Source organism: Syngnathus typhle, linkage group LG17 (assembly GCF_033458585.1).
Source record: "Syngnathus typhle isolate RoL2023-S1 ecotype Sweden linkage group LG17, RoL_Styp_1.0, whole genome shotgun sequence".
Taxonomy (NCBI): Eukaryota; Metazoa; Chordata; class Actinopteri; order Syngnathiformes; family Syngnathidae; genus Syngnathus; species Syngnathus typhle.
This window is the reverse complement of record NC_083754.1, coordinates 1,156,442-1,227,867: the sequence shown is the minus strand read 5'-3', so window position 1 is coordinate 1,227,867 and position 71,426 is coordinate 1,156,442. Positions and strand designations below refer to the sequence as shown.

Sequence of the window (71,426 nt, the reverse complement as noted above, 5' to 3'; positions counted from 1 at the left end):
TGTGTTTAGAAAGGTTCACGGGCTCCCCAACAGTGTGTGTGTGTAAAAGAAATATACAATTGGTAGCGTTATTAGACAAAAAAAAAAAAAAAAACGGAAATGTGCGCTGTCCGTGGTGCTGAACGAGCTTTTGTCACCTTGGTGGTGCGCACAAGTTTTTTTTTTTCAACTTGTCTTGCTGGATAAATGTAATGGTGAATGATTTGACATTGGCAACGAGTTAATCAAATGTATTTATTGTAAAGAGAATGCACATGAGACCAAAAAAGCCAGACTACTGTTAGCTCCACTTGGATTGCTTTCACCACCATTCCCATGCACGCTCTCTTGTGTCCACTTTACCTTCTTGTGGAGAGTGCAATATTCAGCTTTGTCCACTTCATCACTAAACCGAAAACCACGATATAATCGATCGAAAAGACACTGTGGTTTTTTTTCTTTTTCTTTTCTCAAGCGACGAAGGTGTTAAAATACCCATCTTCTCAGTTCAGCGCCATTAATGTCACATTAGATTGTGTAGGTGTACCTAATATTGTGAGCTGCTGTAGCAAGCAGATAAAACCACTGTCGGGTTAATGCGACGCATATAATACACTCTGACTGTTGCGCCATGCCAGTGGGTTCATTGGTCTGCATAAGGCTGCCATCATTCCAGTCTCCAAGTAATATGATTGGATTGCACACATAAACAAACGGCGTGCTGAAGAGAGACAGGCTTCCACTCCGCCACCCCTCCCCAGGATGAATTTTATGCTTCATGCTGCGGAATTACTGCAAGTCCCGAGCTCCCTCCTTATAATAATAATCATACGCCCTGGGGTGCCGTAGCCAGGCAAGGGGCAATTATTGCCAATGAACTTTCACCCCTAGGGACAAGACATCAATGAGCCTGATCATACATATTTGCTCCCTTTGTCTTTCTGTCACCTTTTTGCTGAGGCGCGTCACCTCGGGGGAGCCCAACATCATCTCGTGCTTCATTTTGATGGACGTTGATATGTTAGGTAACGACTCATCCGGCCGGCCTTGCTTGTTGATGATCCTTTTGACAATGCAGCTGAACATGCGGCATGGAGATGCGCCTAATAAGGAGGAATCAACACGTGCGGGAACATTTGTTATATCACAATACAAACAAGCCAGTTGGCAAATGATATAATCTGGAAAAAAAAAAAGGCGCCTCAGTTCCATAAACACATACAAACATGCAGCCTACTTTATAGCAGCAATTTCCAACTGGTGGGTCAGGGCACAAAAATGAGTCGTGACAGCTAGCAAAAAAAAAAAATCTGATTTCTTTTTTTTTAGAACAGTAGTGAGGTGGACCAAGTTCCCAAATAGAACCTACAATACCGGGTAGGCGTCACTCGTGCAACTGTGTTGTATACATTTTCTCAGAAAGAGACGTCTAGGCTGTTCCGCCACAGGTTGGGGTGGAAGGTCAGCAGTGGCTCTCAACAACCTGACAGGAACAGGAGATGGTGCCAATCGGGAGAAGTGAGACCTAAAAAAAGAGCGAGACACTCCCGCCGAGATAAGAAGAAACGCATAATGACCAGAGGAAAGACGGACACGAGAGACTGGGAGTCCAAAAGTCGAAAATGGGGGTGGGGGCAGGGACGAGTGCATCAGAGCGACACGTGGGTGAGGATGAGAGAGGGATCAAGTGAGAAGTCAGGGGAAACGGAGGCTAAGCATGCACTTGGAGGGGATGAAAAGAAAAACAAAAGAAAGGAGAAGAAAAGGAGCGTCAGGCGGATGCCAGCGGAGGCTGCTGCCGTTATCCAGTGGGCTGAAACAATGGCTGGACAGTTGTGTGCTGAGGGCAGACACATACTGCGCCTGGCCTGGAGGGCTTCCCACAAAGGCCACACAAGGAAAAAGAGAGAGAGAGAGAAGCAGGGCTTCCATTTGCCGCCACTATCGATATTTCACAGTAGCCAACAAAAAAGTATGGCCTGTAAAACATCATCCAGTTTTGTTAGCTACATTAGAATGGTTCAAATGAGTCGCAAGTATGAAGCTTCAAAATTGTCGCGCTGGTTGGCATGTCAGTCTTAAAAAAAACTCACGCACACTCACGGCCAACAACGAGGCGCTCTAACGCAGCCACACCGGCAGCAGATGACGTTTTCTTCTTTTTTTGTTTTTTACCCATCCTGCAAACGTGAGTCACGTACGGCTCCTGGCGGCGGAGCGAGCTGTTGACTCACGCACAGTCACCCGCAGGCGCGGCTATTGTGTCATAGTGAATATGACCACGACGCGACAGACGGGGGTGCGTGTGTGCGTGTGTGCATGTCGCAGATCGTATCCAGGCGACTAACAACTCAAAGAAAACCATGTAGCACTTGCTAAAAGAATAGCAACACCTTTGGTGCCAATCGAAAGATTCCAACGCTAATAGTTTGAAGAGACATAAATTGTGTTGAGCCGATTGTAATTCTCCTCCTCAGTCCTAATTGGACTTGCCGAACAGACAAGCAGGCATCTTGTCTTGTCCTTGACAACATTAGCAGGTTGCTTTCATCAGAAGTCATCTCGTCCTCTTCCTGCCTCCAGCTTGCTTCTTTCCACCAGTCTGCTCCGGCACTTTTAATATGATCATTATATCACGCTTGCTTCACTCTGGAGAGAGAGCGAGAGAGTGAGAGAGAGAGAGAGAGAGAGAGAGAGAGAGAGAGAGAGAGAGAGCGCTTGTTGTTCTAGATGAAGCCCTTGCATGTATTTCTGCTCTGTCTTCCTACTATCAGTATTTATGTCACATCTATTTCTCGACCGGGCCTCTTACGAAAGACGAGCGACGGTGGAAATAAATCCTCCACCCTCGGCCGGAAGTGTTGAAAAGTGTTCAACTGTGCCTTTGTGTGCTGTTCTTAGCATGGCCGGTTAATCCAGATGCTTCCGCAACAATGCTTACAAACCCACGCGGGTTTCCGACTCCAGCTAATCTCCGGCGACAAGCCGCAGTGATAGGCTAGCTAACGAGGTGCTACGCGGCATGCTAGTTTTGGCGTTTCTTGAGGGTCATGTCAGAGAAAGGCTCCAGATCTCCATCCATCCATCCACAGTCGCCGATGATATGTCACATGACCCGGGTTATCAGTTAATCTTCCAGTTCTCTTCTACATTAATCAACATGCCCTTGAGGGGGGATGAATTTCCAAGCCCCAGTTTCATTATTGTTGATTTCCCCATTCATCTTTCTTAATGATCGATGTCTTTGACCACCTTTGCTTGTGGATGTTTTCAATTCAGGTCATAATTGCCCCCCCCAAGGGGACATCCCTGCTTAGAAAGTAATCATGGATGCCATATTTGGTCGTCTGTCTCAAAAGCAGAATAGAATTCAGCATGTCATTGACTTTCCCGCCCAATCATTGGAGTTCCAAATCTGAATAAACGGCAAGGTGCCATGGAAGCTGAAATGAGAGGAAGGATTCATTTTATGCATAACTCGATTGGATCAGGAAGAGCTCTCGGCACACCTTTCCTTCGCTCCCTCTCTCCCTCCCTCCCTGGCAGTTTAGTTACCTGTCAGCGCAGACGGCGGCGACCCACGGCAGCTCTAGCATCACTAAATCCTTTTGACGGACAACACATCCCATGGTTCAAGCGGGATCTGCTCAGCGCTTAGTGATGGGAGCAAATGGGCTCCCTTGATGACAAACTGTGACCTTTTCCGAGGCAGAGTGACGCCAGTTCATGAACGCATCGTTTAGCATTGGCGTGGGATGGATAAATTCCCGTCCGATTGATGTGGGATTTTTACCGCAACATGGCTTTGATAACAAACGTTGTCAACGTTGCCTGGTTGGAGGTGAAATATGTCACTGCGGCGGGCGATGGAGAAGCTGCTGCCGCTGCTGTCATCATTGGCAGAAGAAGCCATTCGGTGATTGGAGGAGCAGTTCCTCTGGTGGAAGAAGGCAGCCAAATACGGCCATCTGGTCACTTTATTTAAGTAGAACCCGACCTGTTCTCCCCAACGTCTAGCCTATTTTGCTAATCAACGATTATTCTATCGATTGTCGCATGGATGAATTGGGTAAAATTGTATTTTGCAACAAAAACTTTTTTTCTTTTTTTTATTATTTTGTTTTGACAGAATATGTACATCTAAGATCCGCCACTACACAAGTCCACTTATACACTACGGTGCTTAGCGTGATTATTGCTGACAAAAGATATTTTTTCCGCCCCACAACAGCGCCATCTTCACAACAATGACACTCGATGCTCATCACTCTTCTCGAAACCTTCTCTGGATGAACATATCTCATTTATTCACTTGCTGCACTGTGAATACAGGAAAGGAAAATCGATTTTGTTTAAACACCAAAGTGCCAGAAAGACCAAATTGTGCTTTTAGCCAAAGGTTAGCTGTATTGCAGATAGCGAGCGTCATGATGGCGCATCATCTATCCATCCAAACACTTTATTCATCCTCTCTGTTTGGCAAAGTCAGCCTGTTTTTTCGACGGCCAACTTCCTTTCATGCTGGATAGGTAATACACACACACACATTAATATGAGTCCACAGTTCACACAAAGCGGAGAGCTGCAGGGGTGTAAATGTCAGGCCTCACTCTATTTGTTGATAGATTTGATTGATCGCGCTATACTGACAGCGTGTGTTCATGTGTGTGTGTGTACTTCTATACATGCTTTGTGAGGACAGGGTGCTTTTGGTAAATTGGGGAGACGGCCACAAAATGTACAAGAATGACATAATAATAAATTTAAATAGGGTCACAGATGATTCATTTTAGTTGAAACCGATGCCGATCTTCAATTTGGCTGCATGTGATTGATTGAAATGTCATCATCATCAAAATGGCTTTGGGAGAATTGAACAAGTTGTCAAATCCCACGCGCTGGCAAGTTTGAGATGAAACCATATCCTCGCTCTTGTGACATTCCAAAGCTGCTCCAAACATTCGACAAGGATCTTAATGATGTGTCGGTCAAGTGAGGGATTGCGACGAATCGCTTCGGTCACGCGACGTGACGGCAAGCATCAGCTGAAGAAGACATTGATGGCATTTTAGAAATATGCGGGATGTTTATTAATTATTGTAGAATCAGCAATCAGCATCACGGTTGGGCTCCAACGTTGGCCTCAGTGTTTTTCCGTTCACCTGGGCCCCTGGGCCATTTAGCCACGCCCACTTTATTTGCATTTCTGCTCACCTTGCTGTGCAGGTGCTTCAAATGAGCAATCAGCCACCACCTATTTATGCTTCTCCTGCACCTTCACTTCTGGTTTGATTGTTCTTCCGCTCTCATGCGAGCTCCTCCAGTAGGGTGGAAACAAGGCAAGAGCTTCCCTAGGAACCTGACAAAGTGGATTTACCATATTTGATTGACGGAACGGAATGGTGGCAGAGGAACAGGAATGATGAAAGAGAAGAAAAATGCAAGGGAGAGAAAAAAAAATGGCCGTCGTGACCCAGAATAAAGCGAAAGCTCCTACAAGAGGTAAACATGAGATTTACTCTTATTAATTGTTAATTATGACTATTGCGGCTCATGTAATTAGACTCTTACAGGTCGAATGTAACCATTTTAAAGCTTTTAATTGGAAGATGCAAGCTCCACAAGTCCATGCTTGTTGATCACAAGCGGGGCTAATAAACGAATTTCGATGCTGAATCCAGCCTTGCTCTCACACGCCTCATTGAGCAAACAATCCCCTTCTTTGTCTTGTGAATTCTATTAAGCTGGCCCCTGCCCTGTCAAAAAGAGAAAGTAGACAGGCCAGACTTTTTGGGATGCCTTGCATGGAAGAGTTGAGCTGCATATTTTGAGGGATGGCTGGGCTACATGGAACATGTCGATGTGCAGTGAAATCCAGAAAAGCAATGTAGTCCCCTGTGGGGAGCCCCCAAGGACCAATGGAAAGAGAAGATATGTGCCAACTCAAATGGAGAGATTGGGTACCATTGTCAATCTAAAATGACCATCAATATGCAAACTGGTGAAAAGCATTGAGCATTCAATACGATTCTTCTTGGATATGCCACATTATTGTAGCGGAGAGAAAAGCCTTCATTTCACTTCAAGTAATGAAGGCCACAATCAGTCCAGGCCGATTAAAGCATCCTGAATGTTTTGTATTAAATGAACTTCATTTAATTTCATGACTTATTCAGCACACTGCTAGCTCTGTTGCTCAGCTTTTATTGCAGACGCACACACTCACGTGTGCGCGCTCTCATTTCGAGTGCCGTAAAATGATATGAAGACACTCGTTGCGATCGTTCCCTTTTGTACGCGCCAATTAAAGTCCTATCAAGGTCCTAAATCGACATGGGCCATTTAAACCCGGATTGTAAATCCAGCCCGAGGCTTGAAGGCAAGAAATGAGCGACTCAGACGGACCAGCCAAAAGGGATGTGTTTTTGATTCAGTCGAGCACCTCTCTAGTCGACAAACAAACAAGTCTGCATTATTAACTCCGTCTGTGGCGAGCTTATGGAAAAAGCCAGACCCAAAGAGCAAATCACTCCAGAAGCAAAATTGCGAGGCCGAGCCAGTGGATGATTTGAGAAATGAGAAGATCAGCCGTGAATCATCCTTTTGCTAATTGGCTCTTTCTTTTTTTATTTTGTCGCTCCGCAATGTTTGTGCACACGTTACACTCAAAGGTGAGGCGAGCACGCAAATTAGAAAACAAGTCGGGTTTGTCACGGAATCTACAGTACGTTACATAAAGCCGCTCTGGTGCGCGTGTCAATGGCGCCGTGATGCCTCAAGAAGCGGGACATATAGGATGAAGGCTAATGTGCGCCTTTGGGAAAATGTAATGTTGTTCTTTTTTAAGCCTTGCTCTTTGTGGGCAAACTTTTTGATTTATTCTTTTTAGCCTTGCGCTTCTTTGCTGAGCTCCCTTTTTTAGACAAATGTTCCGTCCGGCCCGGCGGCGCTATTAGCAGCATGATGGCTGCAGCGAGTGTAATCTTCCGAATCCATCTTGTCAACGTTCACACTCCATGTCGCTGGATAAACAAAAGGAAAGAGCAATTAGGGGCTCAAAGAAATCCGCAAGGTGCAAAGGCAAAACGACGCTCGTTGCTGTAGCTGCAGTTTAGCCGGAACGGGACAAGAGCAATTGATTTTCATGTGACACAAGATGGGCCCCCCCTGCAAGTCCAGCACTTTGCCACATGAACAATTTCAAATTGAACCTGGAAGCTTAAGACAATGGCGCAGGAAGGCGCTTTTCCTCCACAGTTGGCTCTCTTTGAAATATTTGCTGTACATTTAAGGTCGCAAATGTAGAAAGCGTTAAGGCGCCGTATGTTTTATTTAACAGGAGCCCCAAGTGCATGTACAACAAGGTGATTGTTTAATTAATATTTCACGTTAAGACCTCATTTCGCGTGGCAGCTGCTCACCTCCACCGTATCCTGCTGTGGTTGCTAGCAAAAAAAAAAAACACGATTCAAGTTCAACATTTTGTCCACTTGTGGCTGCTTGACAAAAGAGCGGCGTGATGACTTTGGTCTTCTGGGAAATTTCAATCTGATCAAAAGTAAAACTGCATATATTTGGCTTGACATTTATGTAAGGTCATTGCTCGACACTTTTCACTGCCAAGTTTGAGGTGATTGAATTTAGGATGCTGTTTTGCCCGCAGTCATCCACGGATGACTTGCAGGCCACGCGCTGGCAGAACGGCAGAGTGACACCATCCTTGAATGCTTACCGAGACGATATGGAAATAAGAACGAAAAAAATCGAGTGTGCCAAGACTCAGTTCATGCCAAGGACCTTGAATATTTTCTTTCCAAGGCGAGCTCTTGAACATTTAACATGTCTGACCTAGAATGTAATATGGATCATGTTTATATTAAAGCCTCTGCATTATTTAAAGCAACTTTTATACTTGGCTCATTTTTTTTTTCTTCCTCAAACATTTACGCTTATTTTTGTTTCTAAATACCCGTGCGTGTGTGTAAACCTTCCATTGGTGACTATTTTTATCTTGAAGCAAAAAGTACAGCTAATGACTTCAGTGGTTCCCAGTGGACGAGCATAATGCATTTAAGCAGCCCTGGGGGAGCCCATGCCTGACAGCGTAGAACTGCCTCCCTCCGTCTCAGCCCGCTGTCTCAATATCTTTGCATTTCCTACCACGTCTTTTCCATTCTGCCACTCCTTTGCTCTCTCTTCTTGAAGGACTTCATAGTGTACACTTGATTGTGTTTCTTTTCTGTTGGGATTCAAACAACTCACCTGAATGGATCAAATAGATAGCGAGCCGGACATTTCTGCAGAGACGCTTTTTGGTGTGATTGAAATTTGTTTTGCCATGACAACCGTTCTGTTTCTGAAGTTACGTAATGTAAACGCGGGCAAGTGGGACAAGGCTGATTCATCTGAGTGGCTGCCTGATCACGTAAAAGCATCACTTCAAGCGAAGCTTTTTGCATTTGTCGGCTTCAAAGATGGAGCAGGTGGAACCCGCGTCGTCATAACTCCAAGATCAGCCCCGGAGAATATTTTTTGGGATGGAGAATCGGCGCCATTACCACAAATCTTGGGTTAGAATCAAGCTTTGTGCATCGACGTAGTGAAGAGAAATAAAAGCAAAGCAAATGTGTAATCTTCTGAATAATGAAGAGCGGAGGAAAGGAAGAGAAAGTCTAAATAATTCAGTTGTAAGCGGGTTGCCGAGGTTATTTGGGTGCAAATAGAAGTCGATTTGCGGCCGGCAGGATTATCTCCATCCCACCTGCGTTGCTACATTAACACCAGTGTGACCCCAGCGCTAATAGCACGCTAACCAATCTTCGATTAAAGACCGCTCATGCAAAACTGGATGCTTTTTCTCCAGTTAGGAAAAAAAACCAAAATGGTATGAGTGAGTGGCGCCAAGCAATATAATAATATCCTGTTGACTAATGACCGCTAGCGACGAAAGAGCAGCATTGGCTTGAACCGTGTGTTGTATGTCTCTATAGCCATGACTTCCTTTGTTTTACGTGTGAAAGTGAGACCATCGCTTGACACTTGACGGGCATTTGAAAGCTAGCTCAGTGCATTTCCCCGCACAGTTTTTCTCGCTCTGCTCTCTCTGGGGAAAGCGAAAACAGGAAGCCTAGTGAATTTCAAGTGAAACCTCCATGTTTTGTTCCACTTGATGGCCCCAGCTGTGTATCATTTTCTTCTCTTTCACCCTTTTTCCTCCCTCTCGGCCGTAATCCCTGCCCCGTTCTCCTCATCCTTCCTTCCCTTGATATGTGAGTAAGCTATGAAGCGTCATCACAATCTTTGGTATTTACAATTGGCCTTGTGGGTGCTTGTGTGTGTTGCGTTTTCGTTTTGAAGCGAGCGAGCCGCAAATGCTCCGAGAGCCATTTTCAAATCTCATCTTACATGGCTGAGGGTAAAAAGACCTGACACAGCACTCTGTGAGGAAGCCAAGGGGATGGAAATGGGAATGGACGGTGAAGACAAAAGTCGGGGGGCGGAGAGCCAGGGACGAAATGAGAGCGAGGTGGCTGGCTGGCGTCCTTCTACCTGCAGGCTGGCACGAGGGAGGAGAAACCCAGTCCAAAAAAAAAGTCAAGCTATTCACATCCATTATTTGATATCAAACCAGGCAAGGCAATATTTTGAACAACACATCCTTCCTTTTTATGCTTTTAAATGCTGAAATAATCTGGATTAGAACTTCATGTAGAAGTTGCCGCTGGGTTCTTGTTCAAATCTTTTCCCTGCTCATTTCCTCCTTTTAATGCAGGTGAGGCACTGACCCTTCCCTTCTTTCCTTCTCTCTGGCACAATGAGCGTGTTTGTGCAAATGAGGTCATTACGGAGGGAGGATTCCTTTGAGATTTAAGCTTTGAGAAAAGATGTGAGGAGAGGAATGAGGGATTCATCTGACACTTCATTAGGTACAGGTCTAATGGCATCCAATAAATGCCATAAAGATGATGTTCAGCTTTTGATTGACGCTGTCCAAAAAAGGATATGGAAATGATGCAATATGGTATTGAAGTAACCCGCGTGGTACTGTTTGGAATATTTTTAAGGAAGTAGTTTTAAATCACTGCAAGCTACAACTGCAATCATCAAAATATTTGTCATGTTGTGAATCATGACACGATGCAGGAAAAGCCCGAAAAGTATATTATCATCACCGCGATGATTTCTTTCATCTCACCGCTATTTTTCTTCCAGATAACGTGGCCACTTTTCCTCTTTCCTGCCTTCCGCGCGTGTGTGTGTGTGTGTGTGTGTGTGTGTGTGTGTGTGTGTGTGTGTGTGTGTGCCTGTTGTCCTTCACTTTGGTCTTTGTCATTCTCAATTACCGCCGTTCCTCTCTTGGGTTGTCTCCATCCTTTATATGATTAAATCTAGATTGTTCCTTGGTTTTTCACCCTTCTCTTCTCAAATGTCTCGTTCCTACCGCCTTCACGTGTTTAACCGTTTTCCGCCACCCCCCGGGATCATACGACGCCGAAGGTAGCGGCAAATAGATTTGTAGCTTTGCAGCGCGCACACACATGAAGGCCTTTTGGCAATAACAAGCGAGTGAAACGAAACCATAATAGGTCCCAAAAGTGCTCACCAGACACCGGTTGCCTTGGTAACACTCTTTTATTTGTCTCGTATTCCTTATCTATCAGTCAGCAGAATTCACTTCTCTTATTGGCTTCAACGCCCAACATTGCTCAGCAGCTAATTTAGGAGGACATGCTCTTTGGCGTCAACCCTCCCACATCCAGTCAAACGTCTTTAGAATGATCCAGAAAACACTCGATAAAGGAATTAAACGTGCTTTGAGCACAATTGATTTATGTTGTAATATAAAGCAATGGATATGATATGTGAACAGCAACGGTGCAGCAACACATGTGGACAAACAATATCAAAAATATATATTCCGTGGAAAACCATATCAAATTGGAGTCACTTTTGACTGCGAATGTATTAAAGTGGGCTGTGAAATGGTGAGCCTAGTCTTTGCTCAGACCGTTTTAGAAACGCTCGGTTCTGTCTCATCACTGATGCTCCATGTTTGACATTGCTGAGCATTGTGACCTTTGCTACGTGTTCCATCCCATTTTTATTTCCAGCGTCAGGGCACCTAAATATTTGATGCACCTGGATTTATGTTCAGCCAATTCTGCTCCCTAAACATTTTTAGGTGCTAAGAATCTGGCTCTGCTACTGTGAGGTGAGCAACACCACAACGCCTCTTTTATCTTCGTTGGGTCTGAAAGCACCTGGCCATATTTTACACGCAAGTTGACAGGCCACACCAGGCCGGATATGATTAACCCTCATTTGCCGTGCCCACAAGTATGACTGCTGTCTCTCTCGCCAAGAAAAGCGCCTGTGTCATTTATCCTGATGGAAGAGTGACAGCGAGAGGTCCAGCAGTAAATCATGAGTAACGTTATCAGACCACCCCTATCTTGCCACTATAGTTTTGGGTTGGGAAGTTGAGAGGCACGCTCATAAATCAGTCTATGTGCTGTGCTGGAGTGAGGCAATGTCCTTCCTCCCACTTAGCAAAAATAATAAACAACAGAGCGCAGATGATGACAGAGCGAAAAATCAATCTGATTACATTTCATTTGACCATCCAGACATCCAATTTTGTTTGCTTACCTGAGGAAATTTGGCAGCGACAATCAAATATCTCATTTTCTTTATCATGATCTCATTCCAAAACCGTTAGCCAATAAAATCCAGCCGCAGTGGCAATCAACCATGTAAGCCGTGAGGCCCTACACCCAAACGGTAAATGGAGATTCTTGCCTGCTTGTTTACAGCCAATAGCGCTCAAACAGATTAAGTTGATGGGCCACTGGCTCCAACTAATCCCTGACAGACGGTCACTCTCCAAACTTTCCGACACCCCGACTGCATGGTGACAGGAGGAGGAAGCTAAGGAAGTTAGCGCGTTCTGGCCAAAATTCATCCATGGCTAACCTCTGGCCGCAGACGTAAAATACTTCCGAAAGGCCAACATTGGAGGTATAGCTTTGAATACTTGCGTGTCAGCAGGTTAACTGTAACTTCAAATTGTGCATCCTGACAAATGCGGGTGAACCATCAAAGTATCCATTGTGACTTTTAACAATTGTGAAATCAGATGTGTTGATTCTTTTTTTTTTTGTTCCACAAATGACCCATTTCAACAGTCACTATACATTTCCCAAACGGGAAGGTGTTGATGTATACTTGCCATTAAGCTTCCAAGTGGAAATGATGTTTCTCCATTTGGCTCCAGTGGCATTAATCACATTTTGGAAAGATGTTTTATGATGCTGTCAAAAAGCCAAGAGTCTCATTTGGGCTTAGCTTCTCTGTCACTGGCTAGTTTATAAATACATTCAACTCTGCCATGGGATATATTGATAATCTCGCCAATGGAGTCGTGTGTCATTTTCATCATGGTGTCAAAATGAAATTGCGCTGTTTGTTGTGCTGCTGTTTGTGCTGACACACACACACACACAGGATATGTACTATGTATACCATTCATTGGGGATGTGGCCTTTTTTCCTGAAATATTCCGTGGTCTCGCTCATTTTTCACTCTGCTGTGTGTCTTTGTGTGCCGTACGTGCGTGTGTGTGTGTTGTCAGCCGATTGTATTGTGTCACGGTGTAAGAAAGCACTCCGCAGAGGTTGTAGCCAGGTGTTAAGTTGGTGCAGAAGTCAGAAGCATGGCAGCTCTGCTTGGCTCAGCGTTGTTCCAAATCACACCGTGACATTCACTGACACACACACACACAATGTATGCACACAAATTCGCCTTGTTAACAAATGAAATTCCCCTTTAGGAATTTTCAATGAGACCCAGATTGTGTTACTATTTACTGCAGTGTGTTTTCATGGTGCAACTAACACTTTGCATCGTCCAATTAAAGGGGCTAATTTGTGAGCGCGTTTGTGTGTGTCACCTGTCTTTCGTGTTCTCTCACAACCACACGCGCAAAAGATCATAATATTAAATTTGCTCTGACTGTCAGCCACTCTTGGGTGTGCTCTCATATATGTACGCGAGCTCCAAGGCAAGCTTCAGCTCAGCCGTGACCATAATGAGCTCGAGCTGTGTGAAAGATGGATGGATGGATGGATGGATGGATGGATGGATGGATGGATGGATGGATCTCAGGGAGCAGCCATTTTGTCACTTGCTGTCAACTGAAAATGACATCGAAGTTGACAGCAAGTTGCAAAATGGCCGCCCCCTGAGATGGAAAAAATATATAATACTAATGAACAATTCCCATCGGATCAGTTTAGCCACGATGGTTGTTTTTCTGTGCTCGTGCATAAACTAAATTAGTATCAAGCTTTGTTTCTTGTTTTAGTCGCTTTTTTTCCCCTGTCTTATATTGTGTTGTTTACCATATTCAGGAATCTTGTCAGAGGATTACATACTGCTTATTATATCACTCGTGTCCTATTTTCTTCCTTTGTAAAAAAATAGCCTTTAATATAATTATCCTATAAAAACAAAGCCTCTCCCTCCGCTAGCACTTAATCCTGCCGTCGTAGGATTTAGCATAAATACACAAGTGCCGTACCTACGTGTTTACACACTGTAGTAATTAATCAAAATGAACATTCGCACGTGATCACGCTGCTTAAAATAATCATTCAGCCGCCTCCAAACATTCTTCTGTTAATGTTCCAGCGCTGAAATTGCACGGCTAGCTCGCTTGTAACGCGTGTCCGTGAGTGTGTATTTGTAAATGTGTTTGTAGCCTTGGCTTGCCTCCATGCTGGCTGCCTCATTTGGCTGCAAGTTAAAAGCAAGCGGACTCCCGAGCTCAATATGTTATTTTGCATCCACTCAAGCTTCAGCTGCTACGTCCGACCGGTCTCGCGTTTGGAATGCTAGCTAGGGCCACCATCCAAGAGCTTTTATTTGTCAGTCTTACGTTTACGACTGTGGGTTTTTCCCTCCCTCGCATTTTTTGGGGCTAGTAATACTTGTCGCATGATGTCGTCTATACGTTGGAATGAATGCCACGGTGCTTAAAGAGTGATGTCATGTGGGCTCTAACCTTATTCCATCTTAATGCTGGTGTGCAGCTTTTGTGAGCCTTTAAAACATCCATAAATTCATTTGCTTGGCTTATTTACCTTGCGCCCATGTCTTTGAGGCTTTAGAGATGCCCACTAACTGCTGCTAAATTGTTTTCGCCGCAGTGGCTTCAAAGTAAATTACACTTCAGCTGTTGGGGAGCAAAAAAAACATTCATGTCGGCTGAATAAGTACAAAGGTCGCTAGAGAACATGCAGAAAACATTATTCACAGTTCAATATAGTATTACAATCATTTTGACAATTCAACGCAGTAATGAAACAAAAATCCCGCCATAATGCGGTTGTCTTTGTATTTTAGGAGTCAAAAAATGAAGAGCGGCCCTCTAGCCAGGCTTTGTAATGTTCTCAAAGCACAGTTTCTTGCCAATAATCAATACGAGCATTCAGCTGGAAATGTCATTTCCTTAACCTGGCTCTCGTCTCGTCTCTTCTCAGAGCTCGGCTGGGCGGCCATGACGAGCGAGGAGTGTCCTGCGCCGCTGGGGGGCATTTCCTCGCCACGCCCTGGCGAGGAGTACGGCTCGGCGCAGGCTGATGACATCATCGAGGAAGTGGGTCCAGGTGACGAAGCCAGCATCGGAAGTGACCTGAGCACGCTTGTGGTGCCCTTCCCGGAGCTGGCGCCCGTGGTCTTCTTTTGCCTGAAGCAGACCACCTGCCCCCGCAGCTGGTGCATCCGTATGGTTTCCAGTCCATATCCTTTCCTTGGCTGGTGGAAATGCTGCTCTTTATTTGCACTCAGGAATGTTTGTGGAAATTTTGCTCGTCAGCTCTTTTGAATGGCAACTGGATTGCGATGCCGGCGGTGGTGTTGTTTACCGGTTTAAGAGCCGAGTAAGCGTTTTTGTCACTGGGAAGGAGGACATTTCGAAGGCCGACATTCAGGCCTGCAGTGTTGAAGCAAATTGTAACACCGACGGACGGTTAATGACAATGCAGGACAAGAATATCAATCACAAAATCTTTCATTATTGCCCTTTTTTGAATCGTACCCTATAGCAGAAGGCAATTATCAGTGGAGCCTTCAAACCCACTACACTGATCAAGAAAAAGACACCGAGAATACGAAACTGCGATAAACGATCCAGCCACATTGTAACACTCAATTAACAATTCCTTATTGACCAATGGCCGGCCATAAATAAGCACGAGCACAATGAATCCTCTCAAGTCGATGCCTTTCGCTACACTCGATAAACAGCCGCGTTGTACGTACGCAACGGAGTCCGAGTGACACCGAGCTGGCTTGATGTGGCGCTGGGACTGAAGATGATCCTTTCCCATCAGGAGCGCGCAAAAATCGTGCTGAGCTGCCGCATCGTGCGTGTGCGCATCCATCACGGGAATGTCACAGGACACACGCGGCTTAGCATTTCCCTCTGTGGGGTTGATGCCGTTTGGCGTTGAGTAGTTCAAGAGGTTCTGGACAGAAAAAAAAAAGGGATGTCATGCCATGTGTGTACAATAGCACAGCTTTTTGATTTGATTTGCTTCAAGTGAGGCCAGCCCCAGCAAGTGAGGACAAAGTAAGCATATATGCCATGACAAGATCAGATGAGGTTTGTGAAATGCGTTTGAGTGAGTGCGCCTGCTGCAATGTGTGGCTGTTTGGCCATCTCATGGCCGATCAATAAATCTGTCCGCCAACCAGTTAAGAGGGGGCCTTTGGTTTCTCTCACGCTTGCACGCATGCACGTCTCCAATAGTCTCCCACGCCTGCGGCAGAGCACCTGGAGCCCTCCGTCATGCGGCGCCACTACAGTATTCTTTCCCGTTACACCACAGCAGAGTAGGGTCCACTTCAGGACACTCGGTTAGGTATGCTTGCTATTGCGGTCATTAGCTCCACTCAAATACTGGACCGCTATATTTGAAGGCATGTGAAGTGGCGGCCATTCTGGGATGAAAGTGAAATTCATGCTAATGACTTTGCAGCCGTCGCTGTAGAAAATCGATAGCAGTGATTTTTGGAAGCTCGGTGTTGACCGATGTGGCTCTGCTTGCCGTCCTTCCTCTCACCCCCCCCCCCCCCCCCCCCCGTTCAAACATGAGTGCAGCTGAAGCCCCGATCATATTTATTTCCTCCCGCATTGCCTTCTTTCTGTCTTTCTTGCCCTTTCGCTTCCATTTTTTTTTTTTTTTTTTTTTGGTACCACACTAGTTGTCTTCTTTGATTGGCTCCTGCGGTGTTCATGCAGAGTGAGCGGCCTCTGTGGCCCGTGATCCTCTCTGGCCTTGACAGCTTGTTATCTCCATGGTGACGGATGGCTGAGGCGTTGCCGTGCCTGGGTCTTAACTAGTGCCGGGGATGGAGCACACACCTGGGACACATCATCCACTTTGGCTCACCTTCCTCCTCCGTTTGAATGCAATCTCCTCGGCTAGCTTTCTTCCTACTCGACTTTGGAAGTTTTTGTTCAAAATGGCGCCGGGTTGAAATTTGATGATTGCCAATCTGCTAGTAGAAAGCGCAAGCCAACGTTAATGAGCCACCGCCAAGGATAAATAAGAACCTATGAGTATGATTATGCTTCCCATTACTAATTCTATTCCAAGATGCAATGGTGGTCTTCGGCGTCCTTTTTTGCACCCTTGGCCCTTCTCCCTCTTGGGTAGAACATGAACGTATGTGAGTTGGGAGAGGAGCACTGGTGAGGAGATGAAGGCTTTCAAGTGACTTTAATGAGTGTTGTCGCGGCAGGCCTCGGTGCTTGCGCACTCCGGCCGACCTCGCTCACATGTGGCACTTTTAAGGCGCTGCCTCTGTAATGAGCATGTGGGGTGCTTTTTTTTCTGTCTGTGTGTGTTATGATAGCAAAAGCCCCCACACGACATGAATAGGAGTGACGCTCATTTCATTTTATTTACGGCGTTAATATATAATCTAACGCAAAAAAAAAATTATCTCGGAGAATTAAAGAGTGGAGGGTTCAATTAAAAAGAGAAAAGATTTCATTTTTCATTCTCCAATGAGCTACGCTGCTAACGGAATTTATTCTCTTTTCTTTTTTTGAATTATTTTCCCAGCCACAAACTGCTGTGGTGGTGGTCTGGAGGTCACACACTGTATTGAGGAATGTTTTTCCAATCCATACTAAGCTAATTTGCTAATTGCTTTAAGCGCTAGATTGTGCGCATCCAATTGGATTTGTACTCGAAATGTATTTTAGCGAGTTTTGTCATGCAAAGCAGTGAGCCGCTAGGAAAAATTGGAACTAGACTCCAATCATCAATCATGATGCTGTGGCAAAAATGGCGGAAGTCGAGCGTGTAGCTAATGCCTTACAAGGAACAATAACGGTGGTGGACTGACTTGGAGTCGTGTTTTTGTCCAAAACAAACACGGGGCTGTTTCTCTTTGCTCTATGCTGTTTCCTTTATAAGATCCTGGAGGAAATTGAATTAGTCTGCCTCTATAGCTGCAGAGTAGTTTTTATGATCTGTTCTTCACAAATGTTTTCACAATGAGTCATTGGGCACAGTGCCTTGGTTGTTTGTAAGTGACCATGACATTTTCATGAATAAAGTATTCTCCTGCTCAAATGCATTCATGGCAAGATGGAAAATAAAAATGAGTTAAGACTCGACGCTCAAGCAAAAAAAATACATTTGCTTTTTCTCCATCAGAAGAGAAGCCAGATTGTCAAAGAATTATTTTCCCAAAGCTGCTAGAAGTTCTTGTTAAAGCCTTCTCTCGCTGCTGCAAGGCAAATAAAGTGCTAAGGACTCATTCCAATGCGACAGCTCAGTCTGCCTTCACTTTGTCGAATAATATTGGTGTCGCGTGCGCATTGTGCAATGTTTGGCTTCCAGCTAATGCTGTGGAAAAACTGACAAGCAAACAATAGTTGCACGCTTAAACAAGCCGGGCCGCGATGATTAGGACTGCAAACAAACAGTGACTCCCATCAGCCGCAACATTATCTACATTGTAATGAGATCCAGTAGCAGCAGCAGCAGCAGCAGCAGCAGCAAAGTTTGCATTTTATTGAGAGCTATTTTACACTTGTAGTCAGTGACCGTGCAATGCTTTCCTCACTTGACTGAAATCCAAAAGTATCATAAGTCTCACTGGGATAAGAAAGAGACTCAGTTGGTGTCGTCAAGTATCTTATGAAGTACATGAAAACGTGCAATGGAGTAGAATAAAAATAATATTGGTGAGTTCATATCGCTCTCGTGATGGCAATGGCTCAGGCCCCGTAATATTTGGGTGGGGTTTGTTGCTAGGCAGAATTCGTAAAGCAAAGTCGTTTGTGCCACACAAAAAAGGTCACCGCTAGCCCCGCCTACTTAGCTATTTAAATAAAAACAGGTAGATGCTTCAAGACTATAAACGATTATATATTTATAATTTAGCAAAACAATGTTGTTTTTTTTGGGGAAAATAAAAGAAAACACATTCCCCTAAGGTTGATGCAACTGAGCAATATGTTTAAATAGTATTATAATATATTATATTATATAATATTTATAGTGTTTATAATTTGGATGAAAAAGGAGAAAAAAAATTGAAATCAACTATAGAAAAAAATAATACTAATAATAAAATCATGATTTTAACTGGAATTGAAATCCTGAGTATACAGTAGCTTCAATAGCGTTTCACTGTTCAGCTTTGTAGGAAATGCGTGAGCTGTGTGAGTCATCGGGGGATGTTTATGAATATTCTACTTTTTGATTGATCATCAGAATGTTTCCGCGAGATCCATTTGGCCACTTGCAGCACCCGCTTTGAGGTCCACCCTTCTGTAATGAATGCGTATGAGTGCATTAGCAGACCAAGAAGACTCATTACAATATCAAGGAAAGGAGCACATGGCACACGCTTTCATGGCTTTTGAGAAGAGATTTTTTTTTTCTCAGGGTCCTTGCCGCTCGCTATATGAGGGTGTCACGCTATGAACGTCTGTGGAACAATTATCCCAATCGCAAATGCTTTACCCACGGAGGGGGCAATGCTCGGGAATCCTGCGGCAGCCTTTCTGCATCACGTCTTCTCCTGCTTCCAGTTTGCATCAAGAACTTTGTGATTCGCACAGCTGTCATGTGCGACGGTGCCCTCGCAGCATGTTCCGGAACGTCACTGACGTACTGTATGATGGGCTGCAAACCATGTGGCCGCGGGACCTTGATTTGACATTGATATTTTCCAATCACAAATGAACTGAAAGGGATGATGGCCATTCATGTGCGGGTACGGGGAGCAGGAACTGGAGATTGCTAGTTAGCACTCTCCCTCAAAAGGCAACTTGGGAGGGAAGGAGGGAGACGAGTGAACTCTTGCCCAGTCCCTGTCAGCACAAAGGACGTCTGGTGTATGTGTGTGTCAGCGTGTCACAAGTTCACGTGTGTTGTCTTCTCTTGTCCTGACAGAGGAGGAGAGCTAGAAGTGTCTAATTACGCTGGCGACTGCCGCTTTAGACCTCTTCTGAAAAGAGCGAGGTGTCACAAAGCCTAGATTTAACACTGAGATGAGGATGAAAGAACCAAAACAAAAAGTCGGAGTAACAAGAGGGGCGCTAAGAAGCTGGAGCAAACCAAACTTGAACAGATAGATTTGGTATTAAGTGCACACCCCTTCCCAGACCTCTGACATGCGAGGGATGGATTTATGATTAATATCCTACCGACAATCTGAAAATACTCTAAAGTCAATTATTTTGCATAGCATTTAGGGAGGCCAGCATATTTCAAAGAGGTGGCAGTGCCCCTGCGGCCCCCCCTCTAGCTCCGCCCGTGCAGAATAGCAGAATCAATTCTTGTACTTTTCTTGGCTTGGCGGTATTTCAAAAAAATACCTTGCCCTTAAGAACATGTGAATTTGTGATGTCCACTTCCAACACCTGCTACAATTTTTCCTGCCTTTTGTCCAGTGACCCTTTTGCTCTTCTTCCTTGCGCTCTGTTACCTCCACGAGTTGCTGGCAGAGACGATAGAGAGTGGAGTTAGGTGTCAAAGAAAGAAAAAGGGCTTATGGTCTAAGGTGAGGAAAGAGTTAGCCGCCACCACCGCAGACCTGCTGCAATGGACTGCTTTGTCACTGTCACACATAATCCCAGCTGTCACATATGTGTGACACATATATGGCTCACGGTCACCCCAAATCCTTTCTTTGTGTTAATCATCTGGAAATGTGCAAGGCATACGTATGTGTCAGGGCATAAGCTTCAACTTTTCGGACCAGTGAGAAAAGCTTGAGCATGTTGAAACTTAACTGTTGATATGTGCAGCAGCTTAAATGAGCCTTGCAGCTTAAGTCATTAAACATCCGCTTTAAACGTACAAGTAGCTGACCTGGTGAGTTTCTTCTCCAAATGTGTGTGCGTGCAGTAGAGGGTCGCCACGTCGAGCGACCGAAGCCTCGCTCGAAGTGAAACCAGCTTAGGTGGAAGGAGACAAAGAAATAGTAGCGTGCCTGCCAGTCAGACGTTTGATCAAATGGTTTAATGAGCGCAAATGGGATAGCGATTAGGAAATGGAGTCTGGCTTTGCTTCTTTCCAGGCCCAGTCTGCGTGAGGGAGGCTGATGGCGTCTCTACGCTGTCACACTTTTCTTGTCTGGTGACTCTGAATGTGTGCGGAGCATGACCATGTCATCATTTTACACTCTCTGCACACAAGCAGAGGAGTCTGCAAAAAAATACAAGTGTCAAACTTGGGAGTTCAAGTCACCATATGCTGCATTATGTGTGTTAGGGAGGGAGGGAGGGCTTGCTTAAAGAAATGGCAGCACAAGTTGATTGGAGTTGCAAACGTATCAATTATTCGGAACTCATTCATGATTGATGATGATTATTTATAGTCATGATTGTCATTTTTACCTCTGATACATGAAAAAGCTAAATCCATTTTTTGGGCATCAAACACAATTTATTTATCTATCCGTCTATCTATCTATCCCTCGCTCCCTCCTCTCGCTCCGCCAGTGTGTTGATTTTGTTTATTTCAGTCTTAAACAAGTCACAAAGCTTCTTCAAGCGGTCGATGCGGTGACCACCCGACATACACGTGATGGTCTTTAATCCGGGAGACATTCCCGATGATCTCAACCTAATGGCATGATAAAAAGGTGATTTGTCGGAGCTCACCAAAGCACCTGCCGTCCTTGAGTAAAAAGCTCCAGTGTTTCTCTAGCAAACCAAAGTTGGCACGGCAATTTTGCGCAAGTTAGTTTCCTGGCAGGGGATTTAAAAGGAGAGTGAGCGCGACTGCGTCTTCTCCTGGCTCTATTCCCAGTTCAGGAAATGATAGCGAGTACTAAGGCAATCAACACTGATCTGTGAGTTACAAAAAAACAAACATCAAGACTAATCATTTGTTATTTGATTGCCCGGTGTGTGTTGTACTACTACTTGTTTTCTTTCGTCTGACCTTCATTTGTATTGGAATTGAGGTTGCTACATCCTTTGTTATATGCATCAATAAGTCCTGGAGATGCTTTTATTTTTCCTTTTGCACAGGGGCAAGATGCCTTGACCATTCGAGTCAGTTACTGTCATGCTTAAAAAAAAATAGATCGTTGTTTGAGCATACCAAATTGATGTTCCTTGTGTAATTCTTCCACATTTGAATCCGTGCATTCTTTTTTTTTGTCTTTTTGTCTCCTCTTGTGTGGTGATGGTGTGTGCGTGCGTGTTTGCGCATATTGAGCTTGCCTCTACCTGAGCTTGCCAACATGCAGAGCTGCGATCCCACAGAGAACAGTCTCTGTCAGGCCCTGTTAATATCAGCCAAACCATTTGAGCTGCAACAACTGACCTTGGTAATGCTTCACTTAACCACTGAGCTCATCTAGCCTATTGCCGTCTTTCTTCTCTTTTCACATCCTGTGAAAAGTAGACACCAGGGAGCCCTAATATACGCCTTAAGAGAATTTTCGGCACCGCAGGCTAACTGTACTTTTCCGAGCTCTTCTTGTGTCATTTACTCCTTTAAGAGATGAGATGACTTTTGATTATTTTGAAGCTAACCATAAAGTCTGCAAATGGTCCTAAATGGCATTGTCACGCTCTGACTGGGCTGTGTCCTCACCAACTCTTGACATTGCCTCAGTCCAAAAGCAGCCAGAGGAGCTTGAGAGGCCAAGAGAAAAAGATTCGCTTGTTAAACAACAAAACCGATGAGCTGATGTTTTGAGCCCTTTTGTCACAATGTGAGAGTCGAGCTGTTCTTTTCCAGCGATGATCCAGTTGCTTAATTGTCTCACCTTTTAGATCACCCGTGATGCTTACATAAGCAGATCACAAAGGTGATGTCACTAATGTGATCATCTGCTTGTTAAAATTAACGGTGTGGATAATTGATATTTCATTACGACTCATCCCGTTGATGTTATCCGCCGAGGAGTCTGACACTTGATGATCATGAGACTCTTTTTTCATTTGTCCTTTGAGGACAAGCGAGAACTTGGCAAGATCCGCACTGTAACGAAAACGGGGAGCGAGCGAGCGAAAGCATCTGGCATCCGCCGTCACTTCATTGTTCCGCCGGCTCACGGTCGCCATTTGCAATCTTGTTGCATAATGTCATCTCTGAGATCATGTTTGGCAACCACCGGTGCGTGACCTTTTCCTCTATTTTTTTCTGATTTTGCTGGCCGGCCATTGGCAATGGCCCGTCCACTTTTTATAATCATCGTAATGAAGAAGAGCTGGAAGGCAAAGTAGGAGTTATGCAAATGGCTCGTCGGGCGCTTACGTTGGCGCAAGAGGACATTTGTACCGCGTCTGCGACTCTTCAGGAAAATGTTGCCGAGCGAGAAGACAGAAGGAAGCGGCTCTAAAAATAAAACGCGTCAAGCGGTGCGGCGGCGCGCCGCGGTTTTTTGCGGGGTCACGCCAGCGGCCTTTCGTTAAGGTCTTGACTTGGCTTGTCATTCTGCTTCGTCTGCGTCCTCGCCGACTCAACCGAGCATGAGGAACGAACAGCAGAGGGGACGTGGGGACAAATTACTGTCTCTCCCGTGCGGTGTGTGTATCTGTGTCTGTAAAAAGAAAAAAAGAAATCCAGGTGTGTTCGTGTTATCGGATTGGGCCGCTGTCAGGTGGTGATTAATAAAGACAGAAACATTGGCTCCCGGTGTGTTGACATGCTCATAATGGACTTGCCAAATTCTCCAAGTAGGCATTGGCGACTTATTCAAGCTTGAACTATCTGCCTAAATCCAAAAGTCAATTCATTCTGTCCTGTTTGCGCTTCATCCCAACGTTCTAATTTAGTCTGAGCTTAACCTGAAGGTAGCCGTAGAACAAGAGGTCAAAGTGCACGCATGATTGAGTCACTCGCAGCGCTGACGGATTAATGTTGTCGTCATCCCGTAAGGACAAATGGCGAAGGGCTAAAAGTTATTTGGCTGACATTTTGGCCAAAAGGCTGTGCGCAAAGTCAAGTTGCAAATGAATAACAATCCCCAGGTCAAGCTGAAAAGCACTTGGGCATTTCCTTTTTCTTTTTTTGAAGCATCACTGTATCCAGAGTGTTTTGTTTCTGAGCCGGCGGCCGTCAACATTTTCTGGAGTGAGCCCACGGAGGGAAACGTAGTGGAGGATTGCCGTTACAAAGGTCAATATAACACACATTTACGTATATCAAAAGCAATACTTTTGCTTTGGCCTCCAGTAGTGGAAGAGAAAGTGCCCTTGTCATGTTCTTTTTACCCAAGTCATTTCAAATAGTTTTTAACCGATTTCCCTGAAATGATGACCTCATTGTCTTTTGTGAGTGATATGATTGAAGCCGTATTTTGAGAGCGACTAGAACCTGGACAACAATGATGTCATTAGCAAGTTTTGTCTAACACCAAGTCACTCCTTGACATTTAGCGCTACTCTCAGATGCCGTGTTTGTCGTTTCCAAAGGCTTTTAGGAGAGCAAAAGCATTCCGGGACCTGTCACAGCTCCCGAACGCCCGAGCCTGTGTGGTGCTTCTAAAGCAAAGGTGAAAATGCATCCCTTGGTAGCAGCCTGCGCCGCTTCACAGACTTGAAATGTTGCCCACGTGACTCTGGTGTTTGCTGTATTGTGCTAATGCGGGCTTACAGCTCTCCTCCAGTCAAAACCAGCTTGGAAGCTTTTTGCAACGTGGCCTTGATAGACCTCCTTTGTTCGAGTAAAAACTGGAATCAATTCCTCCACTTTGGAATGAATGGCAATGAAGGAAACAGGGGTGTCAACCTCAGGCCCCCGGGCCAAGTTTGGCCCGCAGTGTCATTATATTTGGCCCGCGGACACAAATTGTGTACAATAGAAAAATTGCAAATTGTCTTCACATGTTACTAGCAATTTTTATCACATTCATCTTGTGGAAAATCTTTTTGCTCTGATTTCAAAACGGCCGATTTATCCGTTTAGCGTTCATGCATTTATTTGGGTTGACAGCCCTGAAATACACACTGATAACGGTTCTTGTATCATTTTATATATCTTTTTGGGTTTCCACACCAGAAGGTTGCTTCTTCACTATGTGTGGTCACCGCTACACACACGCATGTCCTCCAAGACTGTAAAGGTGGATCGGCTTGTTCTGGCATGATGTATCGGCTCTACAAGTGCAAAGCCGTGCGGCTAAGTGATGGATGAGGAGCGTTAAAGCATTTAAGTTGACTCAGGGGTGCTTATTTGTGATGCTTATAAAGTCCTCGGCGTGCTGAGAATTTAACGCGTGGCACTGACGTGACTTTGCGCGCGTTAACACGTCGGGGCTGATTGAGCAAGATCCCAAACAGCAGGCGCTAATTTATGTGTTCATCCCAACAGATTGTCCGTGGTGTTAAATCTTAAAATTGATTTTTTTCCTGACATGCAAAATTGCTGATGTAAGCATGACGCCAGGCGCCTTGTAGATAGCGACATGGCCGCAGGGATTATTTTTTTTTTTTGTAGGGCCGGTGAGCATGAAGCAAGAAGTCGTCGGCATGGTCCTCTCGTTGAGTTTTCTTCTTCTTCTCACTCTCCTTCCTCTATGTGCAATTCTCTGAGCCCGTGTCCAATCCAAGCTAATGACTTGTGTACTCTGGCCGGTGAGCTGGCAAATTCTCCACTCTGAATGTGTTTGCCTTCCTCTTCCCATCTTTACCTACTTGCCCATGCAAACTTTTCTTTTTCAATATGATACAACCAATTGCTTCAATGTTTCTTTTCACCCATGCTAACCTTTGCTGGTCTACCACATTCTTTTACTTTGCAACACCCATGCTATTCTACTGACTCATGTTATACTCTTTATTCACACACACACAATATGTATTGGATTTTCTTTCCAATAGTGTCTGCAGTACATTCAGCTTCGCTTGCTGCGGCAATGTACTGGAGCAAGGCACCTGCTGTGCTGAGCTGATATGAGGGGAGAGAGAGAGAGAGAGAGAGACACACACACACACACACACACACACACATTGCCACATTCCAAATGCTTAGATACGGCTGGAAAAAAATGTAATTTGTAAATGCAGACATGGCTCCTAACATATTGGTAATTGTGTATAATTTCCAAGTGTCTTCAGAGAATTGTGCGTATTACTAAAATTATGTGGACAGCCATAATTGCCTCACACAGTTTGTGTTGTCTCAATGGCTGAAGGAAACCCGCTGAGGTTGTATTGTCTTGAAGCACACTTTGTACTTGGTCTTCCAAGTGTGTATTATTTGTGCTTTGATGTGGAAAAAGTCAATCGGCCGCCTTTGACACGTTTTCCAATACAACAGCACTTCCCCTATTTTCCGGGAATTGGAATACATTGACAGTAGCCCCAACGTAAACTCTGTAGTTTCTCATTGAATTATTAGCCGACTTGTGATTTTTCTTGGTTTCTCCACACTGCAGTGTTGTTTCAAAGCTTTCAAGATCTGCATGTCGGGTGTAGCCTGATCCAGGCACGCAGCCGCAGGGTGACGGCTGCCACCTCCCAAAAGCGCCTTGCCGCTTGAGCTGCCAACTCCATTTGAACACTGTCACTGGAAAAGATTTCAATACGCAGTAAAGCCCGCCCGCCCGCTCGCCCGCCCGGTCTGAGATATAGAAAATGCACCCAAGTGGATTTGCATTTGCCAGCAGAATTCATTGGGCTGCCTACAGCTGTCTCTTTCGCTCCCGCCCCGCCGCATGTCATGTTTTGTCGACATTTTGAGGTGAATTCAATTAAGTGCTTGTTTTTTCTTCGTAGTTTGTGATGTCGTTGCAGCGCAAATACTTGAGCTAACGTAGCAAGATTTCAATGCATGGGTTCCAAGCCATCATGATGATGTCATCTTTTTTCCATCTAGCTAAACACGCATGTAGACATTATTCATAATTTAGCATCTCTGGTGAGTATGATGTGTATTTAATTCAAATTGATTACATGTTATGGGAAAATGTTGATCCTGATGACCATCATGGCCTGCTGTTCGGTTGCTTTTTTTGCTTTTATATTTCAGATTTATAATTGTGATATTGATCGCCATGTCGTGCCAGCATGACTGAAAACAAAACTACTGCTCGTACTTCCGAAATAGAACCTACACATTTAAAAATTGCATTTTTGTTCCCTCTTTAAATTTTGTGAGAGCGAACCTTGTTGAGCTTCTCCTTCCAACTGCTTCTTTTATCGCAACCTGCCGAAGCACTTTTCAGTGGAAAAAGAAATGAAACACACCCAGCTACTAAATTGGTTCATGCACCATTGCACCCTATTTTATTATTGTGATGATTAGAATAGCTTCTCCCTACCTCCCTCCCTCCCTCCGGCTCGCCGACATCAAATTGAAGCTCTTTGGTTACCTGAATGCACAACGGGCCACAAAAAAGAAATGACAACACCAAGTGGGGATATTTTGTTAAAAGGGGAGACATGGAGTGTTTGCTGCTTGGAAAGCGTTGAAGAAAAATAGAAGCCAAAAAGGAGTCTTTGATAAAAATCTGTATTGACAGCGAACAGCAGGCGTACAAATTGTCGGTGACGGGACGGGGAGCTCTATAAGGTGATGAAGACAATATGTTACGCTAACAGGTGAGCCATCTCGGTAAATAATTGAAGACGAGAGATTTCTCGTCTCTTCCTTTCATTTCTTGCTGGTGTCACTCTGCTTTAGTTTCTTGCCAACATGAGAAGAGCCTGACATGAGCAGACATTCACGCCTGTGCTGGAATCAGTTGGTTGTCATGTGAGTCAGCCGCCCGGGGTCTCAATCTGGGGAGGAGGGGCGAGGGTCAATATGACGAAGGACCTCAAATGGGTGTTTTGTCATCTGTTGCTGGGTATAAAGGCCCATGGAGTTGAAGATGTCTAAAAGTTGTCCCATCCTTAACTCCTTTTTTCTTGATACATGGTTCGAGAGGATCAGCATCATGGTCATCTTGCTCAACTGCGTGACGCTGGGAATGTACCAACCTTGCGAGAACATCGACTGCACCTCAGACCGCTGTCAAATCCTCCAGGTAAGGCGGCCATCTTAATAGCAAGTGCTAGCCGTTCAAATTTCAGTAAGGACAAAATGATTCTGTTTTTTTTTTTTCTGCAAACTAGGCAGGTACGATTGCGTTTGACTGCGAACGTCTTCACGTTGAATTATACTTTGCTGCTTTGGTGATCCATCTTCCTGCTTTAAGCCTGTGTGTCTTCCAACTTCCTGCACAATAGCGCCTTTGCCTTTTTCTGCCCTTTGTTTCTCTAACAAGCCTTTTGTTTCCCCAAACAAGCCTTTTGTTTCCCCAAGACGTTGGGGTGCCTCTTTTTGTGGCTAATAACAACGGCAGAAGATTTTGCTGACAATGCTTGTGTGGTTCAGAATAAGCCTTGCCCTCGCAAGCTACTTCTAGGAAACAAACTCACGACTTTAGCAAAGTATTGATTGTCCTTAACCAACATATGAGTCGCTTGTTATACGCTCAGAGGGGTACTTGATGATCATTTTTCCATTCAGGCTCCAAATCTTTTTTATTTTCTTATTTAAATGACTACCGTAATTTTCGGACTACAAGTCGCACCGGAGTATAAGTCGCACCAGCCATGAAATGCCCCAAAAAGTATGAAAAAAACCGCGACTTACAGTCCGAAAATTACGGTACTTGAGGGGAAAGTATTTTTCAGTTTTTCAAAGGTTTTTAAATGTTCCTCTTAAGCAGTCAAAGGTCTTCTCATGCTTTCTCTGTTTACATGAGTGTATGTTGTCACTTCATTGGAAAGCGGATTTAACGCCTGATGATTTGTTTTTGGGCCCTTTTTTCTGCTCCTATTTGCACGCGAGTGTGAAATCCCTCCTCCGATTCCTCTCGACTGTAACTCGTTTGCGTACGGCCCCATGCAATATATCTCGGTGTTTCACCATCAAAATGCGAGTGACCTACTTAGCACATGGTCTCCTTCCATTCCCAAATAGAAGCATATGAGGTAGCTTCCGCAGCAGCTCGCGTTCCACATCATGAAAGGGCCCTTGACACGTAACACCCTCGCTCTCTTTACAAATCATGTTGATGATTAAACCTGATAGGCTGACTGAAAAAGAAGCGAGCGCCGGTGACAAATAGCGACGATGAATTCATTTCGCCGGCGCAACGCAGCCAGTGTTGAATTACACGTGAGGCTGGCGGGTTGCATTATTTATCAAAACATCATTTAAACAGCTTATGAGACTCGTCCTCTCGTCGAGAATCGAATCTGGAAGCTCTGCTGATGTCTGACTGCCGTCGTTTGATTGTATCCCGTTCTAGTGCCGGACGCAAAAGTAGAAAGTCTATTATACCCTGGAGAAGTCCTGTAGGGTCCAATTTGATTGGATTTTAGGTGTGATGTATTTCATTTGCATCCAGAGAAAAGGTACTTGACATCCTGGTGGCTTCTATGATGACAAACTTTTACAGGTGTCTGTTTGTAGAGGAGGAAGGACACCTTGTTGACAAATTGACTGCCGGCCAGTATAAAATCAGTCGGCCTCCAGCCTTGTTTGGTAGTTTGGTGAGCATCTGGCGGTCGTGCTGCTGCCGCCGCCGCCGCCGCCACCGCCACCAGACAAGAGCAACTGAAACTCCAAATGCTCTAAATTGAGATGACGACTGAAATAATTGATGAAGACATTTTTGGACGGAAGAGCAAACGGTCAAAAAATCAAATAAACAAACTCCAATTCCTCATCCATTACAGACCCAACTTGAAATTGTTTGTGAGTACTGAGAGAGCAAACATTTTCTCCACATGAAGCATCTAACTAGCGGATGCGTCCGCTTTTCTCTCATCTGTGTTGTGCGTCCCGCTGTGGGCTAGCATTGATGCTTTTTGTATGTCATTTATCTTCTGCCTGAAACCTTCCAAAGGTAATAAACGTAAACTATTTGTGGGAAATGCTTTTCCCATTGCAGCATGTGTATTGGCCCGCCCCATTTGTTGAGCCCACCAACTCAATTCTTGACGCATCGGTGCTGCTTTCGAGCGACGCTCACTCAGTCTGCCCCATAGTTTGCCTCTTTTTGGGGCTTAAACGATGATGGAAGCAGCCAGCTATTGAGAAAGAAGGTTCAAACTGGCACCATCCGAGTGCTAATGTCACCAGAGATGTGCTTACTCAAGCAAACTTTACTGCTGGCATTGGGTCACTTACAGAATAGCGCCCTTGTAATCTGAGCAATTCATTTTTTTGTTTTAACCAAACGTCAGGATGAAACTTTTATGCCCTGACCGGTCATGTTACAATTGCAAATTTCTCGTAGGTGAGTGAGTACATGATTGTTTTTTTTGGTCAAGTCAGAAAACAATCCTTGCAGGGATATACTGCCACACATAAAAAAAAAAGAAAAAAAACTAATAAGATATTTATCAAAGACTGGGTTTGTGTTTGGATGCCACACAGCCTGGGAATTGAATAAAAAAACAAAAAAGAAACTGTCATCTTCAAAAAGCCAAATAGTTGGCATATCCCGCAGCCTGCTGGCTACGACTGCTTCCGCTTCTCAAATAGAGATTCCCTTGAATGACTTACAGTATTAGTAAGGCTGCAAAACAGTCATACAGCTCAAAGCCTTCCATTTTTTTTTCATCCCCCTCCAATAATAACAATAGAGGGCTAAGTTGGTGGTGCACAGTATAATAACAAGTGGAAATTGAATCGCACGCTATACTCCTTACTGCTTTTTTTTCTTCATATTTTCAAATCACATATTGTCATTTGTGGGTTGTTATATTGAGCAGTTAACAATCAGCGGTGTTTAAAAGACAGTCGGGCGGAAAAAAATAAAATAAAAATACCCTATAAGGCGTGAAATGGCCTTAAAATTGCCTTTTCAAGGTGGAAAATTGCTCACGGATGGTTTTGAGACCTTTGAATTGAAAAAGGGTCAAAAGTGAGTCAAAACACTTTTCCCCTTGACCTAGAAAATGTCTTGCAAGACTTAGTCTGCAAAACACAGACAACACAGGCACATCTTTTGTAGAACAACTGAAAGGTCTTCACCTTTTTTGCACCATATTCACTTCTTTTCTCCAAAATGCGATTCTATTTTTCTTTCTTTCTTTCTCCCAGGCCTTCGATGCCTTCATCTATATCTTTTTTGCACTGGAGATGGTGGTGAAGATGGTGGCTCTTGGAATCTTTGGTCGTCACTGTTATTTGGGAGATACTTGGAACAGGCTGGACTTCTTCATTGTCATGGCAGGGTAAGCTAAACCGTGCACGGTTCCTCTCCATTCCCAAATCTATTCCATATATTGTTGTTTTTTTTTAAGTAAGACTAGCCCTGCCTGTCATTTGGAAATAACAATGTAAAATGATGCCCTTTCCAGTGTGACCCCAAATATGCGTGCACGAAAATGTGTCAGAGTAGCATAAGTTAGCATATGTTAGCATGACTGATTAATGGCGGTTAAACACCAGACAAGGTAGTGTGAGGCAACTTGAAGGAACATTAGTCTTCATTTGAATTGCAACAGTTTATTTTGTGCGGATTCCAAATTGCCCCAAAGTGTTTTTGTCTGTAGTTACAGCAAATTACTCAGCAAAATGATTGAGTTGCTCCATTAGTCTGTCGGGTTGGACCTGGCTTTCTTTTCTTTGGGGAGAGTTTGCGCTGTTGTACAACTGCACAGCCTTTCGATTAGCATCCGGCCTAATTACTGAGGGCAGGTTACTTACCTGTGGGGCCGGCCGGGCCAAATCTCGGTCGGCCGTCTGCTATTAGCTCTTTTTCCTCGGGGTTACCGCCTCACGCTCCTGCCGTATTCTTTTTTTTTTTTCTTTCGTCTAATACACTATACACATAAAAGATGTTTTATATCCCGAGCTCCCACACTCGCCCCGTTCAATAACCTGAGAAATGAGACTTACTTCAGACCTCCAAATCTTGGGGAATACATTGAGGTTCGCACTTTATTTTCTCAGGTAGCAAGTATGTTTCATGCAAATGATGCAGGAGAAGCGCTTTGTTCACCGATCAACTTGGATGGAAACGTTGAAGCGAGCACATTGCTAATTTGACAATTAAATCCCCGCAGCTTTGACATTTTGCGTCTTAAGGGCTTCTTCTCGGCTGTCAAAGCCGTATCTCCTGCCTGGGTCTTCTCCACTGTAGCTTTCTCCCGAGGCTTTTTTTTCTTTCCTACCGTTATGAACATACACACGCTATTCAATAAAAGGCACGAACACCGACGCCGGAGGCTCGCCGCTAATTACTTTTTCAAACGTTGTGGCCCGATACAGCATGACACACCTTAGACACACACACACATGAGGACTGTAGATTGTGACACTGTGGCAGAGCCGCAAAACTTAATTAAGCCAATTGGAAGCCAGTTGCAGCGGGATCATATTTTATTATATTTGGGTCGGCCAGTTTGTTGTTTTGTCCTTATTGGAGTCTACATTCAGTTAGTTGAGCACGGATATGATTTGATTTGAGGTGGGTAGGAAAAGGTTGGCCCCAAAACACACGTTAGCTCTTGTTTAGCGGCTGACATTTCCGTCGAGCTGCAGTGTCACATGCGGCGGAACATTTCAGCGCGACGCTGGGACGTGAATGTCGACACACTCTCACAGGGAGTACTTAAAATACTAATCATGAAGTTTTACTGCATGGGACAATCAAAGAGCTAAAAAAAAAAGCATTGTCAAAAATGATTTTGATTGGATTTGCTCAATTGCATTTCATCAGGCGGTTGCACAAAACAAAATTGTTACATTTTTAAGTCGACTATAGCTCTACTTTAAAACATGTATTTGGAGCCAAAGGATATTTTGCGTAACCACTCGATGAAGTAAAATTGTGAGTCATTATTGAGGCAGACGAAGTATTTAGGTCAATGGGAAACTTTTACCTGAAGATGGAATTAATACATAAAAAAGATAAGCAGTTAAAGTAGTCCAACATTGTCTGCATTGCTCAAGGTAAACTAAACTTGACTCCCCAGACCCAAATCTCAAGTACCCCAAAATATTCCCTGAAGAAAATGCGGAGCAGCACCAGCCCAAATGTTATGTGGTCCCTTGGCTGGCTGGAGGATACAATTAGTAGCTTGAGCTGCTGCCTGTCGGCCGTGGGCTCCAACACTTCAACCCTGCTTGCAGCCGCGTCAGCTGCTGTCAACTCGATGAGTCAACGCTGAAGTGAAAATTGCACAAGCAGGTTGCTGTGTATCCTCCATGATATTAGCTCGAGTGTCGGCGAGATGATGATGCTGCTGATGCTGTGGAGTGGGGTGGCAGAGGGATGATGATGATGATGCTGCTGCTGCTGCTGCTGTGGATTCAAGTGGAGTAGTCATTCACTGGTTGAAATGAAGCTAAAAAAAGCATTCCTGAAATCCACAGCCGTGTTTCAAACATGCTGCGAAAGCTTGCTAACAGATGCCAGCCTCTAAGTGAGCCGCAGGATCCTGCAGGCAACATTTGGAATATGAAGTCATCCTTTTTTTTTTTCCCCCTCTCTCCCTCCTCTTCACCTCTCTATCATGTAATTGCCTGTGGACTGCTTCTCATATCCAACACTGGCTGGACAGGTGAGATTAGATCAAAAGGATGACCAGTGATGCTGAAACCCAAGCGGGGGATTTTTGGTCCACCTGGAGCGGCGCTTTTGTCTGTTTGACATACTTTGACAACAAGAAGATTAAAAGTGTGCTTGATTGTCTATCTACAGCATGGTGGAATACTCTCTGGACCTGCAGAACATCAACCTGTCAGCCATTAGGACGGTGCGAGTTCTTCGTCCCCTGAAAGCCATCAACAGAGTGCCAAGTGAGGCCATTTTTTTTGTGTATGGTGCTAATTTAACGATGAACCTAGTCTGTATCTTGATGAAAATGCATTTATCGAAAATCACAAATCTCACAAGCCTCACCAAATCAAATGCTTTGATGGACTAAGTCGTCTATTTTCATCTAAAACTTTGAGACGGCTAGATTTTATGATGCGCCTTGTTGCAATTATCAATTTAATGATCTACGATCAAAATGATACTTTTCATTAAAATCAAACTCTTCTCTCTGCTCTCAAACCACAGCGGGCTCAACTGTCAATCAAATGCAATGCACGCGACCAGCTAGTTCCCGAGCTAACCGATGTAGCAATACGTAGAATATTGCTGTTTGTTCCGAGTGACCCCGCGCGTAATTACTTTGCCGCGACCCGATTCCGTCCTCTATCCGTGACCCCATTAGAGGTGAGGAAGCGGGATGGCTTCACACAATTTGTTCCTCGTTTTCCTGGCTCGCTGTGCTTGTGTGCAACCTCACGCACCTCAATTTCTTACTCCCCCTGACAAATTGTCCCATAATAGTCCCTCGCAGTGAACTGGCAAGTTCAGTGGATGGGAAGTAGGTACAGTACCGCCGGCCCGCCTGCAACCTTGGTGGCACTGAGGGGAGGAAGGACACCTAGAAAGTGTAATGTGTTTCTTCAAAAATGTTTCGCTTTACATTTTCCCCCCTTTTCTTTCTTTCTTTCTTTTTCTTGTTTCAATTGGCGCCGTTCCTTCGGGCCATGCGTCATTCTCCTTCACCGTCTCTCAATCTCACCCTCTCCTCACCCAATTAGGACTAATGGAACTTCGGTCTAATGACAAGGCCCCTTGGGAACGAACACATTTCGACTTGCCGCTAGCTGCCGACACACACACACACACACACACACACACACACACACACACACTTGCACATGCAGACTCATACACAAGCAACACTTTGCATAGGGAAAACAGTGTGTGACAGTTTGAAACATTATTGTCACGCCGTATGTTATTTACAACACGTCTGACCAAATTTTAGCCTTAAAAAGGCGGCGCTCTCTACTTTGTGACCAAAGTGCAGGCGTCGTGTGTAAATGGTGTCAACTTGTGAGTCATTCCGGCGCCATTGTCTCATTTGTCAGCTTCTCACCTGCCTGCCGTCACTCACGGCGAATCGACGGGCGCTCGCGTCGCTGACACATTAGCCTACCGTCGAGCCGTTACTCACTCATCACAGCACGGCCCTGAAAAACACAAACACGCATTCGTCAAAGACAACAGAAGTGATTGCAAATTTCAATCGCTGCTCCCATATTTAAAGGTGACGTTGATTTTGACCTCCAATGACCTTTGGATTGCGTTTCTTCCCTCACGCCAGGTATGCGTATCCTGGTGAACCTGCTGCTGGACACTCTCCCCATGCTGGGCAACGTTCTCCTCCTCTGCTTCTTTGTGTTCTTCATCTTCGGGATCATCGGCGTGCAGCTGTGGGCGGGGCTTCTTCGGAACCGCTGTTACCTGGAGGAGAACTTCACCCTGTGAGCTGATCTCTGTTTTGTAAAGCGTCACCGCTTTCTCCTTGCGCCGGCCTTCCAGGAATAGGATTAGTTTGCCGCCGCATGCTTCTATCGTCCCACCACGCCACGCCTGTGTCACAGTGACATTCACCTTGTGCGTGTGAAGGTTTGATGACGTGAAATTCATTCTGGCTTCTTTTTTTTCCCATGCTGTGCTGGCACAACAAAAACAAAAGCACATTGTCCATGCCGCTTTGTTTCTTCTGCGCTAATGCTGATACAGCGAGCGCTAATGACACTTGTAATAATCAGACGGGGAAGCGGATTTGTACCCGCCCGCCCGTCTGCTTGGTCCTCTTAAAGCTAAGTGCTGAAATTGACTGAAGTGAAACCTCTTCAGTAACTTAATGAGCTAACTTGATCCAGTGCATTTTTGGTTGCGCTTCATTTGACTCAAGAGGCTTTGGAGCTTTCTTTTTTGCCTTATTCTTCTTGTCCGGTAGTTAGTTTTTATTTTTCTTTCTCGCACGCATTTGCTGACCAGTGCGGGCTTTTCGATTTTATGAGACGGACGCGTTATTAGCGTCGGAGAAGTGTAATTTTGCATGGAATTGAAACCTGCAGGGGAGCGAGAGTGTGCGTGCGCTTGAGTGCTTAATTAGAAAGGTGCTAGTGAGTTAGCACTTGAACGCCATTATGCTAAGTAAAGAGCTAATGTTGCATCCCTGAGAGGCACCAATGGAGCGTCGCAGTCAAGTACAGCAATCACTTTGCCGTCTGACACCGTCTGACACCTTCTGTCCCTTGGCCTTAACGCCTTCCGCTCTGCGCTCCTTCCTTAGCTCTCCGAATATTCTTCTTTTTTATTATTATTCTCACTAATATGCCTTCCATGAGAAAAATAATGATCACTTCTAATGATTGAATTCCATTTCCAAGCCAAAGTCTGGCGGCTGTGTGTACTGCATGTCCTCGGATCAACTTTGGCCAAGTGTTCCTTGTCGTTTTCGGAAATTTGACAGCTGCTACTCCTTGATCCTTCTCTGCAGCTCGCTCTCCATCAGCAGGTGTGTCCTCAGCGTGATGGCATACTTTTGTCAGGGCCACGCTGCGCAATGCAGACTCACCAGCGTGGGCGGGCAACAGACTTCATTCATGCTCTCGTACTTTGACGGTGGCTTCTCTTCTCTCTGTTTTCCTTTTGTTCTCCAGTCCCAGTCTCATTAACGCCATGGCGCATGTTGCGTCGGTGCTGCAAAACACTTTTGAGGACAATTGTCATTGCTTGGTAAGGACTGTGAGGCCATGCACGGGCTGTTGTTAACAACCGCTCGCTCGGGCTCCAGTTGTGATGCAACGGGCACGCTTGAAATTGGCGCAGCCGCCGGTGCAGTAAACGCATGGGCGCTCGTGTAGGCGTGCACACCCTTGGGCACCTATTCATAGCGCGTAGAATTGCTGGCTCTTTGCCTCTCAGCCAGCCTCTCTTCAAGCACACCAAAAAAAAAGGGAGAGAGGAAGAAACGCATCAAACCTCAGTCCCCCTATTTTTTTGACCGTGAATTTTGAGTTTATTCTGAAACGACATCAGGAAAAGGTGGAAGGAGCTCGAGGTGTCGGCCGTACGACGGCTCCTGGAAATGACCTCCTTCCTTGAAGTGAGGGTGATAAAGGGCAGAAGAAAAAGAGCTATTTTAGTATGCGCCCATTTAAAGTGGCACTAAATGGGAAATAGTGGCGATAATAGTGCACCGCAATCATTTTGGAGTTGGGATGCAAGGAGCAGCTAAAGACACTCACTGCCTGGCTGCTTGTAGAAGCTTGTCAATGGGCGAGGGGATGGCTAATCTGTTTTTCCGTTGATTTCATGCTCGGGCACACACACTTGCGTCGTATCATATTCACTTTCCGCATGACTTAGTTTACGTGATGACACGTCCCTTGTCTGCTGCTTAAACAAAGCCATCTAGAATTGTCATTTGATTTATTAGCTGAGCATTTTTTTGATGGCTAATATTTCTGGTAGCAGAATATCTCTTCATAGAGCTGATTTGAAGTATGTGTAAGAGTTCCCATTTGACATTCCAAAGCTGCTTATTAGAATCACATTTGATCTGAAAGGGTGATGTGGGATTATGTCGCTGTTCCAACGGCGGTCAAATGAGGTCCTCTGGTGCGGTGGAAGGAAGCACAGCAGCATTTGAGTAGTTTTGCTCTTTCTGACAAAGCCGTCATTGTATCCAATCAACAATCCTCTTTTTTGCTCAAACATGGCCAGACAGAAGGTCACACCATCATGAATCTGCATAATTGTTAACAGATCCATTCAGATCCTGCTTTTTTTTTCTTTTTTTTGAAGGCGATTTTCCGACATAGTTTCAGCAAAGCTGATTTTTTTTCTTCTGTTTATTATGCTGCTGCATGATTGAGTGGCACTGCAAGGCCAATGAAGACACTTGTTAGTCCCATCCGGGTCATCCAGTACTCGAGGTATTCTGCCGAGCTGACCTCAGCAGGCCGCTTTCTCTTCAGGCCCTTTTGTCATGTAGTGACCCGACACGTGATGCCTTACCTGTATTGCGCACTTGTCAGCATGCTTTTGTTTTGCTTTGCGTCATCAGCTTTCGATCTACTTTGCAAGTCAGGCTGTTTTCCCTCTTTCTGTCTCTCACCCATTTGACAGAAAATGGTATTTTATTTCGAGCTCTAAAAATGAAATGATGATTTCCAATTCAAATGAATTGCTTCCCTCGCTTTGCTCTGTCAGCTCTTCAGGAATGAGCCCGCCACCTCCGTACTACCGAGCCGAGGAGGATGACGAGCGGCCCTTCATCTGCTCGCTGGCATCCGACAACGGCATCATGTCATGCTCGGACGTTCCCGCCAGGCGACAAGGCGGCCAGACGTGCTGCCTGGACAAGGAAGACGCGCTCCACAGACAAGCTTTGGGTCTCAACCCCGAGCCCATGGGGAACGGCAGCGGCGCCGGGGATGCCGTGGCCCTGTGCGTTAACTGGCACCAGTATTACACCCGCTGCCACACGGGAAGCAGCAACCCCCACAAAGGCGCCATCAACTTTGACAACATTGTCTATGCCTGGATTGTCATTTTCCAGGTATTTTTTTCTTTTTCGGTAACCCACTCTATTTACTTTTTCGTTTCCGACTTTGATCCTTCTGATGTTTCCTCATAGGTGATCACTCTGGAAGGCTGGGTGGAGATCATGTATTACGTCATGGATGCCCACTCCTTCTACAACTTCATCTACTTCATCTTACTCATCATAGTAAGCATTGGGATGCATGTGGAGTCCGGTCGGTCGCTCGCTCTCAAATACATTTCTTTGTTTGTTATCAAAGTGTTTTCTGTTGGGACTTGAGTGCCGCCATCCATATTATTGTTTTGTTGATCTGACATTGCGTTAATGAAGCTCGAAAAGACTCGGCACAGAGTGTGCTACAGCCTTTAATAGTTTTAGCTGACACAAACACAAGACTTTCTTTTTTTTTATTAGGAATCAGGTGAAATCCTCTTGTAGTATATTATTCAATAATGAATGGAAGATTGGAGCGTCTTTAATTGTTCATCGTGACCACCGATGGGCCAATTAAATGCCAAGTTTAATTTAAGAGAGATATACGCATAATTTCGATCAATTCCTGGGTGTCTTCATAACATATATTTCAAGAAAAGAACCCCCAAAGCATCCGTCTTCAAGATAAAGGTAAATGAATGGCTGCAAGTCATTTGAACCTGCTGCTGACAAGGTGGCCATTATTAGGAAGTGAGTGTGGAACTTTGCCCATAAATGCATGTGACAGCAGCTGCACCAAAGCGCACAGACAATCAGCTGAGAACAAAAGCTGCCATCTTAATTTGTCCTCGTCTGTGTGTGTGTGTTCATTGCATGCATAATGCAGCGATCCTCTGAATGCTGATAGTGGACTGCCCTCTCTAATTATGCAGAAAGCCGTCTGTGATCTGATCAAATACGCGGCACACACACACACACACACACACACACACACACACACACACGTGGCTGGAAGGGAATCAAAGCGCCACACACCTGCAGAACTGTTTGACCCACAGGCCACAGATGTCTCTTGCCTCACACGCACACACACGAAGCTCCCTTCCGGTGTTTTTTTTTTTTTACCTTCTCCCACATCTGGTTTGGACAGACTAAATGAAGGAATACCTTTTTTTTTTTTGGTAGCAACTATGTTAAGGGAGATTAAGGTGAAATGGGAAGACGGACCAACTCCAACTTGCGCTTTGGGCATGTGTTGGCTTCGTCTGTCTGCTCCGATCAGCCTCGCTTTGGTGGAAAGTCTCCCCCGGAAGAGCTTCAGCTCGCGTGCTAACATTGCTACAGGCAAATCCATGTACTTCATACGTAGCAGTCAGAGTGTGAAAACAAGTCGGTCTTTATTTCCGCACCAAACGCTTTGTTTGGCCTGAATACGTAGCTGTCAAATTGGGTTTTCTCCTCTGTGTTGAAAGTCAGATTTATTTTTCTGTGTTTGCCAACGCAGATCGGTTCTTTCTTCATGATCAACCTTTGCCTGGTGGTCATCGCCACTCAATTTTCCGAGACCAAGCAGCGGGAGCACCAGCTGATGCAGGAGCAGAGGGCCCAGTGCCTATCCTCGTCCACGCTGGCCAGCATGGCCGAGCCGGGCGATTGCTACGAGGAAATCTTCCAGCTGGTCTGCCACGTCCTCCGCAAGGCCAGGAGGAGATCGGCGGCTCTCTACTACACGCTGAGGGGCAAGCCCCCGCCTGCTGGCGGAGGCAGGGGCAACAGGCGGACAGGTGGACTCAATCAGAACGGGGAGAGGCATCACTCCAGGCATCCCAAATGTAACGTGTCAACCTCGTCTGGTGCAAATCATTCCAGCCGGCCGTCTACCAACATCTAACGTCTGCCTCCGCAGTAACCCGGTGTCCGCATCAAAGCAAGCAAGAGCACGAGTTCCACCCGCTGGACAACTCCATCAGCCTGGCCGTGCCTCAGAGTCCGCACGACTGCCCCATGTGCGCTTTAGCGCCGGAAGAAGGCCCGAGGACGGCGGGAGACGGCGCCGGCGGAGAGGACGACGAGGGCGACGCCGTGGAGGAGACGGACAAGGACGAGAAGCGCTTGGAGGGTGCCGGGAAAAAGAAAAGGAGCTGTTTGGGTCGCTGTAAGGACGTGTGGGATGAAATGAGGAGAAAACTGCGGGGCATCGTGGAGAGCAAGTATTTCAGCAGGGGCATTATGATTGCTATTCTCATCAACACCATCAGTATGGGCATCGAACATCACAATCAGGTAAGACCTTTTCTCCATTGGTCAAATGATTATTCCAATGAATGAAGCCCAGCAGATATCAGTATGTGCACAAGCCAAGTTTGGTTTTCCAAACCATTTCCAACGGCATCACTGCTAACGAAGATCAAGCCATATAAAATCCACTTGAGCGTGCGTGTCGCCGCCGGGATGCTTTCCCGACAGAGGTGCGAACATTTAGCCCGCTGGCATTTAACATTGGCCGTGCTTCTGACAGCCACTCCTGTCAGCTCACGTGACGGAGAAAGCTGCCAAGCAAACACATGGCTATCAAACTCCAGGCCCGGCCGGGGAGCAGATACGATCGTTTGATGTGGCCCGCAAAGACACATTTTGTATTGATATTGCTTCGACCTTTTATTACCGTTAGTCTTTTTCAAATATTTCAACAGTTTTTACCGGTCTCTGATTTCAAAACTAGTTATTCATCAGATTTGAATGGCCCCTCCGAGGGAAACTAGGATGCGGCCTGCGACGAAAATGAGTTTGGCACCCCTGCTTTCAATGTTGCTGTTTTTTTGTATTTCTCACCTCCTCCCTCCCTCCCTCCCTCCCTTTTCTAATTATTTTCTCAAAGAATCCCTTCTCGTGCCCACTTTGCTTCCTGCCTTTCCAGCACTTTTCCTTCCTTCCTTCCTCCCATCCGTCCTTCCCGCTTTACCCCAAGTGCCTTGGCTTCTCTCTGACTCCTCCACAATGGTGCCTCTCTTTCCCGTCCACCCCCGCACTCTTTGACGGTGTACGGAATAGCTGCTTTCTCCCGCCCGTCTCCAAAGACTCTAAAAATAAACGAAGGCGGAGAAGAGAGGAGAGGAAGGCGGTGGGAAGAAGGAGACGGATGCCGGTTACACAGCATTTTTTCGTCTCCGTTTCCCCCGAGTTTGTGCGTGTGCCTTTCAAAGCGGCCATATGTGCAAGCGCATGCATTTGCATGTTGGCTCTCGCAAATGCTTTTGTTGTCCTTCCTGCTTGTGCTGCTGTGTCTGTTCTGCAGCGGCAAGGTCTAACCCCGTCCAAAACAGGAGCTCCAGAACAGATAGGCTCCTATTGTGGCAAAAAAGCAGCATTTATATTTGCAGGTCCCACTAAGAATTATTAATTCATTATTGACATAATCAAATTATATGAAAAAATAAACACAAATATGTTTCAAAATTAAAAGAATACATATTAAATATATAGTTGACTTTAAAAAAGGGAATAAAGTACTGAGAAGAAAAACAAAAGAGTGCAGATAATGTCAAACGTGGGCTTGCGCTGTTGTTTTTCCGTCTTTTCATTGTGGATGTAAAAAGTCAGCATGCCATGAGCCAAAACACTGCAGTCCCAAAACACTTTTGGCAATGTGTCCTTTTTGGATGGAGTGCATGTTTGTGGAGCTCGGAGCATTCCGGATGTGTTATCAAGCACTTTTCAGATAAACGGATCAGCTTCGATGGCGCTCTATAGACTTTTTCTTTTTTATTGCCGCAACTGAGCTCATTGCATTTCGCCTGATTTGCTTCCACCCGTTTTTCTTTGCGTTCCTTTCGCCTTGACCACCTTTCTCCTCCTCTTCGCTGATGGACAGGACGATATTGATTTCCAAGAGAGATGGCTCTCCTTGATAATGAGACTTTGGGGAAAAAAAGGAAGGAAAAGCAGAGTTAGGGAAGCTGGAGGGGGATGGAGATAGATTGGATGAAAGAAGCGGATTAAATGGGTGGATGGAGGTGTGTGAGTGAGCGAGCCTTGCCTCTGACATGGTCCGCCAACTTCAGCGCGGCTTGTCGCCTCTTTAGTGTGCTGACTCAAAAACTGGAAGTCCGAGGTGGCGTCAGAAGACGTTTGCCATCCATGTCACCCCACCGCTGCTCTCTTCAGTGGTTTGTTGTTGTTGTTTTTTTTTTTACCCAGCCGGAGGAGCTGACCAATGTGCTGGAGATCTGCAACATTGTTTTCACCAGCATGTTCACCCTGGAGATGATCCTCAAGTTGACGGCTTTTGGCTTTTTTGAGTACTTGAGGAACCCGTATAACATCTTTGACGGCATCATTGTCATCATCAGGTCTTTTTTTTTTTTTCTTTCTTTGTTTTTTTATTGTTCCGCCTTCTAATGTCCGATCCAATGGACTTTGCAGCGTGTGCGAGATTATCGGTCAGGCGGACGGCGGCTTGTCGGTGCTGAGGACCTTCAGGCTCCTGCGCGTCATCAAGCTGGTCAGGTTCATGCCCGCCCTGAGGCGTCAGTTGGTGGTTCTGATGAAGACCATGGACAACGTGGCGACCTTCTGTATGCTGCTCATGCTCTTCATCTTCATCTTCAGGTATCAAGAGTGCCGCGACTAATATTTCTCGACGCTTTGTTGTTTATCATTCTTCATAGAGTGAGATGGGCTTTGCTCGAGAGCAGCCATAAATTGCAACGGTGATCTAAAGCATCATCCGAGGGAATAGAAGATTAAAGTCCTGTGTGGTCATTGAGCAGACATTAAGCCCAAAGGCTTCAAAACAGTAGGATTAGGTCAATTGTTAAAGTGCCAAATCCTAATTTCTTCTTTCTTTGGCTCCCGCTTGCTTTCCTTAGACCATAAAAATTCTGATTATGTTTATGCTAATTTGACTGTCTGCCGACTGTAAAGAACTCAACTGCTATAAAACTTGAAGGACATTTTGGCACTTAAAGCAAAACACAAGTGGCACTCAAAAGATGCTGCAGAGAGTGTACTTAACCTGCAAATCTATGTCAGGATGTTTCCCCAAAACATTTGATTTTATTGAGCTTGTTCCCGCCAGAATTCACAATGATGCTCTTTTTTACTTGAACGCTACCCAAGAGAACCATTTTGTCAACTAAAGACTCTGGCCTTTTAATAAGCAATAATGCATCGTGCTTAAAGACCTTGTAAAGTGCAAAATAAATGTCTCATAAATTTGACACACACCAAAGAAGAGTGTCAACATCACTGCCAAATTTGAATGATAAAAAAAAAAAAAGCCAAGTACGTATCCGAAATGAGTCTCCTGAAAAAGCTTGGCTAGCCACCAGGTAGCTTGCAAGCAAAGCTAACCTAACCTAACCGGGACTCCTGTCGTTTAGCTTTCTAAAATGTTTCTCGTCTTGCAGTATCCTGGGGATGCACATCTTTGGTTGCAAGTTCAGTTTGAAGACAGATGCGGGAGACACTGTGCCTGACAGGAAAAACTTTGATTCCCTCCTCTGGGCCATCGTCACAGTCTTTCAGGTACACGCGTTTACCACCGATCCCGTCGTGCAAAAAGGTCCTGTTTACAATCTGTGCACCGGCTTGTAGATTCTGACTCAGGAGGACTGGAATATGGTGTTGTACAACGGCATGGCTTCCACCTCACCCTGCGCCGCCCTCTACTTTGTAGCGCTGATGACGTTCGGAAACTATGTTCTCTTCAATTTATTGGTGGCCATCTTGGTGGAAGGCTTTCAGGCTGAGGTGAGAAACAAGACGGCGTGCCCATGTATTGCCCATTCCGGCTTGATCATTCATTCCATGTTGATTTCTTTCTGCTTGTGTGTTGTTTCCGCAGGGAGATGCAAACCGCTCTTACTCAGATGATGACAGGTCTTCCTGTAATTTTGAGGAGCAGCAGGACTCTCTGCATCTCTCAGGTATCAGAGGTTCTTGTTGATTTCAAGAATTAATCTTGGTATGGATTTCTCCAGCAAAAATTCATAAACGCCATTTTGTCACCGTAGGGTTAGCATCTTTTTCTTGCCTACGGAGCGCGATTGACATTTCTCTTCACGACTCTTCTCGTTTCGCCCTCTTGGCATAAACCAAAGCGTCCCACTCGATAAATGAGCATCTAGCAGCACATTAAAGTGTTTACTATTTAAAGATTGGACACCCTGCTGGCAGGGTATCACCATTAGGAGCTCATGGCTGGCTCTTTGGAGGTGATTCAACTCGGATTAAAGGGTCCCGTGTCTCGCTTAACTGGCCGTTATGTCACTTGAGCAAAATGAAATGGACTTTCAATCAGATAGGTCAAAAAGTGAAGAGAAATGTTGGATCTATGTCGTCACGTGGTGTCTGGCTCTTGGGTTTATTCATATATGCAATGGCCTTTGGACTCTGCCTGTTTTTTTCCACGCAGACCCAAAGATCTGCACGCTGACACCTAACGGACACTTGGACTTGAGCCCGCTGGCTACTGGCCTGTTTCCTGGAGAGAGGTTGAGTTTTGCACTCGGGTCGAGGAAGAACAGTGTCATTTCTCTCGGCAGGGCCAATCTGGAGCAGAGGGCTGCGGTATGTCAACGAGAAGCCTTGAATTCATTCGGGTTTTGATATGGCGCCAAATATTTGCCCACGACATATTTTTGCCGATCGTCTGGCTTTTCCTCAATCGATGCGAGACTTTCCTCGGCAGCAAATCATCGGTTTTATCGTGCTTTTTTTAATTTGCAAAAGCAACTATTTGATCAAGTAAAAAGGGCATTTAGTTGATTAAAATGCACTCCATGGAAAGTGTTGAGGAGCCGTTAATTACTTGGTCCAACGGCACAACCTTTTAGTCGTCGCACGATCCTTCTTGTTTTCAGACATTTTGAGCAATTATCGGACTAGTTTGTGTTATTGATTAACGCATTCACAACCATTGATGGCCATAGACGTCAAAGATCCATTTGAATCGTGTTGGCGGTGAAGGAGCTGACTAAATCCAAAGTCTCTCCAACATACGTATCTGTGGTTCTCAGTATCCGGGCCGCGGTTACCACAACTGGGGTCGCCCGCTGGGCCGCCAGCATCAGGCCCCTTGGACTCGTCGCTCCAGTTGGAACAGCCTGATGGGTTGCCGCCCCTGCTCCTCATCGTCTCCGTCGGCGAGCCCGGCCTTCACCTCCACCTCGGCCAGGCCCTTTTACGGCTACGGCTTAGGAGGTCTGGGAGGGGTGGTCGGGGGAAGTCTCCGGATCCGGGGACCCCGTGCCTCCTCTTCCCCGCTCCGCCACCTCCACAGCGTCCACCCGGATGAGGAGGAAAGCCTTCTCTCGCCTCCCGCCGTTGCGTCTCACACGCTTCATCTTCGCCATCCTATCCTCCAGGGACATTTTGTACCCAGGAGGGACCGCCGGGCTCTGTCTCTGGAGCTCCCCCAGTTGCTCCAGGTCCCGGGCGTCCCGCATCCTCCCCCGTTGGCGCACCGCCCCGTCTCCCCCGCGGCCCTCCAGAGGAAGAGCTTCCCCGGAGGGACGCTCGTCGGTGGCGGCTTCGAGAGTCCCGCCGTCATGGGAGGAGTGTACCAAGACTGTAATGGCAAGACTCCTCTGGCACAGCTTCTTCACCCGCCTCCCAAACACCAAACCGAGCAGACTTGTAGGACAAACCACCAAAGACTGATTTCAGAAGTCTTTCCGCAAGTGAACACACGAAACAAGGGCCAGGAAGACATGGATGACGAGCTGGACTATGTAAGTAGATATAGACGAGTCGACACGGTCGCTTCTCCGATCTTGACATATAAAAGCATCTCATTCCACAGATGGAGTCGAAAGAATTACGAGCAACCGTAAGCCCGCCATTATCGTCTGTTGTTTTAGTACAAGCGTTTACACATCTCCCGCTCTCATAAGCACTTTGCGGAAAGTCGCCACTTTAGGGAGAGAGAGAGAGAGCCTCGATTGTTTCCGTTGTAAATAAGCAACGCTTAATTAGAAAGGAGCATTTACGCAGATGTTGCTTCCAAGCTGTTTCTATACGTCTTTCAATAGTGTCAATAATTGACGCCTCGGGGATGTGGAGCTAGCTCGGGGTATTTTTAGGCTCACCTAAAACCTGTGACTGATGAGGCCCGATGGCTGTTTTTGTCGCAGAGCTTGTGTTTCCGCATCCAAAAAATGTTGGAGGCGCACAAGCCGGACTGGTGCGAGACCAGACAGGACTGGTCCATTTTTCTCTTCTCGCCGCAGAACAGGTGAGTCCGCCGTTGTGATGTCATTTGTGCGCGTTGCTTTGAGGAAATTTCACAGCAACGAAGACAAATAGTGCCCCTCGCGCCTCCCTCCCTCCCTCCCTCCATCTTATCGAAAGAGACGACCAAGACTCCATTAGAGTATCGATTGGCATTTGGAGACACAGTCACGGAGAGGCTGTCTTTAATCTCCCGCTTCATCTTTAATAACAAATGCATTGAAATGTTGCCGCATGCCTTGTAAAAGTGATTCTTCTTTTCATTTTGTCCATTTTCTTTCCACCCATTCCAATCCGCTCTGCTGTGAGGATATTTAATTGCTTTTGGGCGGCACCAACGCTGCCGCGTGGCAAATTTGGAAATGTATATTGTATGGCTTTTGATGTTGTGCATCGCAACAGCAAGCTGGCCGGGTTCGGGCGGGGCTCGTCATGATTTGGAGGGATTTGAATCGTTACAGTCAAACGATAATTGCATTTCCTGTTGTCATCTCCTTTTTTTTTTTCATTCGTTTTTCCGGGTTTAGGTTCCGTCAGATCTGCCAGTCCATCATCGCCCATAAGTTGTTTGATTACGTGGTGCTGGCCTTCATCTTTTCCAATTGCATCACGGTGGCTCTCGAGAGACCCAAGATCCTCCAGGGCAGCTTGGTAAAGCAATTGCATGACTCAAGACTATTTACAAGTCCAAATTCTGTTGGGAATTATTACGTGGTCAAACCATTTTGGTTTGAAAAAGTAAAACAAAAATAAAAAAAATGGCTTTGCTGATCAAAATAAAACATTTCTGGGGAAAAAAAATCCTGCAAAAATGAACGGAGAACAGCCTGATGGGTGCCATTGAAGTTATTGCTTCCGACTGGCAATAATTCAAGCCAAATGAACTTTTACGAGATAAAAGGAACAATAAGGAAGGCTTTACTAGTCCCTCTTGTCATATTTGTTAGCGTCACCCGCTCTTGTTGTCTCTTCCGATTCAGGAAAGGGTGTTCCTCACTATATCCAACTACATCTTTACTGCCATCTTTGTGGGCGAGATGACACTCAAGGTAACTTTTTACTGGAGCTTTAAAATGCAGCCCATGAGCCACCACAGTTAATCCTTCCACATAAGTCCCCTTTGTTGTTTTATTTGTTTCTTCTTCTTCTCCTTCCACCTCCCACTGCTAGTCTCTGTTTTCTCTTTGGCACAAGTGGGCCATCCATTATGCATTGGGGCAATCAATTATTAACCAATCACGCGCCGTCAAGCAGCCGCAGACTTGTCAGCCCCCCGGCCGAGCCGTACATGTATCCCTGTGTGTCTCGGTCTGTCTGAGCCTTGTGCGTCCAAATAACACGTGTTGGCGAGCGTGTGCGTGCGTGTGTGTGTGTAGCATTCATCTCTCTGCAGGACTCCACTGCTGAGCTTAGTGTTAGTGTACAAGATGCAGCCAAGTAAAAGGCACAACACAGCAGGCTTGATGAAGTGGTCAGCATGTTGCTCGATATTTCACTGGGTCGCCCCCGCCCTCCCCCTCCCCCCCATCTTTATTCGTGGGTGCAGCGGCCAAGCAATTGATTGCCGTCTGCAGATATTCCGAGTCTGTAAATCAGTTTCACCTTGCTTATTTTTCTCTCCAGGTGGTTTCCATGGGCCTGTACATGGGGGAGCAGGCATATTTGCGGAGCAGCTGGAATATTCTGGATGGCTTCCTGGTTTTTGTGTCTTTAATTGACATTGTGGTGTCAATGGCGGGCGGGGCCAAGATCCTGGGAGTGCTTCGAGTGCTCCGTCTGCTCAGGACGCTACGTCCTCTCAGGTGCGGTCAAAGCAAGGCGTGGCTGAGGAATATAGGATCGGATGATTCTTATTGGTCCTTTTCACATTTGTGACTTTCTTTTGACACTCTGCAGGGTGATCAGCAGAGCTCCAGGTCTGAAGCTGGTGGTGGAGACCCTCATCACCTCTCTCAAACCCATCGGCAACATTGTCCTCATCTGCTGCGCTTTCTTCATCATCTTTGGTATTCTCGGGGTCCAGGTAGGACACGGCAATGTGGCACGGCTTTGCGTATATTTCATCATCTACTCGAGTCGCGCCGTGCAGGGCTGATTTTTGATTATCTTGTTATCGCAGAATTCATTTGCCTCGTCGTCATTTAAAGAAACGGCAAAACCTTCTTAGCTGGAGATCAGCTCATTATTTCTCTGAGCCCAGACTCATTTGTTTGTCATCCACTTTTCCAACAGCTGTTTAAAGGCAAGTTTTTCTACTGCTTGGGGCCTGATGTGAAAAACATCACCAACAAATCCGATTGTCTGCAAGCCAACTACAAGTGGGTTCACCATAAGTACAACTTTGACAATTTGGGGCAGGTTGGTGCTCTTTTTCTTTATCCTATGAGGAACATTGTTTAGATTTCAGACTTTGCATTGTGTTTTTTTTTTTTGTTTGTTTCTAGGCCCTGATGTCCTTGTTTGTGCTGGCCTCTAAGGACGGTTGGGTCAACATCATGTATCACGGTCTGGATGCCGTCGCTGTGGACCAGCAGGTAAACACTTTCCGACTGTCAAGTCATCCAATGTCACTTTGAAATCATCAAATGACTCTTTTCTTCACACTTGGACAAACCTAACGCGAAGCCTGTGACCAACAACAACCCCTGGATGCTGCTCTATTTCATCTCCTTCCTCCTCATCGTCAGCTTCTTCGTCCTCAACATGTTTGTCGGCGTTGTGGTGGAGAACTTTCACAAGTGCCGCCAGCACCAGGAAGTGGAGGAGGCCAAGAGGCGTGAGGAGAAACGGCAGCGGCGTATGGAAAAAAAGAGGAGAAGTAAGACCGGGCGGGCCGCAACAGGGGCAGGACGGACCTTATTGAATATATAGTCGGCTGAAGGTTATTTAGGAATTAGTTTATATTTTGGTGAGGCTAGTATGTTTTTGGTGCCCTAGCTTCGTCAGCACGACAAAGGAAAAAAAAGCAGCAAATAATTCAACGAGCTCTTGGGTGGAGTGCCAAAAAAGAACCTTTCCAGCCCACACTAAATTAAGCGTGACGGGACACTTAGCTGTTTTGAAAGTGTCAAGCGGGTGTAAATTCCAAGCACACAATATATGATGGCGCTAAAAATGGCTATCCATCATCTTTATTTGATCCTTTTATGAAGATGCAAATGACTGGGCTATCTTGTGTTCGGCCAACAGAAGCCCAAAAGCTTCCCTACTACGCCAGCTACAGCAAGGTGCGGCTGATGATCCACACGCTGTGCACAAACCACTACCTGGACCTCATCATCACCTTCATCATCTGCATCAACGTCATCACCATGTCCCTCGAGCACTACAATCAACCTCGCGTAAGACCGACATTGGGCCACCTCTGACGCCTGCTTTTTTTGGGGGCAAGCTTGTTCTTAAGGGGAGGACATTTTGCACCGTTATTTCAAAACATGGCCTCCAGAAATCGGCAGCCGATACAATGGTCTTGATTGCACAATACCTGTTCAGTCATTTCTAATGAGACCTTTTTTGCTATCCAATCAACCAAAAAAAAGAAATTTGACCCCTTATGTACCAACTAGCCATTAAAATAAGGTTAGAGAGAGAGCGCGATAACAATGATAATAATCATTCATTTGGGATGACATTTTAATTTCAGGCTGCATATCTATGCTATCTTTGTACTCCAATGGGATGTTTGCATTTTTCCAAATAGATGATCATGCCTCTGGCCCGCCGTTTCCCCTCCTGGCTGACTCTCCCCCCAGCCTGGCTGCGCACAGATGGCACACTTGACGCTCGCACCTAGCTCTTGATTGTCTTTTTCCCAGTCTCTAGATCTGGCTCTGAAGTACTGCAATTATTTCTTCACCTCCACTTTCGTGCTGGAATCCATCCTCAAGCTCATCGCCTTCGGCTTCCGCCGCTTCTTCAAAGAAAGGTGCGCTGGGGATCTCTTCATGATTGTGCCGACGTGCTAGGCTGTGAATCGTTCCTTTGAATAATCATCAGAAACTTTGGGCTGAGTTGGCAATCATTTATCTTTTCAATGTGTAGCCTGAAAATGGAGAATCATTATATTTTCAAAAGTGCAAAGAAATTTGTGTCTCATCAGTTCAATTATTTGTACCTAACAAGAGGGGGGTGAAAGGTCATCGTATTACTCGGTTGGGCCTAATGTGCACAAATGTCCCGATCATTTCAGCACTTTTGCTTCGATTTCTCATACCGTTGTACTTCCTGGCAGCATTCTTGCTAGGCTGGGCGAATAGCGAGAGAATGTGTCACATAATAATGCGTCAAATGTTACGTGTCACCAACAGACACGAGTGGTCATGGTGCATCGTGTCATTTTTTTTATTTTTATTTTTTTCTGGCTCCAGTGGCTGTCAGGTCACATTAAAAGCAGTCAAGGGCTCACAAAATGTGAGACTTGCACTCATTTCGCTCATCCTTGGTTGAGTTAAAAGCTCATTGAGTCCCAATCGGACATTGTTATGTTCCTGCATCTGAGAAAAAAAAAAATTAAGAAAAAAAAACCTGCTGCTGTCTCCCAATCCAAAGGCGCTAAAGCAGAGCGTTTTATTTACCACAATAAGATCAAACGGGAATTGAGCGAGGAGCATTTTATACGATGATATGCAGCAAGTCCTATTTTTCAACACAAAAGGCAACAATAAAAGCCAGTACGTTTAGATTAACAATTTACACTGGAGCTTTTTAGAACTATTGTTGTTTGTCAAAGTCCAATTTTGTAAATTGGCCAGACCGCAGCTCACTATAAAGTAACACGGGCCAACGGGAGTTTACTAAGCAGCTATTGATCCTCTAGCAAAGGATACAAAGTAACAAATGAACTGGAGCGCAAAGACGACCGCAAAAATCCACACCGAGCGGGCCAAGAAGTGACTTGATGTTCAATTACCACAGGCTAAAAAGTAGTGCTTAGACGCCACCTATAAGAAATATTAGCATCAATAATATAATCGAAATAATAATATAATAGAAATATGTAAGGCCTATCTAGAGCTAAACAGACGTATATTGTACATGTATCAGGTGGAACCAGCTGGACCTTGCCATTGTGCTTCTGTCCGTGATGGGCATCACTTTGGAGGAGATTGAGATAAGCGCCGCGCTGCCCATCAACCCCACTATCATCAGGATCATGAGAGTGCTGAGAATAGCACGAGGTGCGTACCATGTTTACCTCATCTCACACACTTTGTAGCTGACTGTCCTCATTTCATGTCTTTTCCTCCCTCCCGCACGTTGGCACAGTCCTGAAGCTGCTGAAAATGGCCACAGGAATGCGAGCCCTGTTGGATACGGTGGTCCAAGCCCTGCCTCAGGTACACACACACACACACACACGCTCATCATTCCTGCTGACCATCCCAAAGTAATACAAAGCCTACCAAAAAAAAAAGAGCATTTGTTTTCAGAGGCTAGCGTGAGTCGGTTCCGACTTCCTCGTCTTTGTTTTTTTATTGAGCCGCTCTCATTAACACTGAGCCCTTTGCTCTGTCCCAAAAGAGCACAGCGAGGTAATTAAAACTCAGGCTAATTAAACACTTCCCCGGGGAAACTCTCACTTTCTCTCAAGTGTTTGTTTGAGGTCAAGAAAAAAAGGTTCAGCAGGTGACCTATGGTTCTGATGACATCAGACTTCACTATTCAAATGAAAGCAAAAAGTATCATTTTGTAAAGCTTTCTTTTCCCGTTTGTGTGTTCAGGTGGGTAACCTGGGTCTGCTCTTCATGCTACTGTTTTTCATCTACGCCGCCTTAGGAGTAGAGCTTTTCGGAGAACTTGGTGAGTGACCTTTTCATCCAAATGAAAAATACTGACCACTTGTGTTTTCAACACTTACAGTAAAAATTGCCTTGAGCAAATTGCTCCAGATCAAAGATGGCGCCAGTGGTTTTCCATGTAAGCGTTAAACCAAATCCAGCTGGTGCTCATTGAAGCAGCATCTTTTCATCTATCTATCTATCTATCTATCTATCTATCTATCTATCTATCTATCTATCTATCTATCTATCTATCTATGCATCTATGCATCTATCTATCTATGCATCTATGCATCTATGCATCTATGCATCTATGCATCTATGCATCTATGCATCTATGCATCTATCTATCTATCTATCTATCTATCTATCTATCTATCTATCTATCTATCTATCTATGCATCTATCTATCTATGCATGCGTCCATCCATCCATGCATCCATGCGTCCATCCATCCATGCATCCATGCGTCCATCCATCTATCCATCCATGCATCCATCCATCTATCCATCCATGCATCCATCCATCCATCTATCCATCCATGCATCTATGCATCCATGCATCTATGCATCCATGCATCTATGCATCCATGCATCTATGCATCCATCCATCTATGCATCCATGCATCTATGCATCCATCCATCCATGCATCTATGCATCTATCCATCCATGCATCTATGGATCTATCCATCCATGCATCTATGGATCTATCCATCCATCCATCCATGCATCTATGGATCTATCCATCCATCCATCCATGCATCCATGCATCTATGCATCCATCCTTAAACTCTTTTCATTAGTTCTCTCGCAGTTAGCCAACAGGGAATCAAGCCACTCTCGGGCACTCTGAAACAAGTCATGTCCTTAAATGCCACGTCGCTAGCGAAGCTACTCTCCATCTTGTTAAATTGCTGCAGTGCTGGAGAAACGTGTCTTTATCTTGAGGTCATGCTTGAGTCTATTTTGGGGATTCGAGCTCAAGGACAAAGCAGGCAACAGGTCGTGTTGCTATTAATCAAAAAAAGGACGTTGAGGTAGCTTAGCAGCTGATTTTCCTGTTTTTTTTGCAATGTCGTGCCGGAAATCTCAAGATGTGTATTTTCCTCTGCTTTTGCTCTTCTCCTCCTCAGTTTGCAATCAAGACTACCCGTGCGAGGGCATGAGTCGTCACGCTACCTTTGAGAACTTTGGCATGGCCTTCCTGACTTTGTTCCAAGTCTCTACGGGCGACAACTGGAATGGCATCATGAAGGTGCGTTCCCTTTTCTGCACGCTCACTTCCTCAATAGCGGATGGACCGACCGACCGACCGGCGCACTTCCAAAAGAACGTCTGAAAGGATTCAAGTCAAAATGTTCACCCAAGCAAACGGCCAAGACGCCCCCGAGAGGGATAAAAGACAAACTATCCGTTGTCTTAAGCGATGGAGGAGAAATGTGCTGGCTCAGCAAAGGGCTACACAAATTTCCGCTCTGATGTGTAGGGAAGCGACTGCGGCTCACTGCGTACGCGCACCAAACACTAATTACCCTTGAATGCATGCGTACCTCCTCCAGCTATCCTCGCTCCCACCTAGGCGACACGGGGGAGGAGAAGGAGGAGAAGGAATTATGTGAAATACTTTCAGAGTGACTTGCCTCCACTGCAACATGCAAACTAGCATTAGCATCAACATTGACACGAAAGTAAACCAATGTAGCTGGTTGACGTCCACTGATCTCCATCCATCCTTCCATCCCTCCATCCTCTGTCTCCAGGACACATTGCGGGAGTGCCCACCAGATCACGGCACTGATGTGGACTACGCCTGCAATCCCAGCCTTCAGTTTATCTCGCCCATGTACTTTGTCTCCTTCGTGCTCACCGCCCAGTTTGTGCTCATCAATGTGGTGGTGGCCGTGCTGATGAAGCACCTGGACGACTCCAACAAGGAGGCCCAAGAGGAGGCGGAGATGGATGCAGAAATTGAGCTGGAGCTGGCCCAGGGCACCCTCTGTTGCATGGGCGCCCCCGGTTGCGGGGGCGGAGGGGTGGAGAGAGGAGGAGTCGTCGTCGGCGGCGCCGCCGGATCGGCCCCCGGTACCGAAGGAGGAGCGGGAGGGAGGATGCGGACGGCGCCCGGCGGGCACGCCTTGCCGTACAGCGCCGCTGACTCCAACCGGCCCTTGTACTCACCAGCACATGAAGTGAGTGTCCTTCTCGGTGTGCACGAGTGTGTGTGTGTGCGTGTGTGTGTGTGTGTGTGTGTGTGTGTGTGTGTGTGTGTGTGTGCGTGTTTGCCTTTCACAATGTCACCAGGCAAAAGAAAACCAACAATTAATCCGAATCTTTCAGTTGCTCCATTTAGTATTTAAAAGTCGGGTTTTGGGTCAGTCGTCCTTTCAAAGGTTACAGTGAGATCATTTTCACGTGACGTGACTTATTACAATCTGCAAAGAGACCTGATCATTTTATCTACCAGTACAACAAGCATAAAAGTTCTTCCAAAAGTCCTGATGTGAAAAAAAGCTATAATATTTACAGCCCGAATAAAATGACGGCACCACTGCTTGTGTATTCTCAGAGTACCTCCTCTACCTCCTCAGTGCATCAATAGGGAGAAAACAAAATGATGAATTATGATGATTTGATTGATGCTGCCCTAAAAAAAAAAAAAAAAAACTCCTTGCCTTTTTTCATCAAATTGACAGCCATGTTATGTGGTTGTCCTCTCTTTTTACAATTCCAGTTTTTATCTCATATCTTAAAATGTAATTTTATTGAAGCTTTCAGGGCTTGTCGTAGACATCTGCCGGCCGGGGATCTTGATTCATAGACGTATTTCGACATTTACACGTGGCCCAGCGAATATAGCTCGGTCCAGCGTCGTCTTCCGAGGGCTCATTGGAGACCGACTGGCTTGTCAAAGGTCACGCCGGTCAGCCGTGCATCGCAATTAGTCGCTTAGGGAAGCTGGAAATAAGCTTTGGGCGTCACCGTGAGAAGATGCTGGAATGTGCAGCGGTTACAATCACTTGGCCCCGTCTCATTTTCTCCGCGTAGTCTGGCGCATTTCATTCATTTCGTCAGCCGCTAATGATACCAACACGCGTTAAGATGACTCATCGGCTGCCTTTCACCTTGGCTTCTCAGCCACACGCACACACACGGAGCCATTTTTAGCTCGGCGTTGGCTGATAGAGGAACATATTGCCGAGCGGGGAGAAGGCGCTAGCGCTCTCTCTCAAGTGATTTGCACGAAGGGATCTGTCATTTATTCAGTCCCAGGCTTTAGTGTGTGTTTGTATATGACTGGCTGTGTGTTTAGTCAAGCAAGACTCAAATGAACAAGTGGGCACGTTTAACAGCGCTGGCTGGCTGGCTGGCTGGCTGGCTGGCTGGCTGGCTGGCTGGCTGCAAAATTCACCAAATCATGAAAAACAAATGCAAAGTGGCTGAGAAACTGCTTCCGTTCATTCTGACTCCATGATGGGAGATGAAATTAGAGAGGAGGCAAAGAAGCTACAGTGGAACTTCAAGCATGCCTGTATTTATAAACTATTTGGCGTTTGTCAATCATTCAACTTATTAATGAGTCAAACATTTGCAGATGCCAATAGAATCTTTTTTATCGACTGAAGCAAAATGTATTTGTGAGATAACAAACCTGTAATCCTGTCAATCTAGCTGCTTTATAAGATCAAGTTGATTGATTTGATCAGATTGCTGACTTGGCCAGGCAATCTTCTCCCCCAGTAAACTTTTGGCTGCAATGCAACACTATTGATAGATAGCAGGTAAAGGACACTTTTACACACACACACACACACACGGTCAGTGAGAAAAAGTAAAGGGGAGAGGAGAGATAATAGCTCAACCAGTGACAGTCAGATAGAGCTTGTAATTAATTTCATCTCTCTCTCTCTCTCTCTTTCTCTCTGGCTGTCTTTCTATGTCTCTCTTTCTCTCTCGGTCTGTCTCAACTCCCAGCAGACGGGCTCTATTGTTGTCCAGTAATGGAGTTATTAATAGAGGGCAGCACATAGGCCACCTCAGTCAATCAAACATTATCTTTCCATCTAGCCACCTCCACACAACCGACTGGACTCGCTCGCAAATGTCGAAAAGCGCCACGTGGGTGAGAGGATGTGCTAGAGGGGCAAAACATTTATTCATGTTGCTGGGATTGCATAATTAGTAGTAGGAGGCAGTCCGAAAAATAACGTTATCGGGGCAGAACGGTGGGAGAATAAAGTCCATATAATACCAGAGTAACTTTTTTTTTTCCCAAGAAAAGGTCTCTGTAAATATTATAATACTTTTATACTTTTCAGTGAGATGACCCATGGTCGATTTTAATATCTTAAATACAAGTCATTTTTTCATAATAATAACAACTGGTTGAACTAGAAGGAAAAGCAGACTGACTCCGTTTGAAATGCTTTTTACCAAATGCCCAGGGCCCAAACATTTGGTTGAATGTGTCAGATGGAATTGCAACGTTCTCCAACTTGGAGAAGAAAAACATGTCAACTGGCTAATGAGGGTGTGAAGTGCTCCTGTTATGGAATTCCTTTGATCCAAAGGGGTCAAATCCGGACGGATCACACATTTGTTGTGGATGACGTGTGCATTTAAAAAAAAAAAAAAAAATGGATGCTTCATACCAGTAACTTTGTATCTTGACATGCATAAAGGCATTTTTCCTGGACCCTGACAGCTGTCTTTGCATTTCCCTGCGTGTCCTTTGTCCTCGCATGTCGGCATGTGCACACCTTTGTGCCTGCGTGCAATTCTGGTCTGCTGGCCCGCGTCCCGTGTGTGTGCGTGCGTGCGTGCGTATCCCCGTGTGTGTGTACGCATGTGTGTGTGTGTATTTGTGCGTGTGTGTGTTCCAGGAGAGCCAGTGGTTGGACAGCGTGTCTCTTCTGATCAAGGATACATTAGAAGGGGAGATGCTGATGATCGACAATCTCTCTGGTTCTGTCTTCCACCATTACTCGTCCCCTCGACCCATCTGTAAAGACTGCAGGGGCCACCCACAAGAGGTACCGCCCTCATGCCACCTTAACAAACGTGCACAAATGCACGTGCAAATTTGAAGCCGGTCTTTATTCAGTCGATGATATTTTTGTCTGTGGAGTGAATTTTTTCAATGCACAGACTGCTTACTGCTGCTTTATTCACCACGCAAGCCCTCGCTAATCGAGTCGAAGACACCAAGCAGTTTTGTGAGGCATTCTGGTGGCTCTTGTAAATCCCTGCTAGCAATTGCCTATATTTTTGTGAGGCAGATTACTACTTGCCTCAACTTGTACTTTCTAGTGACGCTTTTATGAAATGGGAAAAACTCAATATGCAATACCCAAATATGACATGTTAGCCTGACTACATACAATTAGAGCCCAAGGCATCTGAAAGCATTTGGTGAGGGATTGCGCAATCTGATTTGAGGCACAGCTACTCGATGAGTAACTATGCAAAGTAAACCGGTACATTTCCGATTGATATCATTGACAAGATTGGAATAGAAAACAGACCCAAGAAATCAAAGCTCATTTCATCATTATTTTTCACTCCCCTGCCTCCCCTAATGTACGCCATACTACACAAACATGATATTTGAGATTTTATTTGTGGTCAACTGGTGAAAATGGCCACACACACATATAAAGAACATCATTTGAGCATAGTGTGTTACAATCTTTGGGCTTCATTGATCTGATACATAAATGGAAAGTGTTTGCAGGCCTAAGAAGCATGCCCGTGTGAATTATTGAATGCATTTTGTGCTATCCACTTTCCACACAAGCAGATGTCGATGCATGTAAGCTCCCCTAACATGCATGCGTGCAACTCTCTCCTACTACTTGTGGGGTTATTTTGTCGACAGCGGGTTGCATATAGCAGATAAACTTCCCGACGTGTTGTCCTGTGTGCCAGTGTTGTCCATCACTGTGACAAAGTGCAGCGGGCCAGCTCAGAAGAAGCAATAACTGGCCTTCACCACCTCCTCACGTCACGTCACGTCACGTGTCAGTGCTGTTTTCTACCTGTCTGCAGATGCTGTCAAGCCGTCAATCTGTCTCCATATTTCTGCTTCCTTTTGCTCCATCTATTTCTGCTGTATTAACCTTTATCGGTGTGTCTGTGTGTGAGAAGGTGGGTGGGTGAACCTCGGACAGCCTCCGTCGTCCAGTTATGTGCACCTTTTTGTTTCTGTGTTTGGGAAACAACAAAGCTGCATTGGGACACAATTTCCATCGTAAAGACGACATGGGATCATCCCCCCCCCGGGTGAGGCTGACTCCATTTCAGTCTGCCGGGAGCTGTTGAATGGTGCAGCAAAGGTGTTTTCTGTCATTCATTCCTTACGAGGGTCCACACAAGCGACAACAATCGTCTGGTGTTTATGGAAGCACCCAAGCTCCAAGCTCGCTGCTGCTACTGCTGTAACTAATACGCGTGTTGCAAATACATTTTAATTCTCAAAGTGGAGTCAAAAGCAGTTGAGGTTAATTGCGCAATGGTGAACTTCTCCCTCCCTGTGTGGGACACCAGTAACTGAGACGACTTCTTCACACCAGATCAGGATGGCGGAGATCGAGCAGGCTTCGCTGAAATCCGAGCAACTCTCCGACAAGTCGTCTTCTCCCGCCCTCCCCGATGACCTCAGCCTGGACGAGCACGCCGCCTACCAGCTGCTTGTGCGAGACACCAAGGTTGGTGGTGAGATGAGTGAGGTGAAAAGCCTGGGAAACACTGCCGTCCTTCTTTCATTTAATGACGTGTAAATAATGCAAAGCAAAGATCCGGCGCTCATCTTGTATGTTCTGTTTCATTACGGAAGCTCCAAAGCTATTTCATGGCGGCTTATGAGCTTCCGTAAACACTTGGACGTGGACAAGGGTCAAAAGACCAAACATGGCCTTTAGGTACATTGAAAACATGATATTGGTGTCATTCCTCCAAGCATTCATTTGTATTTGCCGCATCTGTCCTACTTCCCCACGAGGCGAAGCGCTAATATCACCCAGGAGCCTACTGGTTGCTTTCTGTATTCGTTCCGGAAGGCAATAACAGATGACCATTAGAAGGCTTTTAATGGCTGTGCTGCGCTCTGCTCTCTTGCGAACTGTAAACCTTGCCTTCTCGAATACGTGTCTTTATTTATCTCGCTCGGAGAACGAGCTCGGCCTTGAGGGCATCGTGGCGCTAAGCACCGCCAGTCTTTCCACTTGACACTTTACTCTGGTACTCGCAAAACGAGTGTAACCTTATTTGATATATGCACGGGCACACGCGTCCCTCCGACGTACTTGACATTTGAGTGATTAGCTTTGGAGAAGTTGTTGGCCTTGGCCTTCTCAAAGTGAGGTACAAGAGCCAATCATTGTGTGTGGCGGCTCCCTCCGGTGGTTAACACGAGAAACACACCCCAAGTGCAGTTCAGTTGTATTTTACTTTACTGATTATTATTTACAAAATAGGTTTTAGGTAACAACATATTTTTGTGTGCAATACGTACATGTAATTGAATTATTAAGTTGGAGTAACCCCCCAAACCGTGGATGTTCTTCAGGCACATCAACTTGTGAACGATAACAGCCAGCGTGCTCATAGAAAAAGACCGGATTTAGTGTTGACACAAATGTGGCAAAGTCTTTGGGTGCAGGCCAGCGTGGAGCAGGAGAGGGAGGGGGAATCTCAGCCAAGCCCAGCATGTTTGCTATGGCTTAGCCAGTAGGTACATACGCCTTAAACAGCTGCCCACCAGCGAATAAATCTCTCCGGCACGTTCTCCCCCGTTGCCGTGTCTCTTGCTGCACCCTGTTCCTCGTTTGGAGTTCTCTTCTGTTTACGTCCCCATCCCATTTCTATCTGCATGCCTTATCATCCATCCTTTCTACTCGTTAATTGGCCAATACTACTTGTTCCCGGATAGCGAGATAAGCTCTGCAATCAGCAAACATTTCTCTCACCTCACAGCTCATTAAAGAAAGTGCACAAGTGAGGGAAAAGAGACTTTTTTTGTTGCTTTTCCCAGTGTCAGCACCGGCTTCGCTTTGGCCCCATGGAAATGGCGTCAATCGGTTCATTGCAGTATTTGATTGACGTTAGCGTTTTCAACCTGGACAAAAATGAATGTACCTTTGGAAAAAGGGATGGAAATGGAAAGTAAAAGCATAACAGCTGCGTCTCGTGGAGTAGCATTAGCTTCTAGCATGAGCCGTTTTTCTTGTGCAGAAAATGGCTGTAAACAAAGCACAATTCAATCCGCACTGCAATTACTCGCAAAGTTAACACCGGACATTTATTGTAAGAACTAAGTCGTGTTTTCGTAATCGGCGTTCTATTTGAGAGGAGCTGATATGAAAAGAGTGCAAGACTAAAAGCCTAATTAAAAATCCTCAATCGAGCAGCTTCGTTTTCAGCTCTGATTCAGCTGAACTTTAATAATCATTTTGTGGATAATGCACCCTCGGGCTAATTTTTAAAAATGAATCGGAAAAGACTCTCCTCAGCTCCAGGTCGTCTGCTCCCTCCCAGGGAAAGCGCGGCAGCGGATCATCCAGCTCTGAAGAGGCGACAGGAGGAGGAGGAGGTCAGAAGGGCCACCAGACGGTTGTCCAGAGCCAGGTCCAAGGTCTAGGCCATTTCCCCAGGACGCTCTGCAAAGTCGAGATGGAGACAAATTACTTCAGCCCGAGTGAGTCGATATGCATAAAGAGGCAGCGAGTGGAAATGTGGTAGACATAACAAAATGATTTCCTCAAGGTGGCCAGAAAGGAACCATAAATACATAGTAAAAGCAGGATGAAGCAGTCTAAATTGACATCCTTTCCTTCTCAAGGTGACGTTTCCGGCGTCAGCAGCAAGGAAAGAAAGACGGAGGGAAAAGAAGAAGCTCGCAGCGTCTCTCCGCCTGCTGACTTCTTCCACTCGACAGGAGCGGCCATCCCGCCACCTCCCCGCAGCAGGAGCCTGAGGTTGTCCAGAGGCCTTAGATTGACCTCCCCGGCTTCTTGGGCGGCGTTCCGTTCCCCTGGAGGCCGTAGCAAGGTCCTGTGTAGTCAGGTGGGAAGGAGGGGCCGGCCGGGGCTTACTGTTGCAGAACAAAAAAAAAACTCGCTGTCATTTGTTTGGCAACTCTTGCAGTATCCATCCCATAGCGATTCATCGCTAGCGACCGGCAGCTCTGAAGGCAGCCTCCAGACCACCCTGGAAGAAGGCCTGAGCTTCAGCGTCTCGCCACCGCAAAACACCGACTCGCCAGCAGCTCCTTCGCCGCACCAGTGCCCGCTCCGTCAAGACGGCACCGGCGTTTCTTCCCCGCTCCAAAGCCTGAGACTGAGGCCCAGCCCGTCATCGGCTCTCACCCTGCAGGCCACCGTCGGCCAACAGCGGAGCCAAAGCAGCGGGCGAGGTAGCACCAGCCCGGGTTTCACACGGGACGACTCCATCGACCCTTCGGACGAGGACCTGGGCATCGTTATCGGCTCCTCCCTGGGCGGTTGCGGGTCCAGCCAAGCGGGAAACAGCGAACACTTGTCGGAGACGCTGAGCAGTTTGTCGCTGACCTCGCTGCTGTCGCCCGCTTCCGTGGCGTATCCCGGAGCAGCCGTGAAAAAGTGCAATAGCACCGGAAGCCTGGACCGAGGAGGCGGGATGCTTCTGTCGTCCCGAGGGAGAGAGACCCGCAGGGAGATTCTAGGTCTGGAGCTGATGGACTCTCAGGGTTTCTTGGCCAACCCTTGGTCAGGGGCGAGGAGAGGAGACGGGGACCAAATGGGAGACGCGTCGCCAGGGTTCCGCGGGAAAAGCTCAAGCCAAACAACAGTAGGGCCCTTTCGCAAAAACAGATGAAACCGACTACAAACTTTTTCTTCTTCCTTCCTTGGCCCTTGCACTCTTTCTCTCTCTCTCTCTCTCTCTCTCTCTCTCTCTCTCTCTCTCTCTTCCCACCAATGAAAGAGAGGCTTGCCTGCATTTCCAAGCCTCATCTTCCCCACACGGCCCCCTCCCCTCTCCAATCATTTGTGATGGATCAACCCAAGACCTAGTATTTTGTGCAAGTGTGCAACCAAGGGACCTGGTCTGGCTTTTGCCCCAGTGCACTCGTAGCCTGCAAAGTTGGGGCCGAAGGGCTAAAAAGAGTCAAAAGTGGCAGGTAGCTAGCAGGTTCTACCAGCCAGATCGATGTTCAGGGAGGGCCTCGGCCGGGTCACGGAATACGCAAAGGTCCACTTTAGGGACGGGAACGTTGGGTCATTTGTTTGGCAGAGGAGGGGAGGAAGCGGATCTGATTTCCATCTGTTCCGGCAGACGGGAACAACGGGTGCCGCTCGCCTCTCCGCTGACATCACAGGAAAGTGCGAGGTGGAGGAGAGTTCACGTTCGGCCCAGAGCGCTGCCTCAGGTATCCGAGAGATAGCGGCAGAAAGAGGATGGCGGGATGGGAGGCGTGGCGTGAACCTTTGAGCCGGTGAGATTTAAAGCACACTCCTTTTCGACCGTACTTCCTCTCACGGCGGGCGATGCAATGCCGAAAGGTTGCAAAGAACCTTGACTTGCATGACGGAAATGCATCTAATGGAAATTTTTACGTATATACAAACGTGTGTCCAGATGTCAGTGTTGGGTGATGACCATGTGTTTTTTATTGCCACTATTTTTGTAGAGAAAGCGAATTTAGGCACATGCAAATTGCGGGCTCCTGTTCGGAAGTCCATTCCGATTGCGTCACGTCAAGTTTGTCCGCCAGTGGCTTCCGGTTTTCTAACATTTTTTTAAAAGTGTGCAAAAAAAATTAAAAATTGCTTGAAACGGTCCCGTCCGTCATTTCTCTTAAGTAAACGGCACGTCGTCCTTTTTAGTTGCGTGCGTGGGTGTGATGAGTCCTAGCAGATGGGAGCGGCTGTATTCACTCAAGCAGATGGACATCTTGTTTTGCAATTCTGACGCTTTTTCAGATGAAGGGAAATCTCCTTTGCTACCCCATCTGCTATTGTAGCAATGCAGCGTAACGCTGAGCACAAGCGTCTTTTCATGCAAAATGACTTTTTGGGCCGGGCCGGGCCGGGGCGCCACATGCTGAATCACTTCAAGCCTGAAATGAGATGCTCATTTTTTTAGTTGCTAGTGTCATACTAGATTATTTATTTTTTAAATCTAAAATATTTGCAAGCCCCCCACCCCCTTCAAGACTTGCCTCCAAGCCCTCGCGTGTGCATGTGTTTGTTCCATGACTTCAGGTGAGATGAGTGCATTTTCCTGTTTGTAAACTGTGTCATGAGGACGAAGATGCCCATGCCTGAGGGTTAAACGCGGAACAACCAAGCTTGGAAGGGTTCTCCTCCTGTCTTTTCCGAGACCAATGTCAACCAATATGGCAAGAAAGGTTCAAGCCTGACCACACAGCAATAAATGTTCTATGTGTATGCCCTGAGATGTTTAATGTCATTTTTAAAGGGCGCTGATTGTGCTTTTGCTACTTTTGTAGCACTCTGGATCCCCCCCCCCCCTCTCTATATTGCTTAGGTGCAATCATTTTGCCTTAAATTCCGATTCTGATCATTTTCAGACCTTGGGCTGCCGACTACATGCGAGCACGCAAATCCATGCAGTAATCCATCAGGACAAAGCGCCTTGAGGGTTGGTTGTCTCCAAGCATTGACGTGATGCGAATGTGGCCAGACAAAAGGATTCACGCCGTGTCACCACGGTGATCTGCTTGCATAAGGTCGCCCAATGTAAATCTACAAGGTTAAGTAGTGATGTTCACTGGCGGCCATTTTCAAGCGAAATCATTTCCACAAGGCTCGCTCAAGAGCGCCTAGTAATGTTGTGATGCATATTGTGACGAAGTGATCCAAATGTCTCCTTTGAAAGGTCTCACGGGTGCACTTGGCTTTTTGTGACAGGCATCCATCCATCCATCCATCCATCCATCCATCCATCCATCCCTCCATCCGTCCATCCACACTGGGCTGCAGCAATCGTCCATTTTCTCGGTTAAGCGTCTATTCCCAGTGTGAATTTGCAAGGCTTGTCAGAGGATCAGCGCTAATGGCTGAAGCTTATCACGTCACAAGTGAGCCTCGCCGTCGTTGACTTCTTCTTCTGCTCCTTCTTTACCTTTTGCTGGAGGGAGGGAGGGAGGGAGGGAGGGAGGGAGGGAGGGAGGGAGGGAGGGAGGTAGGGAGGGGGGAATTGCGATACCTTGTGCTTGGGAACACTGACTGCATGCTGCTGACACCGCCGCTCTCTGCGCTTTCATCGTGATGGATTGCTGACAGCTTCCCTCAACACCTGGCCCACAGCTTTGGGAGATAATGGCTTTGCAAAAAAAAAAAAAAAACATGTTGCAGAAATGGCTTCTGCTGCAAAAGATTGATTCAGTGAGAAACTGAGAAGGTTCACTCATTTGATGAGCTGCCTTCGCGAAAAGCGCTTTTGAAATCCCAGTTGACATCGCCGCTTTTGACATTTCCTACCTAGCATTTAAACAGGGGAGTGTCGACTTTTTATATTGACAACTTGTTTAAGTGGCTGCTTCTGATAGTTTGCAAGAGAATGCTTTGCTGGCATTTGAATTGCTCTCAACATGAGAACAAATGATTGTTTTGCCCAAATAAAATTCATGAGCGGTGGTATGAAGCAGAAGAAGAGTTTGCATCGGTTCTTCCCGGCGCACAAAAGAACAAATACTAAATCATGTCTTACAAAGCAAAAAGTAACATTTTCCCAATGCTGCGCTTGCAATAAACTTTGCTCCACTGTGAAAGAATAAGACACAAAATCATTTCTTTTCCAAATCAGCCTTCACGCAATTCACGGGGGATTGGAATGGACTTGTGCAATTTGCTTTGGAATGCTTTAGGTGAGCTTGCAGAAGCAAACATCAACGTGATTGACACTTGTCAGTGGAGTCAAGGGAATTTAATGGTTCATGTTGCATCCTTTTATGGAAGGGGGGCCGGGGGGGGGGGGGGGTGTTAAGTTGCTGTGTTAAGTTGCTGTGCTAAGTTGCTGTGCTAAGTTGCTGTGCTAAGTTGCTGTGCTAAGTTGCTGTGTTAAGTTGCTGTGTTAAGTTGCTATGTTAAGTTGCTGTGTTAAGTTGCTGTGTTAAGTTGCTGTGGTAAGTTGCTGTGTTAAGTTGCCGTGTTAAGTTGCTGTGTTAAGAGGTTTTGGCTGCAGCCTCTCATGCACAAGATGCTCTCAAAGAGAGTCCGAATAAGAAACAAATCAAAATCACATTATGCACGAGACAACGTTGTGGCGAAGGGCAAAACGTCAAGACGCTCTCACATGGTTGCATCACATTACAAATAGCAAAGCAAGGTTGCTAACAAAAATGAAAGATGACTCTGGTTCCATCCATGTCTCTTTGATTTTTGTTTTTGCAAAATCGAAACACAGCTTGATTTTCTCGTTTGTTGCCCGGAACATGTGAGGAAAATTTGAACAGTTTGATTTTTCATTTTTATTTCATTTATAGCATGAGACACAAATGGAATAATCCTGCTCGTCGATTTGTTTGAGGTTGACACCAGCATTCCATCAACTGACCAGGAGATGGCGACAGCGTGGCACCTGAAGACGATCTCGCAGCACACCATCAGATGTTTTTGTTGCTCGCCTGCAACACACACTTGTGTTTTTAATCTGTTACTGATGCATTTAGAAGCCTAACTCTTTTTCTGAACAATGTGTATTAAGGCTTTTATTGCAAAAACGACCGTGAATAATCAGGCTTTTATTTGAAATTGAAGGGAAAAAAAAAGTCTTTGTTTTTAAAAGCCTTACTTCATATGAGGTACTCTGATTCCCGAGAGCTTTTGTTTCCCCTCTCAAATGTATCAGCGCAATTAGGCGCTCTGCTGAGCGTGGATTGTCAGCCCACACTGGGCCGGCACCGCTGCTCCATTGGAGAGCCCCTCTGCAGATGTGATTAGAACAAAACAAGTACAGCAACGCAGACAAATGGGAGAATTAGACAACATCAAAACATTCCTTCCCAACAGTCTTGACATGGTTCCACATACATACAACAGTATAGTTTTAAAAGAGTTCATGAAGGCAAATGACAGTTCGATATGTTGACCTTATCTTTGCATGCTTTTTTTTTTCTGTCTTCCATTTAGTTTGTGGTAAGACGGTGGATGTGAGCTCGCTGCCGGACCAAAGAGTGTGACAGACTGCGAGCGAGGTAAATGCGATTAAGATGGGTCGGCCGCAATCTTTAGCGCACATCTGTAGGTCCTGTCGGGATGACAGATGGAATGGGATCAGTCTCTCCACAGAGTAAAGGATCCTACCCTTGTCCTTGAGGGTGGCGGCAGCCAGATGCTGATAAAGGTGGAGAAGATGGAGGAGCATGTATTAAGCACATACGTGAAAACTTGATATTAATAGTTGATATGGGCAGGTGGGGCCGCTAACTATTGACCCTTGACCTCTTGACTTTCATGTTTGAGTGGACTCCTCCACATCAAAAGGTTCATCGATATTACTGGAGGCCGGCCGTCCACCAGCTGATGCCCCGGGGTTCATCTGGAAGATGTTTGTTTTTGTTGCAAATCAAATTAGCTGCTTGTATATATTCATGAGAGGAGAATGAACGCTTGCTTGCTTCTGGCTGACCCATGGAGCCACGACTGCCGCCAATTCTTCTTCTATTCAAGCAAGCGGCGGTTGCGCTTTGAAGCCCGACACGAGGCTTTTATCTTGTTATCTTGTTATTTCATTGTACTCCCGTGCGCAATGCCCGCCAGCGTCCCGGGAGGGGTGCAACAAATACCATCCATCCCTCTCTCATCCATCTCTCACACCGCCGACAATAACAGCGCTGGGAGGGTCCAAAGGAAGAGCTCTGCTTTTTGCTTGAACTACAACGGGAAGGAATTACCAATTGACCATATGCTATCATGACAAGCCTAATGAATCAGATTCATTATTCATAGGGCGGAAAACACGTGCCACGGAAGGGGAGGCAAAAGAGCATTATCAGCACTTTCTCCGAGAGGAAAGCAGATGGAGAATGCTGGAGCTTGTGAGTAAAATGAATACAACAGAAAAAAGGACTCCTATTCCATCCAACTGTAGTCAAGGCATGCAATTAGCTCACGCTCTGTTATTCTTCGCATTAAATCAAAAGAGACGGACAAGTCATTCAAGTCTCAGGTAACTATGATCAATAAAGCATGATGCTACCGCTGATCCTTAGGATGTATTGATCTGATGGCAATCAGCGGCGAATGCACGGCTCAATAATGATGCCAAGAGAAGGAGAATTCATTCCCTCTGACAGACAAAGATGAGATATAAGCAACAAGGCCCCAACATGGAATGAAAAGCCTGTCTGTGATCGATAACTAAATAGGACAGCTAATGGAGAGCCAATGATGCGGGAGCTAAAACAATGGCAAAAAAAAAACCCCTCATGGAGTCTCGGCGGCGCTATGCCTGAAAGGCTGCACGGCAGGCATCCCAGCATCTTGTGTGAAGTAATTAAATGTTAGGCCAATGGAATATTAGTGCTGCAGCTGTGCAATAGAAGTAGGAGCACGGCGCCTTTAGGGCAAATTGAATTCCTTCATCAAAATGTGAGTGACAAGCATGAGAGAAGCTGTGAGGCTCCGTCATTAATCAGCACGGTGACAGCACAATTGATGAATTGCCTCGGTAACATCTGCGGGATGCTTTGCCTCTTGGCCTTCAACTAAGATTGAGTGAAAGTACGCAGACCATTATCCATTCGGACTAGTTCCCTTGGGCCAACGTGCAATGTCTTTTAGTGAGCGCTTTCAAATGGAAGACACAAGCTCTATGTTCACTCGGGCATATACTGCCCCCTGCTGTTGAGTGTCGGCTCGTGAGTGGACGATTCGTTCAAAGGAACGACTCTTTTCAGTGAACGGATCACTTGCTGAAGTTATGCGTTCTTTTTTCAGTTCGTATGACTCCAAGCAACATGCAAGAACGTCACTTCTCCCACACCGTAGGTGTCGGTAATGCGCCTTCAAGCTGGTGCCACCCCACCTCGCCGGAAAAACAAAACGAAGAAGAAGAATGACGTAACTGCTCCTTCACCGACGAGTCAGCGCAGGTCTCTTACCGGTTCATCTTTATCATATTTACCAGGGAGGTGCGGTCAGATGAGGCAAGGGATCCGTTTGCTGTTCCATTCTTCCTTCACCATACTGATGGAATCAAATCGAGATTTGAATTCTATGCTCCTCACGTCTGCAAGTGCGCTATAGTATGGTCGTCGTTAGGTTTCATTATCATCTTTAAGGTCTGCAGGCGCAAAGCATGAAATGTCGCTAGTGACGCTGTAGGGCGACGTTATAAATGTATATCTTTTATGCAATTTTGACCTTTTTGTTAACATGCACGTTATACTGGAGCTCATTATTGCTGAATACTACCAATAGTTTGAGATTGAAAGTGACAACCAAATTGGCTTTGGTTGTTGACCTTGATGTTTTCATTTTGCATTTGTTGGATTGTAGTTGATGGTGTTATTATATTCAATATGTTTGTGTTGGAATAAAAGGTTGAAAAAAAAAAACGTTATGCTGACATTTGTTCGTTTTGGGAACATCAGCTCATATAACAACGTAGAACACATACATATACATACATATATAAAGCAGTTAACCAAATGTCTAATTTTTATGTTTTGATTGGCGAATATAAAAACAAGGAATAAAACTTGTGACCTTTGACCATGATATTTCCCTAATAAAGCGGCCTGTTATTAAGTACACTTGAAAATAGCGGTGCTATTCCTGGGGGGGCGCGTGTGACCCTGGGGAACAGGCTTTTTTTTTGGCAGTACTAGAATAAAGTGTAATTGCGCGTTTACTACAGCAGGGGGCAGTGGCGCTCTCATTGTTACTTCTGTCACGTTTGCGACAGTGCAACATTTTACGACTTACAAGACAAGTTAGGACAGTCACGGTGGGGAGGGGGGGCGCGAATAGTTTTCTTCTTGCTAGGGGGGGGCGTAACAGAAAATAATTGAGAAGCACTGGGTTAAATAAAGGTTAACCTAAAAAAAAAAAAAAAAAAAAAAAAGTGAACCCTGAACTTTGAACCCGCGGTGACCCCGCGGTGACCCCGTGGTGACGCGGTGACCCCGTGGTGACCCCGCGGTGACCCCGTGGTGACCCCTGGGTGACCTTTGAACCCTGAACTTTCCACTCTAGTTAAAAATCGAAAATGTGCACATGACCCCGTGAACTTTGAACCGACCTTTGACCCCTGGGTGAACTTTGAACCGACCTTTGACCCCTGGGTGAACTTTGAACCGTAAACTTTGACCTTTGACCCCTAGCTAATTACGTTTTTTTTTTTTTTTTAAACCGGCATAGCAGAACGATCCATGGTCTTCAGATGCCGCGCTGTCGCCATCTCCTGGTCAGTTAGTGAAATGCTTTTGCTGATGTTTTTTTTTCTCTCGATTAAAACAAATCAATTAGCCAGTTGGTTTTCTTTATTTAATATCTATTATCAGACAAAACCAAATTGTGAATCAGTCACCTAGGCTATAGCAGAACAAACAATCCATGGTCTTCAGATGCCACGCTGTCGCCATCTCCTGGTCAGCTAGTGAAATGCTTTTGCTGTTTTTTTTCCCTCTCAATTAAAACAAATCAATCAGCCAGTTGGCTTTCTTTATTTAATATCTGATATCAGACAAAACCAAATTGTGAATCAGTCACCTAGGCTATAGCAGAACAAACAATCCATGGTCTTCAGATGCCACGCTGTCGCCATCTCCTGGTCAGCTAGTGAAATGCTTTTGCTGTTTTTTTTCCCTCTCTATTAAAACAAATCAATCAGCCAGTTGGTTTTCTATATTTAATATCTGATATCAGACAAAACCAAATTGTGAATCAGTCACCTAGGCTATAGCAGAACAAACAATCCATGGTCTTCAGATGCCACGCTGTCGCCATCTCCTGGTCAGCTAGTGAAATGCTTTTGCTGTTTTTTTTTCCTCTCAATTAAAACAAATCAATCAGCCAGTTGGTTTTCTTTATTTAATCTCTGATATCAGACAAAACCAAATTGTGAATCAGTCACCTAGGCCAGTGCTTCTCAAATAGTGAGGCGCGCCCCTATTCCTGGGGGGGCGCGTGTGACCCTGGGAAACAGGCTTTTTTTTTTGGCAGTACTAGAATAAAGTGTAATTGCGCGTTTACTACAGCAGGGGGCAGTGGCGCTCTCATTGTTACTTCTGTCACGTTTGCGACAGTGCAACATTTTACGACTTACAAGACAAGTTAGGATAGTCACGGTGGGGAGGGGGGGGCGCAAATAGTTTTCTTCTTGCTAGGGGGGGGCGTAACAGAAAATAATTGAGAAGCACTGCATTACTGACACCTACTGGTTGAAGTCATATGAACTAACCCTAACCCCCCCAAATGTATGTTAATTACCAGATGTTGCCTGAGCTGTGATTGTTTTTCCAACCAAGATTCAAGAGTTTTTTATTCGCCATGTTCGCCACCCGCCCGGCAACTTGTCGGGGAGCTTGACACGCGGGAAGGAAGGGCGAGAAGACTTGCGGCTTTGTCACGGACAGCGAGGCCTGGAGGTGCGATCGAGACGAGGAGCCGATGGAGGAGAGGGATGGCGTGGACGGCGGGGAAGCATGCCTGGTACATCCCTTGAAGGGGTGCTGTTGGATTACGACTCCGCACTCGTCCTCAATGGAATATTAGCAGGTGAAAACCAATCATTTGCAACATCTTAATAGAGCTAAATGTGTTTTTATGATTGAATATCTTGCTTCATTAGCTGGGTGGCAAAATGCTTGCTCTTATTTCACTGATGTAGACTTTCTTTAGTCACTGCATAGAACAAAAGGCAAAACATTTAGTCCTTCATAGTTACTCCTTAACACAACTGGTGACTTTTATGAGGCCCTACAGAAACTCTATTCATGTATACAAAAGACAACAAGGGTCAAGTTTCTACCTTTTATTTCTCAAGACCACATTTGAACATTTGAAGCTGACCAAACCTAAACATCTTCAGCCTTCCATCAAAATGAATGGATCAAACGGAAACCGGTATTTTTTTTTATTTTTTTTTAAACAGCAAAATGAGCAAATCTTAAGCTCTATGTGGAAGGGGGGGGGGGGAGCCATGCCCCGCCAACATTTTACATTATTCAAAAGTTAAAAAAAAAAATCATCAGAAAGAAGTAGGACGTCACCTGACACCAAAATAAACTACAAGTATTGTTTTCCTTCCAAGAGGTATTAATAAATGCAAAGGAAAAAGGGGAGATTGTTTAAAAATTAAAAAAAAAAGAAGGAAAGGGTGAAGTCCGCCTACCGCTTTTGGTATTTCGGGTGAGGTCCGACCGATGTCAAAACCCCTCCAAATACATATTTGATTAACTACAACGACTCATCCAACTATGAGATCACCAGAGACACGAAAACCAACGAGGTTATATTTTCCTCCCTCTAAACATGTATGTTCTTGATTTGATAAAAGCAAGCCACTACGCATATGTGGATCACCTTGTTTATAAGCTGCGACGTGCCAGGATCCAAGAGAGGCTGGGGTGACCTCCTCTTCTTCCTCCA

General features: G+C 45.7%; 2 protein-coding genes and 1 long non-coding RNA gene across 5 annotated transcripts in view; 2 read left to right on the top strand and 1 right to left on the bottom strand.

Annotated features, from left to right (window-relative positions):
* The first annotated feature begins 27,178 nt into the window (after positions 1–27,178).
* On the top strand, positions 27,179–62,643 carry cacna1ia (calcium voltage-gated channel subunit alpha1 Ia). The gene is made up of 35 exons (XM_061303933.1): positions 27,179–27,501; positions 30,576–30,709; positions 33,184–33,281; positions 34,649–34,808; positions 37,555–37,903; positions 37,982–38,074; positions 39,327–39,654; positions 39,729–40,105; positions 42,020–42,171; positions 42,245–42,430; positions 43,231–43,348; positions 43,418–43,573; positions 43,668–43,749; positions 44,238–44,392; positions 44,842–45,555; positions 45,958–46,058; positions 46,582–46,705; positions 47,035–47,103; positions 47,678–47,856; positions 47,951–48,077; positions 48,287–48,412; positions 48,499–48,588; positions 48,680–48,872; positions 49,244–49,395; positions 49,870–49,979; positions 51,098–51,231; positions 51,320–51,390; positions 51,775–51,853; positions 52,965–53,086; positions 53,592–54,020; positions 56,715–56,861; positions 58,401–58,535; positions 60,364–60,523; positions 60,668–60,891; positions 60,973–62,643. Exons 1-35 carry the CDS (start codon positions 27,334–27,336, stop codon positions 61,678–61,680), a joined length of 6,750 nt encoding a protein of 2,249 aa, XP_061159917.1. The 5' UTR covers positions 27,179–27,333; the 3' UTR covers positions 61,681–62,643.
* A 3,144-nt stretch (positions 62,644–65,787) lies between these two features.
* Positions 65,788–68,372, top strand: LOC133170686 (uncharacterized). The gene is made up of 3 exons (XR_009718615.1): positions 65,788–66,025; positions 66,780–66,868; positions 67,770–68,372. It is a non-coding gene; the product is annotated as an uncharacterized LOC133170686 (long non-coding RNA).
* Positions 68,373–70,794: 2,422 nt separating this feature from the next.
* The window catches only part of luc7l3 (LUC7-like 3 pre-mRNA splicing factor), a 4,477-nt gene continuing 3,845 nt past the window's right edge, over positions 70,795–71,426 (bottom strand). For all 3 annotated transcript variants that reach the window (XM_061304051.1, XM_061304052.1, XM_061304053.1), the window contains one exon: positions 70,795–71,426. This exon is cut by the window's right edge. The gene's annotated coding sequence lies outside the window, so the exon portion shown is untranslated.

What these genes read in the sequence shown, in the direction of transcription:
- cacna1ia (XM_061303933.1), top strand. Translation starts at nt 27,334, where the DNA reads ATGGAGTTGAAGATGTCTAAAAGTTGTCCCATCCTTAACTCCTTTTTT. An exon ending in ACTGGAATGGCATCATGAAG is followed by an intron (nt 53,087 to 53,591) that starts GTGCGTTCCCTT and finishes CTCTGTCTCCAG; the next exon opens with GACACATTGCGGGAGTGCCC. An exon ending in GCAAGGTCCTGTGTAGTCAG is followed by an intron (nt 60,892 to 60,972) that starts GTGGGAAGGAGG and finishes CAACTCTTGCAG; the next exon opens with TATCCATCCCATAGCGATTC.